Source organism: Gobius niger (assembly GCF_951799975.1).
Source record: "Gobius niger genome assembly, chromosome: 20".
Lineage (NCBI taxonomy): Eukaryota > Metazoa > Chordata > Actinopteri > Gobiiformes > Gobiidae > Gobius > Gobius niger.
In genome coordinates, this window is record NC_136871.1 from 6794014 (window position 1) to 6866102 (window position 72089).

The window sequence follows — 72089 nt, forward strand, 5'->3', positions numbered from 1 at the left end:
GCCAGACTAATGTCACTTACTAGTACTGGTCCTAATGGGTGATTGAGGATAATACGGGGAGCTCTAAAGTGCGGTGAGAAGTCATTTACGTGGAGCTGTTTACAATAGTTTAGTGGCATATTAGCAAAGATGCTCCGGGGCTCTTCAGGCAGAGGGGTCATGTGAGGGTGTCCCTATTGTTTAAAGTGTCGGGTAATAACACTTTGAGCTAATATGTACGTGTTGATGAAGTATTATTATTTACATATTGACCAGAAATCAATTAAATAAAAGAGTGCCATATTAGTAGTGCACTCGTAGTTAGGTTCCAGGTAGGACTGTTACAATAGCAAATTTTGAAGTTTGATATTTTGAGGCAGGATAATATCGTGATAAACAATAATAATTTTGACTCTTAAGATACTAGACCTAAAGCATGAAAATTACAATATACCTTTGGTCTAACAGTGCAAAATCATATCCTAAAATACAGCACAAGCAGCAATGAACACAAGCTTTAATTTTTAAAAATCAAAGTTTTACAAAGAAAAAATAAGTAAAAATGCTTATAATGTAGACGGTATTGTCTGTTATCTGTTATCTATTAATTGAACAATAAGTCAATATAGTAATTATCGTGAGGTCCTTATAGCACAAACCTACAGGCCAGGTCAGAGCAATTGGACTGAAGTATTTCTGTCCAGACAGTCATTTCTGAAACATACTGATGTGCTACGATTTTTTTTCTCCACTATATTGTGTATTTGTTTAATCTGGCTTTTTTCCCCCTTAGCTTTTATTATTGTTTCTTAGAAATGTATTTTCATTTGATGCTAATTAATAAATGATCCTGGATAAATATAAAACGTTCAACCAAAAAATAATAATAAATGAAGTCGTAAAAGTTTAGGAAGGCCTACCTCCACTTCACCACAGGTAATTTTGATGCAAAGCCTTCCTTACACTTTTACTTCCCTACATTTGAACAGTAGACTTTTTGTCTGTTTTTTTTAAAATCTGAATGAAAAGTATTTTTGAGGTTTGGCTTCAACGCATTGTTTATTTACTATTAATTCATTCAACGTTTAGCAGCTGAAAAACAAATTCTGATATGAAACACTGGCACAATAAAATGAGATAACATGATTAGTTCAGCAGAATTCTCCATCAGGAATCGCTTATTTGTAGCTCATTAGTTGGCAATACTTAAAAAAAAAAAAAAAAGGTTTCATACTTACGTCTTGAAAGTGAGTAGGCTACTCAGTCTTTCATGTGATATTTTTGCTTGTAGTTTTTTCCCCTTTCCCCCCTCCTGAATCCCTACTTTATATGTGAAGATTTTCCATCACTCCCATACACGGAATACCTCTTTGATTTATTTAGCCTATTTATTTAAATTCACGTATGACTTCTTTGCGTCATCGTTACCTCTACAATTCTAATAAATGATACAAAGCTTCCCCGCTGTGGTAGAAACGAGAAACTACACTCTTTGATTTCACCACGTGTGGATTTGACCACTAAATGGCAGTGTAACAATTTGCCGCTCTTCCTACAACACCTATAAAGCGCCGTCGTTGTTTGTTTACATCACTCGCACTTCCGGTTTGTGGTCCGTACTCTCTGTAGCTCGCTTTAGGAGGAATTAAAACACAAATTATCCAAAATGGGATGCGACGGGGGAACGATTCCCAAACGGCATGAGCTGGTGAAAGGTCCGAAGAAAGTAGAAAAGGTGCGTAGATGTTTAGCGATGTGTTTTGTCGTCGATAAACAACCCTAGGCTAACGATTAGCTAGCTACGTATGTGCTAACCTGTTATCGTAACGTTCTCGTTTTTTACGTGCTTGCCTTTGGAATTTTAGTAACATAACTATACGCCTGGATGTGTTTCTATTCTTTATTTGGAGTTATATTGCTATATTTACACATATCATGATCAGTATTAAAATAACAGCGACTTTTATGTAAAGTGCTAACGCTAACCCATAGAGACAGATTGTTGTTGCTAATAAAACTAAAACAAAAAGGTGTTTCCTTGAGTGGCTTAACTTGTATTCATTTATATATTTAGCACTATATCAACTATATCAACTATATCCTGACACTTGTTGTTTTTGTTTAGGTCGACAAAAGTGCAGAAATGGCAGCACGGTGGAAATACTGTGCTCTGAGCCAGGAAAAACTCAAACGTCCGATTGTTTCTTGTGACCTGGGAAAGTAAGACCAAGGCATCATGTGTGGTTGCTCTAAAGAAAATCCCTCTCGCTCTCCTAACTTTCTGGTGATCGTTTCAGATTATATAATAAGGATGCTGTCATTGAATACCTCCTGGATAAGTCCGCAGAGAGACCGAACTCTGAGGCAGTGACTCACATCAGGGGCATAAAGGTATGGTCGTTTTATGTTCACATGAATACGTTTATCCACGGTTTCAAAACGATTAGAGATTTTGTCATTTTTACGGTTGCATCGTTGCCGTTTAATTTAAAGTATAGCATATTAAGAGCAGATAGTACAGTTTTGACTGAACTCTCAAATAAGATATACTGGTCAAGATATTTCCCCCATGTCCAGTTTTAGATTTGAATAGATGGATAAATAAATATGGTTCAGAATGTAGATGTCTTAAAATGAACCTCGGCTTAAAATACATATTGATTTCTACCTCAACACTATTTTAAGCAGTACTAAGTAACTTGTTTACCTTAATCAATCCTTTTCGTAGTCCCCCGGTGGTGATGCAAGTGTTAATGGGATGATTGGGGGGGGGGGTCTTTCATCTCCCCCTGGTGTCTCTGGCCAGAACAGTACAACACACTTGCAACTTTCCTGCCTCCGGGTAGGGCGGGGCCACCAATACACACCAATGGAGTCACTAAGAAGAAGCTAACGGGAAAAGCTAACTGCGGGCTAGCGCCACTTAAACCGTATTTACAGCCAAGTTTGAGTGAATATCCCTCTCTCCCATTGTCTTTTTTGTCAGCGTAGTATTTACTCTCACGGACCAATAATGAGTAAAAAAACGCAACATGCTGCCACACCTTGAGTGGCGCTTATGGCCTCTAGGGGCATGCTGCTTAAACATGATGTTCCTATTGAGTTGGTCCTGGAATCCAAACTTCACTCCAAACATAAATAATAACTGCCACAGGATTGACTAAAGACCTTTCCATTAAAAGTACCATATTGATAATTGAGAAAAATTTAATGAATTGCACAGTTCCATCATCATTGTAGCTTCCATTATTAAATATTTGTTATATCAAAATGAATCTATTTTAAGCAAAAACAAATACTCTCATCTTTGCAGGACATCAAAGAGCTGAACCTGACTGATAACCCTGAGTGGAAGGGCGAGAGGAGAAACACCAAAGGTGACCGATATGAGGACATTCTCTGTGGCATGTTCATTTGCCCCGTGGTTGGACTGGAAATGAACGGCAAACACAGGTAAACATTGTCTTCAGATATTGTCTGTCCGTGCCACATCTTTTATATTAAGCCAGTTTCCTCTCTTTCCCGTTTAGATTCTGCTACCTGCAGACTTGCGGATGTGTGTTTTCTGACCGGGCGCTGAAAGAAGTCAAGACAGAAATTTGCCACAAGGTGAGATCTAGAATTCATCATCATTCTGGTCCTGTAGTGTACTTATTATACTGTAAGAAGCAGGGCCAGTGTTATCTTTGTCATAGATGGTTTGGAAGGGCATCGTCAGGTAAACAACAAAAACTGAATTGGCAATAGCCAGATTACAAACATTCACATGCACTGGGATTGATGTTTGTTTGATTGACGCAATAACGAGTCAGTTGTTTTTATGAATTAGAGTTTTAAATATTGGTAGGTTTGTTTGTAGTATGGTATAGATTAGGGTTGGGCAATGTTCCCTTAATTGGCTGTTGACGATGTTTACAGTGAACCATTGTGATGGACGATGATGTCGTCCATTTCTTATTATAACCCTTTTTTATAGACATTTACATTGCCTATATATATGCTGCATATTACTACGTATGTTAGGAAAATGTGAGATTGCAGGATTAATGGATCTAAACTAAACATGTTCTGAACAGAGTCACGGAACACGACTTTTGCAAAAGAAATGTGTTAAAACTCGTGCGTAAAGTCTGAGAGAACGACTTATTCAGAGCGTCAACTCCTCAATACCAAAGCTCTTATCACACTAATACAAATGTAAATCGGAGTTTATTATTTGCATTTGCTCAACTTTAACGTAATGTTTAAGAAACAGTGGGTGAACGGGACAATATTTAGAAGTTTGCGTCGTAGCTACATTTTTGAAGCCGCTCCAAGCGCCGCCCAGTCCGTGAGCTCGTAACCTCGTACCTTCTGCACCGCCTCTTTCTCTCTCCTCTCTTTCCTCTCTCGGTCCTTCATAAGAATAATCCAAACCCATGCGCGCTCAGCATCCACGTGAGAGCCATCTTGTCATTTTAAAACGGTTTAAGTTTCCGTAATAAGCAAAGCAAAGCAAAACCACGCGCTGTTAAACTCTGAGCTGCAGAGAGAGAGAGCCCCGCGCGTCAGAAATAGAGCAGGGCTGCGTCTTTACTTTAATAATTACGGCCAACACATCATGGCTTCTGGCAGGCTACTGACACTAGCGCGCATATTAGTTACATCCGTGATTTAATTAACAGTGCAATCCCTGCAAAGTTTGTAGGTTTACAAAGTCTACAGAAGATCAGTGCGTGTTTCTGACAGGAGGGGGCGTGGCATCACGATAGTGGCTCTCCATCGCAATGTTGCTCGTCCATCACGATGGACGATAAAGTCCATCGGCACAACCCTAGTATAGATTGTATGAACATTATGATTCTGTGTTATGGTTCTGGAGATAATGATCAATACAGTGAGTTCTGGAGAAAAAAAAAAGTTTTAGAGTTCAGGCACCGTTATCGTAAACATGGTAAAAAGACAATCACCCTTAATTGTATGGCAGGTTTCTGCTTCATGTGTATTTGGTGTCGTATTGTACTGTCTGCATTGGTGGTGTGTTTTCTGGTCCAGTGGCATTTGTTCCCTTATCCTAAGACGATGATGTTGAGTCAAAATGATCAATGACACCATGTGCTTAACACTTTTTAAACGTTTATTTGAATACTCGCATTATAGCGAAAATAAATATCATGTTCTTCTCACTCTAAGCGTTTGCTACCTGTAGTATGTTCCATTGGGTTGTACAATGAAATTCAAGTAACAATCTTTATTTGTTATAATTTGTTTTTGACAAGTTATGTAGTTTGAAGCCACACAGCGTAAAATAAAAAACAAGCACACAGATATTCTCATCTTTGACAAATGACCAAACCAAACAAACGTGTGTTTGTTGTGAATGGCTCGCCTCTTCTCAGACCTGACTGTAACTTTACTGGGAGCGGAAACGCCTCCAGCTCGTCTCCATGGAGATGTTGACAGATGGCAGCCAGATAGGAAATTTAAATAGGTTAGGTCCTTATCCAAATCCATTCTTTGATTACCTGCAGCAAAATAGCATTTTCCAGTCCAAAATGTTACGCAGTGTGCCTTTAATTAGTAGCAAAACAATCTGGCTCTTCTTGATTTTATATAAGAAGTATTTTCAGTCATATAATGGGCTGTAAACAGACGCTGAACTCTTCAGCTGCAGTTGCATCTTCAAATTCTGAATATATTTGAAATATTCACAACACGGTTATGTGCAATTCTGTTTAACTCATAGGTCAGTGCTGTTGCTGTGTGGTATTGCTAGCAGCCATGTTGGCTCAATAGGCACAGTTGCCTTCATAAGCACTTTGTTTCTGTGCCACTGCTCCAGACAGTCCAGCGCCTCAGGAAAAGTGTCAGCTTCAAATTTATTTGCAAACATGCCTTTGCTCTTGATAATCCACGGAATGTCATCAGTCCCATAGACACAGATGTCCCGAACATATCGGCCTGAAAAAGAGAGTTGAATTTAAAGTTGAATACCATCAATATGACAACAATGACTGTAATTTTAACACTATTTCAAATATTGGGATATCTGTTTGTCATTTTCAAGAACAGAGAGAGACAGGACTATAGTTGGTCTATACCAGGGCTGAGCACTAAACTCAACTTTCATTATTTAAGTTAACACCCAACTGTGCCTGGATAAATACAGAAATAAAACTGCCTAGAGCTAGTTGATCTGCAAATGCTGATGTTTTATACATAAAAATAGCCAAAATAAATATTGCATTTTAGTGATATATTAGATACAAAGATTGTTCAGAGGGAAAGTGTATATCTTTTTAGTAAGATATTTATAAATGAAAAAAATCTGTAGAAATTCAAATGTTGCCTCACGACTGGAATATTTGTAGTTTGTAGGTGCTATTGAAGAGGAGATATTGTCGCAAGAGTGTTAAGAGAATTTGTATATTTCTTATTCTAAAACTAGAATGTTATGGGAGAAAACTAGATAAAAATCTCATTAACTTGTATAAAATGTATGTTTTCACCATGTTTCATGTAAATGACCAAAAGTTTCTTAAAAAATACTTAAACCAGCTCCTTCAGAAGTGAATCTGAAAACATAAGACAACAAAACCCTTGCTGTTTTCTTGACAGTTTTACCTCTGCATCCATCATGTGACGCTCCCTTTTGATCAGACCACTTAATGGCACGCACACTTCCTTGCCACCCACCGCTCACGTAGCTACCCGGAGCTTCTGAAAACAGATGAATTGAACAGGTCTGGGCTCATTCTACACATTAGGACATTGCTGTAACATGTAGGGGGAGAAAAATCCTTAATTTTAGCATTTTTAAACTCCGTACAGTCATAATCAATCTGAGTAATGTTTGTAGCCCTTGTACTTTTATTGGCATTTTCTTATTCTAAAAATATGTTTTCTAAATGTCGATGAATCATATCAAACAGTGCGTTTACCTTTGACATGATTAAGCGTTACCCAGAAGTGCTCGTCCGGGCTGTAGGTGTCCCGAGACCACATCAGCAGCTCTTGAGCGACTTGATTCGTCAGGACAAACTGTACAAACTCCCTTGTGAGTGCGTAGTAGGCTGTCCCGAAGTACAACTGCATATTGTGCGGTGGGAGCCCCTTCTTTTGGCCTGTCCTCCTCACATGGGACCCCACCATCTCTACATGGATGAAACTGGTCCGGGACCTGAACTTGGCCGGTTGTTTGACACCCGGGGTCATGTTTCTGTCCCTCCACTCTTCGCTCTGCATGTAGCGCACCAGCTCCAAATTGCTCATGATCGGAAAATCCTGCCCGCATAGATTTATCACTTTTCTCCAGCGGATTTTGGACATCGTGAGTTCACCCATGCAATTCAAATCGGCCTGAAGACGGGAGTAGCCAGCGTAAGTAATCGTCTCACTGCGGCGGGCGACAAGCACGTTCCCGAAGCAGCTGGCCAGTTTCTGTACAGTAGCCTTGTACTCCTGTGGGGCTTTGCTGTCTACGTGAATGCAGTACACATTTTGGGGCATGTAAATGGCCCTTAGTAAACGTATAAAGAGCTCCACTTCTTTGTGGATGGTCAGGATGAAGGCTAGAGGATAGTCCTCCTCCTCTTTGCTCAGCGGGGCAGTGATGAAGTTCAGGTCTGAGGCGAGTTTGGAGCATTCTACCGTTTGGTTCACAATGTAGCGTTCCACCTGGAAAAAAGGGCAAATGCAAAGTATAGATAAAAACAGGTGGGGCATTGAAAAGCATTAAGTCGTTAAATAATTTGTGCTAAAATTAAAGCTTTTAATGTCATTAAAAAGAAATAATGACATGGCTGAACAATTTCATCAAAAATACCAAAATTATTTAACAATCAGCTGCAGTTTGAGCTAAAAACATGGTCAATTTTAGCCAAACTGTGCCAGTTCTTTTTGCTCTGTTTGATATGTTTGCTAATCTTAAGAAATGAAATATTAAGAGGCCATTTTTAAATTATATAACTTGGGACTTACAATGGCATTAAAAGCATTAAATTTGACTTACTTCTGCCCTGTATAAACCCTCTAAAAAGAGACAACTGAGTTTTTTTAAGTAAGTAAGTGCTTTATTGTCATTGTACTGAGCCGTGCCGCCACTGTTCATCAACCTGACCAGCATGACCTTGGAGGTCAGGGAAACCTGGCTGGCTGTCCCCTGTCTCCTCTGAAATGGTGCAGCACCTCCTGGGTTTGTCCCCGTTTCAAAGCGTGGTGTCCTGCACTGGACAGCTCCACCTCCTCCTTCCTCTTCCTCCTGCGCAGCTCCCTCCGCTCCACAACAGTCTTTCACCATCTCCTTGTTTGTCCCTTTTTTGTTTCCTGTAGCTTCTCTTGTGATGCCTCCACTGTGCTGCAGTGGGGGCTCTTGGTGCCTCTTCAGTGTCTCAGAAGACGAAATGTGTCTTGAATGGGTTTAGCTGATAAGTTAGCATTTTGTTTACCTTTTAAAAAAAGCTGCTCTCTTCAGGAGCATTTTGGACTCTCAAAGTAAACAAATCCACCAAACTTCCACAAAAACACGGCAAAGATGTACAAAAGTATCCAGAAAAACAATGTGGAACAGAAACCACAAATGCAGTTTGCAGAAAAAGGAAAAAAAGGAGGTTGTTGTTTCCTGTTTTCACATCACCGTGACGCACTTTTGATGCCTGGGAAATCCTGAGAGCCACTATAGAAATGACTCGGCAGTAACGGTTCAAATAAATGCTAGATCTACTGGTTTTACTCTCATATAGCCTTTGATCGATAAAAAAATAATTTAATTATTTATGTAGTAAAAGGAAATGGTAAGATTGCAGCCTCCTCTTGATTGTCCCATGCAGCGACGTCTTTTTGTCTAAGCTTTTCTGAATACATATGCTTTTCCCTTGGGACTACTTAATAATGTCCGTATTTTATAAATGCTGATATTTTAAACATTTACAAACTGATTTTTCTGACCTCACAGGTGCTTTTGCTTTTGATTCTGATGTGATAAACAAAACACTAAACCCGCTTTTGTCATTAGTGTCCATATACAAATGCAGGACAGTCTTGTAATTCACTATAAATAATACTACATGAATGTCCTCACCTGGCATTGCTGTCGGTGCCACTGCAGTCCGCTTTTGTCGCCGAGCAGAAACGGTTTACATTGAGGAGCGAAGGGTCTGCACTCCGGCCTGGACTTGGGCTCCGGTGGCTCGTCGGCGCTCAGATAAATCAGTGAACACACCATAACGCTTAATCCCAGGCAAACCACAAAGATGCATTTTGTAGGCTCCAGATGGCACATAATAATGACGGGTCTTCACCAGCGCACGGCCGCTGCGGAACAGACCAGAAACATAATTAGGTTGAGTATGTGGGTTAGTGCTAATTGCCAATCCAGTTTTTAGCTCATAGTTTACTACATCAACTGCAGTAACGTGTTCGGCTTGTCCCCAGAGCATGATCTCACAAAATGATATTCTACATGTTTTTTGTATATTGTCACATTACCCCCACATGCTATTATGTGAATGATGAATACCAGTGTTTTGTCCTGTCCTAAAAGAGTTCTCCTGTTGGATACAATCAGGGGCGGACTGGGACTGAAAAACAGCCCTGGGCTCTGACTAGCCTGGCCCAAATTAGCGTAATTGTGCACTTCCACAAATACATATTTTAACCTCTTACCACCCGCCTTAACATTAACGAGTGCATTTTCCCCAGTTCGGCTTTTTATTATTATTTTTTTGACTGGTATCATCAGCAAAAAGAACGGGAAAGGTGGTCGTAGAAACAGAAGCAAAATCATGAATATAAATAATAAATAATAATGGTCCCAAAATTGAACCCTGTGGCACACCATACTCCTTTGAATTCCTTTTAGATTCATGGTTTTTTTTATACTGGGCTTTACCCAAATCTAGAAGCTTCTCGACTGGAGAGCATCAATGTAACGCCTCATTTGAAAGCCAAGACCTACAAAAGTGATGGAAACTTTTCGTCACGTCGCCACATTTTTGTCATATTTTTGTTGTTTTTTTAAATTATTTTTTCTATCATTTTTTGTCGTGTTTTTTTGTCCGTGTTTTTCACATGTTTTCATCCTCTTTTTCTCGCTATTTTGATGCTTTTCTTTTTAGCTTTTAGATTTGGGTAAAGCTCGGTTGAGGCGGGACTGGTGGCCCTCGAGCCAGTGGCCCTTCTGTGCTATTCCAGAATGGACATATTGCCAGTCCGCCCCTGGATACAATCATAAAACATTATAAAAGGATTCTTGGGTGACAAGTTTATTTATTCATTATTTATTTATTGGGTTATTTGGTCGGGACAGTGCAAGTTAATGAACAAGCCACACCGTATTGTAGCATTAGAGTGGGACAAAGACACAGGCCACATCACAAGAAAGGGTCAACAGAGACTATATTTGTTGAAGAAACTGGTGTCCTTTCATGTGGACAAAACGAAGTTGAAAATGTTCTAAGGCTCTTTTGTGGCGATTGGTCTGACCTTTACCATCGTCTGTTGGTACGAGGCAAAAACTGAGGTGCAGATGTTGCTCAGAAAAATTGTCAGTCGCAAGGCATGTCTTAGGCATTTCTCTGAGGAACGTGCAGGATATTTATCTACCTCGAGCTCTGGACAAATCAGAATATAAACCGTATTATCAGACTCAAAACATTCTCTGTTCAGAGAGTTTAAGCTGCACCCTTTCAGGTTGGAGATGCTGGTTTCAACTCTCACTAAAACCAGGACCGGGCAGTCATTTTTGTCAAATGTACTTTAAAACTACTACTCAAAATTTGCATTAAAGTTTGTTAATATTGAAATATTGGGGGAATTCTGGGAGTCCGTGCTTAGATGTCTGACCCCAGATGAACTGAAGAAGTCATGCATCTCCTGGTTCGACCGAGTACTTAGTGCATCTGTTTGGAATAGGCACTCCTGTTCTGAGTGCAACTACAAAGCACTCGAGTCAAATGCAGCATGTCCGTGAGATACTAATGAGAGACAAATGTATGCGAGGATGAAAACCAATGTAAATCAGAGAGAGCTTACCTTCGAGGCAGCTCACAGCACAGCACAATCCAATATCGTTTTCATTAGAGACCCATTGAATCCTCCACTACCTACGCAGTTTCCGTCTGTGTCATCATCACGGAAGGCTCCAGACTAGCCTTGGTTGCCAGGCGTGTATCGCTGTTCAGACCACACATGGCAGACGCTGAGGTTACAGACCGTGAGCTCTGCGCGCCGTGTGAAGATTAGTCCAGATCTGTTCAGAGCTTATTGTTGTATTTAGTCACTCCCTCCCATCCCCGGAGAGATGGCGAGCTTCACCTGGTTACAGCACACCCCTGCACCTGCACCAACCACAGGCCATTTTCCCCAAAGGTTTGTCTTTCCACTCCCCCCCGCCATAGTGTCACAAGTTTTCATCAGCTCACACATTTTATTATATCACTCCTTTTCAGCGTTTCCCATCCTTGCGCTCATTAGCAATGCCATAACCCAGTGATTTAATTACAGCATTATCCCAACCGTGTATACGTTTCTGCTTCTAAGTCAATTATGTTTGCCAGTGGCCATTTTTAAAGGGACTATACGGAGTTTCAAAATGTTAAAATTATGTATTTTCCTCCCCATACATGTTCCAGCCATGTCCTAATGTGTAGAATGAGCTCATTCACCACAACTGCCTCTAAAATCCTGCACTGTCACTCAAAAAGGTGTGAATTTGGGTCCGAAGTGCCGTCATGCACGAGCTTAGTATAGAAACTGCAGTTACACGTATGACCTGAGGTGGCAGTAGTGAGTATAAAATGGTAAACTTTCATCTAGCCCCTTTTTAAGGAACAAATTCATAGACCCTGCACAAGGAGGAACTGCAACCTACCACTTACTTTCACATTTAAGACCGACCGCAATATTATGTCATTAGATCTTGCTTTGGTGTATGATATGAAGCATTTCAGTGTATTACGGGTTAATAAAGTTATCCTTACCCTCTGAACTTGGCACATATCTTCTTGTAGATCCTCTCTATCTTCTCATTTGGAACCAGCTGCACATTAGCTTCTGTTGTGACTCCAGAGCGGCTTGTTGTCTGCTTGGCCTCGCCTTCAAGACGATCCCCGCTGTTCAGCACAGAGAACACACCCACGCAGCAGTGTCTTTACTGGCTTTACTCGGCTTATTTGCATTCAGGCGGCATTACTCTCTTTTTACATGCTTAGTGTCTGTTCCTGGTGGGTTTAGATATTTGTGATTGCTTCCTTAGCAGCCGATTAAATCATTAAGGTTAATGAATGACATTTTCAGGTGTTGCTTTACACACATTGTGGAGTACTGTAGTTGTAGCGTAGGATTTAAATATTTTGTCATTTCGTGTTGATTACTTTTGCTTGTTTGCTTGTTTTTAAATGAGGCATTAAACCAAGGAAACGTGAGGTCATGTCATTTCTTTAAACTTAAATTGCCACTGGGAAGCGCATGAGTTCTTTACTAAATGTACGAGTAAGTAATAGTAATTAAAGTGGAGAGAAAGGCTTTATATATTTCCTTATGAAAATTACCAAACGCTGAGGGAATATCATGTCCATATATTTATTTACATACAGCAGAGTGCCGTGCTTTGCAAGTCAAATCAGGAGGACATTGATTCACCTGCACTTTGTTTTTTCTCGTCAGAAGCCACCTCTTTTATCATATTTATGTCATTAGTACCAGGCCGTGCGGATATTTTCATAATGTGGCAGTGAAGGGGAAAACTGCTGGTGGCATCTGACACATAGTTTAGTCTGATTTGTGTACAGGAAGTTCATAAAGTTTTTATTTGATCTTTCTCAGTCGATACAAAAATTCATTGGTTCAATCCTGCACTGATGTTCCCATTCCCAGAACCATTCTGTTGCTCTCAATCATATACAGACGGCATCTCGGAAGTCGTCCATATATGGTCATGTTTGAAAGCAGTTAAAGGGATAGTTCACCGTTTTTCCATGCTGAGATATGTTCTTACCGTGGAAGAGCGTGGTTGCTTCTAACTTCACCCCGTTTGGAGCTATAGGAATATACTGGGAGAGGCCGATGCTAAAAACATCTTTGTTCTTTTTGCATGACTGATGGCACACAGTTCTTCCATACCGAGATATGTTCTTACCTAAGGTGAGACGAGTTGATACGTACCTGTCTGGTCTTTGTCTGTGCCCGTGGAAGAGCGTGGTAGCTTCCAACTTCACCCCGTTTGGAGCTATAGGAATACATTGGGAGAGGCCAAATGCTAGCAACATCTTGCGTCTTTTTGCGCGACTGAGGGCACGCACAAAGACCAGACAGGTATGCATCAACTCGTCTAAGCTCAGGTAAGAACATATCTCTGTATGGAAAACTGGTGAACTATTCCTTTAAGGGGAAAACAATTTAGAGAAAAGTCTAAAATCTTTCAAAAACTACTTTAGCAAATTATGGTTCAATTGTGGTTCAACTGCCCATAATTGCATAAATAACAGAGAATGCTAACATGATGCTTTGTGTTAGCATCGTTCTAATGCTAACCCTAGCTACGCCTGACGTTTTTCCGCTTCTACTGAGCAATCTGCTGTGAATAAGCATCCATATGGGCCCGATTTACACTTGACTTTATTTTTATGTGATAAATAACTTTATACTTTGCCAGAAAATGGCTAAAATGACCAAAAAATGTTTTTTCCCAAAAGATTCTGTTTGCCCGCTTCAATGACGCAATGCCATCTGTAGCTATAGTTAAAAAAAACATTTATACAAGTTTGGGTCTATGGTCAATTCCATTCACAGCTCAGCCTTTATATAACCATGTGTAGATTTTTGTCATTTAACAAACAACATTATGACAACTTCACATAATAATAGTTCAACATAATAACGGGAAGAAAAAATAATGGGGTTTAGGTTCCTGAACCCACTATAATGTTTTTTTTTGTTTGTTTGTCTTTCAGTGTGGAGACCCGTTTAAATATGAGGATCTTGTGGTTCTCAATGGCACAAAGGAGGAAATGGACAAGCTGAGAGAGAAAATGGAAGAAAAGCGCGCCAAAGCTAAAGCGAAAGTAAGTAAAAACTCACCAACTCAAAGGCCCTGTTTATTCTCCAGGTATGTTTCCAGCTTTCAGCCTCCACAGCAAACCATCTGCACCTTGGGTTTAGTTGGGCAGAGATTGTAATGCCAGATGCTCAAACTTGACTAAAGCCACGAGATCAGAATCATCATTGGGCCACAGGAATTCTTCCGTTTGTAGCATTGCTAGAATGAAAAAAAAGTGTCCAAGATGTCGCGAAACAAATGTCCACACTTGAAAAGCAAACGTCGGAGCTGGAGGCGTGAGTGAAGAACATGATCAGGAAAAGGCTGTTGTTTATCTGCTCCTAAGTGAAGCTAAGATGGCGACTAAGTGCAACGCATTAGAGGCAAGAGGGAAACGAAAGAATATCCGAAGGAAAGTTAACACACCATGGCAGAATTTTTGATTTTATTTGACTATTTTAATATGAATGATAACACACACACACACACAAAAATACTCGTTGCCATTTATGGTCAAACAAATCAGTTTACTCTTTTTAAATCAGAATGAAAAAAGAAACCAGAATGACCCTGATCAAAAGTTTACATACCTGGTGATCTTGGCCCGATAATATGCACACAAGTTCACATAAATCCGGTTCAAATGGCTGCTAAAGGTAAGGATCCTCACCTGTGGTCTGTGTTTGTAATTATTGTGTCTGTATAAAAGGTCAATGAGATTTTGGGCTCCTGACAGATCCTTGCCTCTTTCATCCAGTCTTTCTGGTTTCTGTGTCAAGAGGAAAGCAAAAGAATTGTCAAAGGAAAGGCGAGAAAAGGAAGTTTAACTGAATGAAATGTGAAATATCCAAGGTACTGAGCGCATCAATCAGCAGTTTTCAAACTATAAGTGGAAAATGCAGGATTCTGTTGAAACCGAATCACGGATAACTTCAGCTCAGAAATACAGGGGGGAAAAAGAAATTGTGTAGCTCTTTCAAGATGCACAATAAGGAGGCACTTAGTTAGGCACTTAGGAGGCCATTAGTTCGCAAATGCCACAGTATCCGCTTACAATATGCCAAACAGCACAGAGACAAGCCTCAACATTTCTGAAACAACGTCATTTGGAATGATGAAACCAAAATGGGACTTTTTGGACACAACCATAGACGTTACATTTGGAAACGACAAGGCCTGTAATGAACGGTACACCTTTCCTTCAGTGAAACACGGAGGTGGGTCCCTGATGTTTTGTGTGAGCTAAAGGGTTGTTCAAAATTGATTTCAGGGTGAAGGCAGCTGCATGTTAAAAAAAGCTGCACATGGTGAAGCACTTTGACGGTCCAACATGACAGTGATCCAAAGCACAAGGCCATGTCGACATCTCATACAGCAGAATAAAGTCAAGGTTCTGGAGCGGCCATCTCAGTCTCCTGACCTCAATATCATTGAGCCACTCTGGGGAGATCTCAAACCTGCAGTTTATGCAAGAGGAACTGGATGCTTTTTGCCAACAATAATGGCCAGTTTTGCCATCCAAGGAGATAAAGGGGCCCATCCACAACTACCACAAAATAAATCAAAGTGCTCATTTATGTTAAAGGGGCCAATACACAGTATGGGTATGTAAACTTTTGATCAGGGTCATTTTGTTTCAGTTTCAATTATCATTATGATTTAAAAGAGTAAACTCCATTGTTTGACTATAAATGGCTTTGTACAATCACTAAGTTGAAAGAAAAACGTTTTGTGTCATTCATATTCTCTGAAAACTGGCCAAAAAACAGTGTTAATTTCGTTGACTAAAATATTAAGTCTTAATTTTAGTCAAAGTGTTATTTTTGACGACTAAAATTGGACTAAAACTAAATTAAACGTTTCTCATGAGACTAAAACTATGACTAAAATGTCCAGATATTTTAGTCGACTAAAATAAGACTAAATACAAATGAAAAAAGGAGAGACTAAAATCATCCAAACTTCTATTGACCGTCTGAAAGAGCCTCATATCATTTAAATTCACTGCCAAAGGAACAGGTCTGTGCTTTATTCATGTGGAGCAGCTCCATGAAGTCGAGGACCTTGATTAAATATGATTATGATGAATATTATCAATGCAAAGTCGACTAAATTAGTCTTAAATTTAGTCGACTAAATTGACATGCAATTTTAGTCGACTAAAACTAGACTAAAATTGAAAAGCTTTTTTTGACTAAATCTCGACTAAAATTAAATGACATTTTAGTCAAAAGACTAAGACTAAAACTAAACTAAAATATGTTATCAAAATTAACACTGCCAAAAAAAAATCTAAAATTCTGCCAGGGTATGTAAAGTTTTGAGCACATCTGTATATGTGGTTGCTGAGAAGAATGATGTCGTGAGATTTGTGAAAGAGCTCATTGAATTCATTGATTAAACACTGAATGAGCACATCACATTGGCAGCATGGGAACGGGGAATCGTACACTTTCTGAACTACCAAGTAAAGGAATAAGTAATCTGAGCAGCGTGGAAACAACGGATTGTGTTTGGAGGACGGGAAATCTACTTTAATCAGGACTATACAACAGAGGTTCAGAAGAAAAAAAGAAGGGCCCGTGACGTCAAGTGGTTAAATGTTTTGGTAATGTGTGGCTCCTTATTTCTTTTTCTTATATATTTTTTATTTTATTTTATTTATTTTCTCATGAGATTGAGAGACTGTTATCTTGTCTTTACTGTCTGACTTAAAGTTGTTATGGTGTATTTGCAAGATGAAGATGTACCACCTATTTACTAAATGAATAATAGATCTTGTTGTTTTTTTGTTTTGATTCGAGTACGTTTCAACAGTTGTGAAACTCCCTCGATACAAAAACAACCCAATACAGATGACAATAACAAAGTGGAATCCTTTCCCTACAAATGATAATGATTCATTACTTTTTTTAATCCAAAATGTGTCTTCATTCCTCAGAAATCTAAAAAGAGCAAGGCCGTTGAAACTGTGGCAGCCCCACCTCAATCAAAAGGTTTGTCTTTTTTCACAGACTATTGAACAATCCTTTTTTTGTGAGTATATTCCCCAATACAACAGGCTTGCAATTCATACGTTTAAAGTTTTATTGATTGGCTTTCTCATTCTTTTTTCCTTCATAGATGACACAAGCTCAACAAAAGCAGAGAAAAGCTCTCTGGAGAATGGAACGGGTGCAAGCAGCGATGGAGGTAATTTTATCTGTTATGCCATTTGCACTAAAGTGAAAGCTAAATGCACTAAAAATGATTTGTCAGACAGTCACAGCCTCTTTTTATAATTGCGTAAATATCAGTCACATTGTGATTTTAGATTATTTAAATCTAAAAAGTGTCTTTTTTCAATCGTGTCTTAGATATTGTGACCTTATTAAAAAAGAGCCAGTCTTTTGAACGGTTCTTTGAAATAAACTTATCCCAAAGACTCGGCTCCCAGTAAAGAACCGTAGATTCCATCTCTAGTCTCTTGGGTCTCAAGCAATCTCAGGTGTGTCTCTTAGGGGTCCCGCCAACCAGAGTGGGGCCACTGCCATACAGGGGAAACTCAGATAATATCATTAAAAAGTGTATTCAAGTCTGTAATTCAAGTTAATGGACTATATGGAGTTTAAAAATGTTAAAACAAAGTGTTTTCATCCCCCTACATGTTCCAGCCATGTCCTAATGTGTAGAATGAGCTCAGACCTGTTCACCACAACTGCCTCTAAAATCCTGCACTGTCACTCAAAAAGTTGTTACTTCGGGTCTGAACTTAGAACTATAGAAGCTGCAGTTACGTTTATGACCTGAGGTGGCAGTAGTGAGTATAAAAATAACCAACTTGCATCTAGTCTCGCTTTAAACTGTGAAACTAATTTGATAGACTCATTACATGCAAAATGAGATATGTATAGCCTTTATTTGTTATAATTATAACTTTATTTGTTAAAAAAAAATGTTTTACTTCCATGAGATTTTTTATTTGGGGTTTTTACAAGCTGTGAGCCATGATAATAAAAATGATAACAAATAAAGGCTATACATATCTCTCTTTGCATGTAATGAGTCCATATCATATATTAGTCTCACAGTTTAAGCTGAATAACAGAAGTAAATGCACTTTTTCATGATATTCTAATTATATGACGAGCACCTGTATGTCACGAGTCTTTATCATATATTAGTTTCACATTTTAGTTAATTAAAGAAATAAATTAACCTTTGCACGACATTCTAATTTTCTGAGTTTCACCTGTACTCTCTGAACTGCCTCTTCTAATTGTGTCAAATTAGTCTGGTTCTTTAACCGCTCTTTTTGTTACTTTCTTGGCTTCATGACTGTTTTATACCGCGTCACTGTGTTGTTGTCATAAGTTGCCTTTTACCATGATTGCAGACTTTTGGCAATTTACCTACATGTATCTGTCCTTGGTATGTGAGAGAACTGAATCCCTGATCTTTACGGTTTTATTTATTTTTTGGCAAATTCTTATATTTCTCTCATGATGAAAATGAAAGTCATTTAAAACTGGTAAAAAAAAGCATCCCCCCAAAATAGAACAATTTTTTTCTGATGCTCTTTCAGATGTGGCTGGACCAAGCTCCTCCAAAAGCAGCAGCAGCAGCAGCAGTGCCCTCAAGCGCTCCGTCCAGGAAATGCATGACAAATCCGAGGTCTTCAAGTCCCTCTTCACCTCTCACAGCTCGGCCAAGCGCACCAAAGACCAGACGTCCAACTGGGTCACGCACACACCCTACCACTTTTAATACAAACAAAGCATTATTGGTTCTGCATTGATACACATCGGCATCCGTATATACTTTCTCGCTTATGTCACTGTTGATATTCTCCATTGCCTTTAGCTATTTTAGCGCATCATAAACACTTCTCCTAATGGATCCCATGACTCTTAACAGTTTTTGTTTTGAAAGCAAATAGCTCCCCTGTGAATACATCTCCTTTGGGGTTTTGTTTATTGAGAGTCATTCTCTGGGCTTTGCTTATGTTCATGTCTGTACCTCAATACTGTGGTGCCCCCTAGTGGATGAAAACGATATGGGTCTGTCAGCGGCAACTGTGCGTTGGCTTGAATGGGGGTGAGGCGGGTGCAGTGGTTTTAATATTTTACGTTTATAAATGATATTCAGCTCTCCACACAATTAGATTTGAAACTTGGTTGTATAATTTGTATCGACACGCATTCTTTTATTCAAACGTAACATAAGTTAAACATGTTTGGTGCATGTATTCCTTTTTTAAAATAAATTATCTGAAATAAATCTGTTCATGTGCCTTGTTGTAAAATGTGAAGTAGCTGTCGAAAGGATCCAACCCGGATACTATTGGAACCCTTCCAGTAATTCACTATCCCTAACCTAGTTACCATTCTGTTACCGACTAGAAATATCCAGTACGCCTTATTACCACTCACCTAATCATGAACTTATTATTTATTTATTTATTTATTTGACAGGGACATTGCACAACAAATGTGTTGCACAGACCAGAGATGCTACAAGCTAATTTTCATCTCTCGTCCCTGGGCAGAGGCAAAGTGACAGAAGGTTTAAACCGTGACCAATGAGCATCTGACTTTAGAGTTCGTTCACAATATAAAATACATATAAGGCACCGGCAAAAGGATCACCTCAAACATTCAGATACAATATTTACAGTATTTACAATAGCAATTACAATTATATACAGTTTTTTAAAAACTTGTACCTTCTCATTTTTACTACTACCCCCGTGTTAATGCTCACAAATCTGACCGTCTTTCAACCACTTCTTCAGATTAAGTTTGAACTGTTAGTGCTACTGTAAAGTGCTACTCTCTCGAACAGTCAATGGCAGCGAGTTCCACATCCCTGCAGCCAATGAAGCCATCCCTGAACCAATGAATGAATGAAAGAGTGATCTTACCTCAGAATATCTTTTTGTGGTGTATATTTTAAATGACAGATCTCGAGACGGAAAGAAACCCTTCGGATGCTTACCAACTAATCGCTGAACTAATAAGATTTCAATGCTCAGAGAGTTAACGCTATTTCACAGAATCACAGGTGTGTAACGGATGCGTCAAACTCCCGAGTTCACTCTATTCCACAGAGACGTGGCGGATGAGCGACTCCTGACTCTACTCTGTGTTTGGATGAGTAGGTCCCAGCAGAGAATAGTTATCTCAAGTTCAGCTCGGATGTTGCATAAGCAAGGGGAGTCTGATCACTATGGAGACTTGATCAGCAATAGGATAGAAGTCAATCAATTGCAGCGATTACACCAGCCCTAGCTCAGTGTCAGCAATTGATTGAAAGGAAGAAATGATCTCAAGATGGTGGACACCTCGGGGTGAGATCTGCTGCACACTGAGCAAGGTTCACAATTTATACACAAAACCCGGTCTTGTCTGTCGCTGGGTAGAGCACAAGGTCACAGGTGTCACAGGTCAGTTCTACTTGGTCACCGCCTGTCGTTGCTAGGGAGATTTCGCACATCTCCAGTTTCCTTAACGATAGTATTAACAAAAACGATTATACGAGCCGGGTCATAAGAATCCAGTCACAACACAACACACTGTTTGATGTTGCTTATATTGTTCACAAAGACTTTCACAATTTCAGCGAAGCAGATCCTGGCAGCATCATCTTGGAATATGCTTTAGAAGAAAATTAGTTTGATGGAATAACCCGGTCATTCAGTCTACTCAGGTTGTCAGCTTTGGCCACATAATGACCAGCTGCAACAACTCCAGATCCAGATTTTTTGGTTTTGTGCCAGGCCGTGCATAATTACGCAGTACTTTTAATTTTATGTTTATTGAGAGCTGTCAGAGTAAGTCGGATGTTAACCTTTCTTCTCCCGTTTGGATCTTTGTTTCCACAGATACGGCATGATGGAAGTTTAGAGCGATATGAAAGCCGTTCTTTTGCAATTGCAGCTCTCTCCTCTTGGACTGGAGGGTGTTTGGCCAGTAAATAAACAGTAATCAAGCAAAGAGAATAAAGTCACACTTTACAGCACATGGTAACCTGGTAGAAGGATGTCCGTGCAGGCTCAGTCGTACAGAATTTGCCCATCTTCAATGAAGGCTCTTGAGCTATCTTCTATACTCTGTAGTGGAAGTGTCTTAACGTTTCACCTCTCATCCAAAAGGCTTCATCAGCCCACTAAAGCTTCAGCTCAGCCCACAGACCAGATAAAGAAAGGAATAGTTCACAGTTTTTTCCATCGTCAGATATGTTCTTACCTGAGCTTAGACGAGTTGATGCGTACCTGTCTGGTCTTTGTGCCCGTGGAAGAGCGTGGTAGCTTCTAACTTCACCCCGTTTGGAGCTATAGGAATACATTGGGAGAGGCCAATGTTAAAAACATCTTTGGTCTTTTTGTGCGAACAAAGACGTACAAAGACCAGACAGATACGCACCAACTTGTCTAAGATACAGTATTTCAATATGGAAAAACTGTGAACTTTTCCTAAAGAGGTCAAAGAAGCAATTTTTGGGAAGAAACATGAACAGGAACAGTGGATTTCACCTGTCTCACTGTACAATAACCTCCTGCAGCCCAGGCCTGGATTGCTCTGTCATGCTAATGAGGCTGAAACTCAGCCCGGGACAGATCAATAGGCAGGTAAAGAGCAGTGATCAGAGATTAGGGCTGAAACTCAGGGGTGAGTTTGGTCGTTAGGACTTAAAACTACAAAGACTCATAACTTGACATGTTAACCTACAGGTGAGAATAGCTGTTAATAGAGGGGAGGGACTGAGCCAAGCTTAACTCCTCCCTGTGGTCTTTATCTGGGCTGCGGGCTGAGCTGAAGCTTAAGTGTTGCTGATGAAGTCTTTTGGATGAGAGGCGAAACGTTCAACACTTCAACTACAAAGTACAGAAGATGACTCGAACCTTTATTGAAGATGGTAGGAGGATGGAAACAGACCCGATTCTATAATAACAATAATACATCGATTTGTATATATTATTCATTCACTCCATTCTTGGTGCTGGTAAGCCACTATTGCAGCCACAGCTGCCCTGGGGTAGACTGACGGAAGCAAGGCAACCAGTCTGCGCCATCGGCCCCTCTGACCACCACCAACCACTCACTCACTGCATTCGGCTTCCAAACGGTCTCCCATCCAAGTACCGACCAGGCCCTTCCCTGCAGAGCTTCCACGGTCTGACGGGATTGGGCAGAGCAAAGGCGGTATGGAAATACTCATACAGTTCTATGGAACACCATTACTACACGTTTTATGGAGGCATAGGAGTAAAATTGTGGTAATGTGGGGCAATGACCACACAGGGGCAGCAAACGGTTACCATAAGTGTTCATGTTTATGAAAAAAAAAAAAGATACACACGGTCGTCCGCTCCTCGTTACGCTAGATGAAGTTACCCTAAATAATCAGTTCGTTGTGGCTGAATTTAAAATAAACACGTTGCTCTCATTGGCATATTTCCCTTGGATGCAGCCCACAAGTGACCCCAGCCGCTTTCATCACAAATTTGGTTCAGAGCGAAATCCTTCACAGCATCAGCAGCTGCAAACAAGTCGATTATTCATGTTTTTTTCTTCTTCTGAGAATTATAAAGGGCACACTTTTTATTAAAGGGTTTCCTTTCAATGCGAGGGCGCGCGGGCCCGTATGCCCAAAAGCCTGGGGGTTTGTGTTTTGACCAGGCCGACACAAACTCTAAATAGCTCGTCCGAAATTGCTTTATCACCATAAGAAAACATTCGCAAAATGTTAATGTTGGAAATTCATGCTTTCGTGTCAACAAGACTTTTGAAACTCTTGTCTTTATCTGTCTGAATAAGTCTGCTCTGATCAAACTGCAAATTCTTCGAAAATCATCTGCTAGACTTTGAACAGGTGCCCCTCGAAGGCCTCATATCACTCCAGTCTTGACTCTTCTTATCGCCTCTCCAGTGGCTCCCTGTACATTTCAGGAATTAAGATTTAAGTGCTGACTTTCAGAGCCTTAAACGGTCAGGCCCGTAATCCTCCAGCCACACTCTGCTCAGGCCAGAACCTGCTTTCAGGATCTGAAGACATGTTTATTCAAGAAAGCTTTTGGTTGACAGGTTTTCACTAGTGTGGCTTTAATTTCACACATGTAGCCTATGTACATTTCTATATTGTTTCCTACAGCACTTTGTGATTTTATCTGTGAAAAGTGATTTAGAAATACACTTTACTTGTACTTACAAATGCCTATATCAAACTTTCACTTTCATTAGCTAATAGGGCTGATAAGATCTGCAGAAAATGTAAAGTAAGGCACATTTCATCAGACAGCAGCCATGCCCCTCATTCTAATGCTCACGACGTAATGGCCTCCCGTGCTTTAACTTGAGGCACATGCTCACCTGCCTGCTTTTCATTCAGTTACGCATTTGTTTTACGCAAACTTTACGCACGGGCTCACCTCACCATCAGTGTCTGTCTACGGAGAACAAAACACCTACACCTCTTAATTGTGTTTAAAACCTGCATGTTTGCATCAGAGCTGGACCGGGCTTGCAGTTTCATGGCAGGTGACGGAGCTGAGAATGTAAAAAAGCGTGATCCGAGAGCGACTTTCTCAGGCCAACGAACGAGCCGCTTTGATGTGATCATTAGTTTTAAGCTGAAGTATTTGGGGATCAGATAACAGGAGCCATTTTCGGCCTAAAAGGCATCAGTAGCTTTTGAAAGCAGATTCTTTTGGTCAGCCTCGGGCGCCGAGGCTCAAGAGGTGGAATTACCTCATTGTGAAATTCCCCCGCGTGTTTACATTTTCACCTCTCCTTTAACTTTGACCCCTCTAACAAGTTTGCAACACATAATTATACAATGATGCTCGATGGGTTCGCTACAGCATGAATACGATAGGTTTAGACAATAACAGGCGAGCAATTGGTGTAATTCGCTTAGCGCGTGAGCCTCATTAAAAGTGGCAGCCTAGATAGTTTTTAGACTATTACGCACAATTTGCCGGAAATTCCCATAGCCTACTATATACTAATACACTTTGGCATCACTAAACGAGTAGCTTATTTGTCTGACATGCAAGAAAATGCACCCAGCGCAATTTTGGTTCAGATGCGTCACCTCCATCTCCAACTCCTGCATTTGGAACCTCTTCCCAAAGACAAATCTCTACAGATTGTTGTCAACGCCATCAGAGGGGCTGTTGCTTTGATTGACCCCCATCCAGGTGCACGTAGGCTTATAAACATATGCGCATGCGCCGTGTGCGACCACCAGCCAGGTGAAGTCCGCGCCGTGAGGCAGCGATGGACTCACTCGCGTGTCTCCGCGGGGACTGCAGCGTCGGAGTCTTCCACATGTCCGTGATCGAGAGGATAGACTGGAGGGTGAGTTAAGCTTTTTTTCCGTTTTACTGCTGGGCTCGTCTCCACAAGCCTGCAACGCTTTTGAACATCTTGGAACATCTTAGCTGTTTTGTTTTTTTTACCCTTGCTTAATGAAATATCACTATTGCAATAAAAGGGCGTGTTATGTCAAGAGGATTTTTTCTCGTTTTGCAGTTTAGATAAATTGTCGGTGTTTTAACGTGGTTTTAATGCAACACAACGATGCAACAACAGCCCTTCTCTGATGTCAATATGTATCATTGGAAAACTGTTTATTTAGGCTATTAATATGGACATATACCAATGGCTAACAATGACCAGATTCGTTGTTTTAAGCATACATGTTTAACCCTTATTGTAAATTATCTCTATATTGGCCATGTCTAACTAAATGCATTACTGAATAACAAACACCATATATCATCTGTAATTAAAACGAATAGAGTCTAAAATTGCACATGACTCGGAGTACCACCTGAAGAAGCCCACATATCCCACCAGTGGCGCACAGTTTGAGAACAAAGTTGATCTAGACTTCTGCGACCCCCCCAAAAAATACAGTTATATTAAAAATGAACAAGTCTTATGAAACGCAAGCATCTGTGGTAGTTAATTCGAAGCATTTAATTTGCCCAGATCAGTGTAATCCTTTCACCTACTGTGTATAGAAAGGATCCGTTTGTCAGACGCAGTGGCCTGTGATCGGAGTGACAGGCTGCGCATCCGGACGGTCCCGAGCAGCAGCAGTGTGAGGCCAAGCGCGATTAACTCCCTTAAGGCCCGCGTCCTTCTGCCTGCGCGTTTGTGTCTGCTGCTCCAACGAAAAAAAAGAAAAAAGAAAAAAAAAGCCCATAACATTTAATCCGAGCGGGAGCGATTTCCTTCTGCTTCGCATCACAACAAGCCGGGGACCAACGCGCACGAGATTACACCACTCGCCCCTGCGCGTCACCTGGTGTTTCCAAGTTTTGCATTTGCACGTCTAGGCTGTCAATAACGCTGCTTTTATCGCTAGGAAAAAGAGAAAAAAAAGAAAAATGTAAAGACTGCGCCAAAAAATACGCGTGCGTAAAACTTGAACCAAACCGTGTCAAATCGTAAATCTGTCTTTTACGCACTGACTTCTGTAGATTTTTATCACGGCTTGGGACTGTTATAATCTTGTTTGAGTTATGACAAGGCTCCACCAGAGGGGTAAATGAGTGAAAGAAAAGACTCTCTTTGAGCTGCAGGGGTTTTGGAGAAGAGGACGCCGCTGCCAAGCCCCCGAGGCCTCTCTGCGGTTTTGAAAGCAGTCACCGCTTTGGAGACACCTGCGTTAAAGTGTCATCTTTGACTCAAACGCCAGCTACTCCTGTTTTCACAGCAATTATACGACTTTCTCCCTCTCCGACTGCCACCAATGGGCTGCACTTAGAGCTGTTGGTAATGTGCTCGTCCAAAGTTCTGCCCAGGGGCGGACTGGGACTGAAAAACGGCCCTGGACTCTGACCAGCCTGGCCCAAATTAGCGTAAATGCGACACTTCCACAAAGACGGTTTTTATAACCTCTTACCCCCTGTCACGCTGTCGCTGCGTTTTCGTCACATTTTTGTTGTTTTTTCATTACTTTTTTTGTGGGGTTTTTGCTGTGTTTTTTTGTGGATTTTTCATTGCTTTTTTCTTTGCTTTTTGTCTTGTTTTCGCCATATTTTTTGTCACTTTTTAGTTGCTTTTCCAGCACATTTTTGTTCTGTTTTCATCCTCGTTTCCGTCACTATTTTGATGCTTGCCTTCTGAGCTTTTAGATGTGGGTAAAGTTGGTTAAGGCGGGGGGTAAGAGGTTAAAGGATAAAATTGAGAGGACCGGTGGCCCTAGAGCCAGTGGCCCTTCTGTGCTCTTCCAGAATGGACATATGGCCAGTCCGCCCCTGGTTCTGCCTATAATGAATAATCCGCTTTCTGAAAAGAACATGTTGGAGATTTCACACAGCAATCTGAACCGAAATGGCAATTTTACATGAATTCCACAGTTTGGGAAAACAAAACAAAACATACAAAGCCAAATACATTTTAAAAAGCGAAATTATTTTGGCCTTCTACCGTATAAATGTCCTAAAGGTTATGAGTCGGCTAATTCATAGCTAAAGCCTCATAATAATCAACCTCTCGTATTTGGTCATAAGGCATTAAATTGTGTGTAGCACTAGTACATAAGTAAATTGTATCAACATCAATTATACATTTCTCAATTTGTTTGTCAGGGCTGGGTACTGTTAAACGATACAAGTAGCCTATGATATAGAGAAAAAGAAGTTTAGGTATAGGCTTCTACTTTCTAATCGAAAGCAGGTTCAGAAAATAAAATATTATAGGCCTATAACTAGAGACCAGGGGTGGACTGGGACTGAAAAACATCCCTGGACTCTGGTCAGCCTGGCCCAAATTAGCGTAAATGTGACACTTCCACAAATACATATGTTAACCTCTTACCCCCCGCCTAAACCGAGAGCATTTTCTCTAGTTAGGCTTTACCCAAATCTAAAAGCTTCTTGACTGGAGAGCTGTACACTGTAACGCCTCATTTGAAAGATAAAATTTGGAAAAATTATGGTACCTTTTGGCACGTTGTCGCTGCATTTTTGTCATGTTTTTGTTGCTTTTTCATTACTTTTTTTGTGGCTTTTTACCGTGTTTTCGTCACTTTTTTGTCACTTTTTCGTTGTGTTTTCATCTCTTGTTTTCCGGGGGGGGGGGGGGGGGGGGGGGGGGGTTCATGTTATTGTTGTTTTTTCATCGCTTTGTCATCATGTTTTCGTCACATTTTGTTGTGTTTTTGGCACTTTTTTTTATGCTTTTCCAGCACTTTTTTTTTTTGGATGCTTTTCTTTTAAGCTTTTAGATTTGGGTAAAGCTCGGTTTTGCCCGGGGGTAAGGGTAAGGTAAAGTGAGAGGCCAGACCGGTGGCCCTAGAGCCAGTGGCCCCTCTGTGCTCCCCTGTTAAAGACCATGTTTTGACGTCTGTTGGATCCTGGGAGCGCATAAAAGGAAGTTGCTTGTATCACCTGAAATACATGAAACTAATTTAAAAGGAAAAGGATTTGTTATGAAATAAATTAACATTATTGTTCTATTCTCTGGTTCTAGCTGACAAATGTTTTAGTATAGGTATCGACAATATCAGTCAATCTTTATTTTTCAGACTCAAAAAAAGTCCACAAGAAACATGAAAAAGAGACAGACAGACGAATAAAACAGGGAATTACTATAGTCCGTAGAAGCAATATATCTCCATCGCCTCCAAAGCACCGAGCTGTACCTGATACTGCTCTGGTCAGGCTGTCTAAAAACAATTAAAACTTCATTATGCGAGTCCATGAGTCTCATCATACATTTCTTATTACAGCATTTAGTGTGGTCACAGTATTCAGCAACAGCAGACTGGCACTTGCCCCAATATCGTTCAGGTATCGGCATCGTGAACCAAATAGGCCTATTGTTAAAGTACCGGTATCCAGGGGCGGACTGGCCATATGTCCATTGTGGAAGAGCACAGAAGGGCCACTGGCTCTAGGGCCACCAGTCCCGCCTCAACCGAGCTTTACCTAAATCTAAAAGCTAAAAAGAAAAGCATCAAAATAGCGAGAAAAAGAGGATGAAAACATGAGAAAAACACGGACAAAAAAACACAACAAAAAATGATAGAAAAAATAATTTAAAAAACAACAAAAATATGACAAAAATGTGGCGACGTGACGAAAAGTTTCCATCACTTTTGTAGGTCTTAGCTTTCAAATGAGGCGTTACATTGTTGATCTCCAGTCGAGAAGCTTTTAGATTTGGGTAAAGCCCAGTATTAAAAAAACATGAATCTAAAAGGAATTCCGTGGAGTATGGTGTGCCACAAGGTTCAATTTTGGGACCATTATTATTTATTATTTATATTAATGATTTTGCTTCTGTTTCTACGACCACCTTTCCCGCTGTTTTTGCTGATGACACCAGTCAAAAAAATAATAATAAAAAGCCGAACTGGGGAAAATGCACTCGTTAATGTCTAGGCGGGTGGTAAGAGGTTAAAATATGTATTTGTGGAAGTGCACAATTACGCTAATTTGGTCAGAGTTTTTAGTCAGAGTCCAGGGCTGTTTTTCAGTCCCAGTCCGCCAGCCTGTATCCAACTAAATGCAACAGTACCCAGCCCCAGCCAAACAGAGCCTATAACTGCGCAGAACTATCTTCACTGCAGTCATCATACGTTCAAGTCTTCAGTGTCGAGAGCTTATGGGAAAACGTTAAACAAAAAAACAAAAAAACACCGTCCGTCGTAGAGGTATGCGCCGCGGCCTGAGGCGTCTCGAGAAAACGTATAGACTGTACGTGGCCTCGCAGTCAACAGACGGACGGAGCCGTGATTGGACAGCTCCCCCGCCAATCAGCTGTTTTCTTCGCTTATTTTCCCCCCTCCTTCGCGCAGACGTGACGGCGCAACGGCGACGCCCACTCCCGCTCCGCTGCGCAGTCAGTTCGCTCCAGTGGGACTGAACATCTGTGCGCGCTGTCCAAAAGAGGGAGTCAAGTTTCGTCCTGAGCATAACCGTCCTGCACTTGGAGAAGAGAGGAGTGTAGCCTATATTGCGTGATTATTTTTTTCTTCTCTCTCTCTCTCTCGTTGGCAGCGTGGAGAGAAGCGCTCGGTCCTTCATCGCTTCACTTTTTTTTTGTTTTAACCCACAACTTTTAGGTTCCATGTCCACCGGGAGGCTTTTTCATTTTACGCGCCAGGATTAACCCCAAACTGCATTTTTTTTTTCCCTTTTACATTTGTTTCGGAAACGGAGCGAATCTGCAGAGACATGTTGTGGAAGTTAGCAGACAACGTGAAGTACGAGGATGACTGCGAGGTAAGGTTTGGTTTCGAGACTTGGAGTGGGAGAAGCCGTCGAAACGCCTTGACGCCAAAACATACTTTGCATTTGAACGCGCGCGACTGTGCTTAGCCGTGAAGTTTGTCATGCTAATGCGGCCCAAACTTAGGCAACCGTAAACATTAGCAAACAAAAAAACAAAAAAAAACGTGTACAAAAGACAACAAAGCGCCACGGGAGGCGGAGAGTGCGTATTTCTGGGACAAAACAAGAGTGAAGATGGCGAGATTAATGACGAAAGTTTGAAAAGCGTGGCCAAAAAAAAAAAAAAAAGTGCTTCGATTTTATGGTGTCCGAAATGCACACAGACTTAATGATAATAATAATAAAAAAGGCAATAATTTCATTGTATTTTACGCGGGACATTTGTTCGTTTTCCAGGAGCGGCACGACAGCAGCAATGGGAACCCCCGGCTGCCCCACCTGCCCGCGGTCAGCCAGCACCTCTACAGCCCGTCCCCCTCGCTCTCGCACTCGGCCGCCTCGGACTTCCAGCCGCCCTACTTCCCCCCCCCGTACCAGCCCATCTCCTACCCGCAGTCCGGCGACCCGTACTCCCACCTGGGCGACCCGTTCAACATCAACTCGCTGCACCAGTCGCAGGCGTCGAACCAGCAGCAGCCGTGGGCCGGGAGGCAGGGCCAGGACGGGCTCGGGGTGCACGGCCGAAGCGGGCTCGCGAGCCAGATCCTCGGCCTGGAGGGAGGCTCGTCCGGCGTGCGGAGGAGCGAGGGCTTCAGGCGGCCCGAGCTGCTGGGGACGCACGGGCACAGCATTGACTCGTCGGTGATCGGCGATAGTATGGGGATGCACGACATGGCGCACGGGCTCGACGACGTTCAGGTCAGTCCCAGTCGGGTTTAGGCGACTTTTTACCAGAATTATTATTATTGTTTGCTGATGATGTCACTAAAGGAAGATTTGTGCCATTTTTTTCTAACAATTACCATGTCCATAAAACAACCAACCGATTCGTCAAAAATAAAGATAATATTTTTTCTCGGCCAATTAAATTATCAGTAATTCTGTGCAGCAGAAGTGGTTAAGGCTGCTGCACATGTGACTCAACACTGTGCTGTGTTCAGAGTCATGAGTTCGTGCCCCAAATTTCCCCCTGTTGTTCACCCCCTTTCACCCTCGAATAAATCAGAATCAGAACTGTATTTATTGCCATTGTTTGAGAACAGGTGTAAAAATGTGGATTTTGTCTCAGTACAATTGTGCAATATAAAACATAAAACATAGAATTTAGAGAAAATATAAGATAAGAGCACAAGTAATAATCCTTTGAAAATGAAATGGACAAAAATGATATATAATTGTAGTAGTGCTACATTACCTATAGATATTTGACATTTCCGTTGCAATAAAAAAAAAAAAAAACACATTTAATCAGGAAAGTCCCTTGAGACCTTAAGATCTCTTTTTCAAAGGAAAAATGGCTAATCTAAAATGAACATAGACTTAAAGCCAATGCCTCTGTTCTGGCTGTGAAATAGACTTTCTCCTTTCATTCACTGTATCCAATTGTGATTTTACTTAAGATTTTTTTTTAGAATTTCAATAGAATTGCATTTTATATTATGTGTTAGGCCAATGTAATAATAAATAGGCAATATGCCATAAACAAATACGTTAATTCAACAAATATGGCATAAATCTGTTGGCCCCCGGGGAGGTTCCGACCCCCACGTTGAAGACCGTCACCAGAATAGGAGGCGTTATCTTCGCAGTAATAATTAGTTTCTCGTTTTGAAGTTGTTTTGGGGTTGCTATGTAAAACCAAGTGCCTCTTCGTGTCCACATAAACACCGCGCCGCACTTGCAGTCGCGTGTGCTTTAAGCGGTCACATCTTCATGCCGTCCTGCACAATTGTCGACGCACATTTCTTTAACAAGCACGTCTTTTTTTACCCGAGCTTTCAACTTAACTCCCTCTTCGTGTCCCTCTTTTATCTCTTTTTTTTGTGTGTGTTTTTTACAGCACGTCGATGACCACGGTATTATTATGGCCGATCAGACGGTTATAAAAAAAGGTAAGCGTGTGTTCTTCGTCTAACCATGTTGTCTAGAAGAAGAAAAAAACTGTTTTTGGAAAATTGCTCTCCGGGTTCCGTGCGACCATTTGTGCCACCGCATTAAGATGGGGGAGCAATTACCGGCGAGGGCTTGGAAATTTACCGTACAGAGTGTATTTTTTCCACTTCGAAATGTCAATTATTTTCTATAGCGGTGCGTCACGAGAGCAGGAGCCAGGCAGGGGCCCTTTCTATTCTGCACTTGCTCTTGCACACACAAAACCTAATCCCCAAGAGACGCACTTATCTAAGCTCGCCGTGATCCCTTAGCCTTTTCACTGGCAAAGGTGCTTGAAAGGATACCCAACGGCAAAAAAGGCAATCCTTTTGAACAAATGACAGGTGAGCTGACGAGAAATTGAGCAATCACCAATTCCTTTGAGCAAACTGCAGAGTTTGGTTATGAAGAATGCTATGAAGGAACGTCCCACTGAATCACTATTACCATTTTGGCAACACTATAATAACTAAGCCTTATTTACTCTTGAAGGAGCTATACCTGATTTTACTTCTAGAAACGGAATGAAAATTATTTTGCCCTCCTTTAGTGTATTGTGAACTCAAACGTTTGCAGTGTGCATCAAATTATAAAACATTTGTATCCATTTTATGAACTTTCAAGCTATTTTTGCAGCATTTTTGTGAAAGTGACCCATGCAAGTTGTGAAATTTGCCTATAAACTCGTCCCTGTAAAGAATGTGGATGCTACAAATACATTAGGGAAAGTTAAGAATGAGTTTGGACCACAACTAGCATCTTAGTTTAGTGGCTTCCCCTTTCATTGTTTGCAATCAGAAAATTTGGTACAGGGCCTTTAATAAATGATGAGTTAAGACTTAAGAATTAAGACTTAATAACTACTTTACAATAAATAAGTGACGTGTGTGAAGAGCAGTTCATTAAAGCTGAGGTACCTGATTTTTCCTGCTCAAAAAGGAAATGTTTAGTTTTGGCCCAAACTAATTTACAGCTGTCACAATCCCTCCTGCACATCTGAATTGTTCAAATCAGTCTGTGTGTTTCATGCCCATGCACAGCGGATTTAGATTCTACTTCCAGCTTCTATCGCTCAATAAAAAATTGAGGGAAGAAAACAAAACTGTTTTTTGCTGTGTTTACAATGTACTCTCTGGTGGCAAAAATACATTTTACTTTACAACAACAAAAAGTCAGGTACCACAGCTTTAAGTAGTGAAGTAGATTTATTACCTGTGAGTCACACTTAACTAATGAAGTGCTCATGATGAATTAAGTGTTGATTCATCATTTATTAAGGCTAAATAAGGTGTAGTTGTCAGTACTCGACATTCTTACTTAAGTAAAAGTGCAGATGCAGGACCAAAAAAGTATGTGATAAAATGTGTACTTAGGTTAAAGCACAAAAGTATGCATTGTAATGTATTTAATAGTTTTTTGTGCAGGATGTTTCAAAATCATTTGAATCAAACCAGGTCTAAACGAGTAAACCACTAAACCAGGTCAAAAACAGGAACTAAACCAGGTCTAAACCCGGACTAAACTAGGTCAGGACTAAACCAAAGCGTCTTTGAGTGTCCAGAAAAGCGCTATATGAAACTGATGTATTATTAGCATTATTATTTATATTATGATTATTATTATTATTATCAAACCAGTTCATCGTAAAGAGATCACTTTGAAAATAAAGCACTTTTACTTTTAACCCAATTTAAAAATGTAGTGAAGTAGAAAGTAAAAATCTAAAATTTGTACTTTTTGTTTAGTTACTTTCCACCACTGGTAGTTATTATAAAGTGTTACCATGGTTGTAAGCAGTTTGTTCACAGATACCGATACGATGAATAACAGTAGAGTCGCTTTTGGCACTAAAAGTGACAGTAATCTCGTCTGTTTTCTTCAATTGTGGCACAAAGTTTTATTCAAAAAGAAAAAAAAAAAGAAAAAACTATCATAAACTTTTTAATTGAAACCTGCGCCTGAGAAGCAACTTCAAACAAAAAACCTCCATCAAAACCCCATAACTCCCACCTGTGTTGAGCAACCACGGGACGCAGGGTTTTTGCTGCAGCTCGTTTGCAGGAAACGTGGCGTTGGCCGTAAAGCCGAGCCGTTGCCGGGCGCTGGGAGGGGCGTGTCGTCGGTTTGCATGGGAAGAGGCGCTCCGGTAATGTGTCCGGGCACGAACTGTTTTCAGTGGGATCCGATTGCTCGCAATTTATTAAATTTGACTCACACCGAAGATCAGCGCGCTAACGTCTCACCCGCAGCCGAGCACGAGAGCTGTGATTCATGGCCGTTTTTTTTTTATTGACACATCAAAAAGCGCTGGGTTACGTTTGCATGACTAATTTCTTTACCGTCAGTGTTTTTTTGTTTTTTTTTATGACCTAACTGACATTGCAGCATAATGTACCGCTGATAACTTTAAAATGCTGCAGAAAGTTGAAATCATATGAATGGGGGTTGCAAAGTTAATCACATTCAATCAAAACTGAAATTAGAATGGATGCAAATTGCTAAACCTCTTACAAACGTGTTCTGTTTAGCTTCAAAATAATCAATTGCACATTTTCCTTTCAGCTCCACTTTGTAAATGATTTTGTTCCTTATGCTGGCACCCCACAAAGTTGTAATTCAATCATATGTAGCGATTACCTGCACAATATGAGTAAAAAATAGGCTTTAGATTAAGGTGTGTTTATTAAAGGCACACTGTGTAACATTTTGGGCTATACTGTTCAAAACATGCTCCTACTGTAATGACCAGCTCGACACAGAAAATACTTTTACTGCAGGAAATAATCAAAGAATGGATTTGGATGAGAACCTAACCTGCTCAAATTCTCCTGACTTTAGTCACATCGCCATGGAGACGAGCTGGAGACGCACCCAATCCCGATTAAGTTATGTCACGTCTTAGGAGAGCAGCAAAATCACATGTTTGTTTGAGGTGTTTTTCAATGCTGAAAATATCTGTCATAAAATGAAAGCTTGTATTTCAATTTATTTTTTGGGGGTAAAATTCTACGTGGTGTGGCTTTAAGCATTAATAAGCATAAGTAATAATTTCAGGGTTAAAGCCACACCGCGTAGAATTTCACCCAATAAACAAAATTGAAACACAAGCATTTATTTCATGACAGATATTTTCAGCATTGAAAAATAATGTACAAACAAATTTAGATTTTGCTGTGAGCGGCTCTGCTCTCCTCAGACATGACTGTAACTGTACCGGGAGTGGGTGCGTCTCCGGCTCGTCTCCATGGAGATGTGATCAAAGTCAGCAGAATTTGAGCTTTAAAAAGTTTAAGTTCTCATCAAAAGTAATAGCATTTTCTGTGTCGAGCTGGTCTCTAGGAGCATGTTTTGTACTGATGGCAACAGTATAGTCCAAAATGTTGCGCAGGGTGCCTTTAAGGTAAGGGTTAAGGTTAAGGGTTGGCTATGAGTGAGACGTATAAGTGTATTATTAATGACTTATTAGTAAGTTAACAGATAAAAGTATAATAAGCAGTGTGTCAATACTTTACAAGCATATTATTAAACATATTAGTACCTTATTAATACTTAATGAGCACACTTTAATATAAAAATACCATAATGACTGACTTGAATATTGCGATTTCAATGGCACTGCGATATTTTACAAAACTATTTCTAGTGTGTTCCATCAAATTGAATCAAACATATGGAGCAGTTCATCTTTTTCAGCAAATTGTGTCAAAACAAGAGTAAAAAAAAAACAAGGGCTTAAAATTGAACAAATTTGAAAAAAATGATGATTAAAACTGAACGCCATGAGAGATTTCCCCCCAGGATCTCCTCTCTACAGTATATTGTGGAATCGTGCGATATTGATAAAGCATTACCCATTAGCGCAATCGTCATTGTGTGAAATATGAAAAATCTAATCCTTTTTTTATTACTATATAATCCATTGAATTATTTAAACCTATTATTAACCTGTTATTTAAAAACACCTCATGAACACAACAGACTGTCTCCTCTGGCTACATTTCACAAACAAACCGGGCCAGTCTGGTAGCGCGGAGTCATCGCCGATGCCTCATTATAGTTCCCATGCTCCGGGGCGCGCCAAGGGCCATCTAGGTTTCCCCTTTTGTAAACAATAGCATGTCATTCCCAGCCGAGTGCCACGGGGAGGAGACTGGAAGGCGGCACTTGTGCACGACTGGGACTTTCTGTGCAAAGGCTAAATCGCGAATTCGAACGGTTGCACTTGACAAGTTCTTCTAGTTTATAACAGGGATAACTTTAGCAATTGCGTTTAAACTCCTTGGAAAATAGCGGCATTGCTCAACTATTATCTTTGCAGAAGCTCAAAAGTTGCCTGTTTGTTTTTGGAATAGCGACATTTTCTCAAGAGATAAAATAGGCACTGTTTTGTTTTGTTTTTCTTCATCTATAGCATTAAAATGTAGCATTTGGACATTATAAAGCATTAAATTTGACATGTTGCCAACTGTATACACTTATTCAGAGGGTTGTTTCTCTGTGTAGCACCAGATAATTATGCAATTTCTCCATCTGTGAGATCAATAAAGTATCATCTTATCTTATCTTAATGCAATAGTTTAGGTCTGCGGTTCCCAAAGTGGGGGGCGGGACACTGAAGACATTATATTCTTAAGTTTCTGACATTGTATTTGATGTTTGATGATTGAAAACAGCATATTTTAGTGAAATCAAGCCAAATATCAAATTTTAGCATCCCAACTAGCATCATTCACCTCTTAACCTCCACCTGAACCGAGCACATTTTCCACAGTTTGGCTTTACCCAAATCTAGAAGTTTCTTGGATGATAAAACAAACAAAAAAAGGTGACAAAAACATGATGAAAAAGCACCCAAAAAAAACGCCACTAAAGAGCAACGAAAAAACGCAAAACAGCAACAAAAGAGCAAGAAAAACGTGCCAGAAAACGTGGCAAAAAGAATCAGCAAAGCATCAAAAAAAGAGACAAAAAAAGTCTTCAAAAATGTGACGAAACCGCGCCAAAAACTAAAACGTTACAGCCAGTTTTCTGTCAAATGAGGCATTACAGTTACCCTCCAGTCTAGAAGCCGAACTGGAGACTATCACTTGATTAAAGTGACAGTCTGTAAGTTTACAAAGTGAGGAGAGTGAAATTTGAAAGACAACAATCATATTTCTCCTCTCTGGAAGCAGAAAGCCGCTCCTAGTTTGCAAAATGAGGAAAGCAGGAACAGAATTTTCAAAAGTAAACAATTAAGCTCCTCCCCCTCCCTCCTGATTAGTCCTGACAGGCCGGTCATAGTCATATCATATTCGTCTCGTTGGTCGTTGGCTAAAATAAAAAAACAGAGTAATTGTTATTAAATATTACTTATGGTACTTCAAATTTCAGACCCAGTTGGTCAATTATATACAATAACAATAAAACATTTCAACTAACAGACTATCACTTTAAGGCGGGGGATAAGAGGTTAAACCAGATTTTTAATGTGTGGCGCATTATTTTACAGAAGTGGCTCCCGAGTTGTTGGTTGAGTGATTCTGTGCTTCGCGGCCTGAAAAGTTTGGGAAACCCTGGTTTAGTCGCCTTTAAAAACATGTTCCGAAGAGCTGGGGGATTCTTGTGTCAGTTTCGCTGTAAAATAATGTAAACCAATGTCACAATTAGACACATTTCTTCCACCCCATAAAAGTCATTCAGCCCTATTTTTGTCTGTGATTCTTGTCTCAGTATTAGGTCTGCGCGGTGCCAGAAACCTTGATCGCATTCAGAGGACTTATTATGAGGGGGGCATGCTGGCGGGTGAGGACTGAGATAGCTTTCCTTTTGTATGTACGTAGTGTGGTGTACGCGGTGTGCTGTTTGTTCGTCATCGTGAGTTTGTTGTGATAAAGTTTGCATCCGTGGCATCCGGTTTGCACTTCTTTTTTTTTCTTTTCTTTTGCTAAGTTTGTGGTTTTGGTGTTTGTCGATGGTGTTTTGGCATGAGGGCATTTCACTTGTACCAGCGACTGGTGTTTGGTTTGGGAAGGCGGCGCGATATTTCAAAGGGCCGCAGTAAGTTTCCCGTGTTTTGTAGACATTGGGTTTACACCGTTTGTCCCGCGTAACACACACCCACACACGCACACACACACACACACACACACACACACACACATGCACTTGTGCTCTTGTTGTTACACCCGTCAAACAGAGATGGACTAGGGCACATCCACAGAGAGAGCGAAGCAAGTGTCATTGCACAACCACTGACTCATTTGGTTTTCTGTGGCTGTAAGACAAGACAATCCTGTCGTCTTTATTAGAGGTTTTCCTTAGGCCGATGCCGATTTTTGAGGATTTTTATTGGCTATAATCCTGTAAAAACATAAATACTTGGACACGCCAGCAAAGGCCAATTTTATTTTATTACTTTAGGTGATTCAATCATAGTTTTTGTCCAAGCTTCGATTATTGTTGTTAGCACTAGCGTGATGCCATTAGCATTAGCATACTGTTGCTAGCCGCGACATTTTGCTTGGGTGCATAGTAAGGCTGAAAGATATATCGTCATCGTATCGATATCGAGATATGAACTTTCAAGATATTAATATCGGAAAAGCAACGATATATCGTTATCGTATCAATATCGAGATATGAACATTCAAGATATTAATGTCGGAAAACCAAATATATATCGTTATCGTATTGATATTGAGATATGAACATTCAAAACATTAAAATCGAAAAGGCAAGATCATCAATATAACTGCACTCATTTGTATTATGTTTTTATTTTTCTGAAAAATGCTTAGTTTTCACCTAACCCATAGTTATATCGTATCGATATCTCGATATCGATGTGATATTGAAGGATACTGGGCTGGTGCCTAATCTTCATCAATAGAAGTCGGGGAACATAGGGCTGACCCCATTTTGGGCGGCGATCAAAAATACTATTGCAGAGGTTAAAACTTCTCCTGGTTCTAACTTGTAGCTCACCAGTTTCCATTGCGATGTTTCACTGTTCAACGGAGGCCAAGGGAGTTGTGGGAACACTCGTTTTAAAGCCTTGACTTTGGTCTTTCCAGTGCACAAAATTATTTAACATTAGTCTGACATCTCATTATTCCGAAAATCTACCATTGAGTAGAGGTGCCACTAGTCCGACATGTCTAACCCAGTTGTGTTGTGGATTAGAGATTAGAGAGCCATATACAACCACTGGCCCTAACCTTAATGTCAGTGGACTCTTGCCTGAACCTAATTTTATTTTGAAACCCCTACACAATGGGACATTTTCGGAATAATCAGACTTCGAACTAATGGGCCGACCCCGCTCAGCCCAAGCTTTCATTTGTTATACCGTACTTATCGCTCGATTTACCCAGAAGTCACTTGCATCCAGTGACATCACCAACCCGACAACTTCAACTTCGCTCAGTCTTGTCTGTTTCCTTTTTCCAGGACCGGTCTCGCTGCCCAAAGGAAACGCCGTGGGCCTCCCCTTCCAGAAAGAGTCCCTGCTGGGGATGGTCTCCAACCCCACTGAAGTCTTCTGCTCTGTCCCGGGACGCCTCTCTTTGCTAAGTTCCACCTCCAAATACAAAGTGACCGTGGCGGAGGTGCAGAGACGCCTGTTGCCGCCCGAGTGCCTGAACGCATCGCTGCTCGGCGGAGTTCTACGCAGGTGAGACGTGATTTATTGATTTATTTTGAATGCTGTCACGACTTGGCAGTTGTCTATTACTAGTTTTATTGAAACTATCTGCTATCAGCTATGTCTCCGGCTACAATTACGCTTTTGATTTGCACATGGCAAATCAAAACATACTGGAGTCTCTTTGTCCCGGTGGAACAATGCAGCCGTCTCGTGATCTGGTTTCTGTGTTGAGCAATGGAAATTATTGTTATCATTAAAGGTGCTAAACCTATTTGTGATTTGTTGTTGTGTTGAATTTACGTTGCTTCTTGCTCCTTGGTATTGCATTCATCAGACATTTGATGAAAAATAGAGACTGCTGTGTTGTGTCTGCAGCACATTATGGATTATTATTACTATCATAAACCCGGAAGAAAGTGTGACTATAGCAAATGGCCAGATGCAGGATCGTTGTTGCGTAATGTGCTTGTGAACTCATCCCTTTGAAGAAACAGCTTGTTCAGAACAGAAAGTTAGCATTTAATTTGGACGGCAAATAAAAACAGTACAGGTGAAACTCGGAAAATTAGAATACTGTTAAAAAGTGCATTCATTTCTGTTGTTTCCAGCTTAAACTGTGAAACTAATACATGATAAACTCATTACATGCAAAGTGAGATATGTCAAGCCTTTATTTGTTATAATTTTGATTATTATGGCTCGGCTTGTAAAAACCCCAAATTAAAAATCTCATAAAATTAGAATATTTTGAAAATGGTAAGCCACAATCATCAAAATTATAACAAAGGTTCGACATATCTCACTTTGCCTGTAATGAGTCTGTATCAAATATTAGTTCACATTTTAACGATATTCTAATTTTCTGAGTTTCACCTGTAATTTAAGAAGCTGCCTTGTTCACACTTTGAAAACAGAGGAAACATTTTATTCCCCTTAGGACAGGGGTGCCCAAACTGCGGCCCGGGGTCCAAATGCGGCCCTTAGACCAATTTTTGGTGGCCCTCAAGCTTCTTGTTGAATTGGCTAACATTGCCACGGGTAACATTTTAGCCTAAAATAAAAAAAATGTGAGGCTGAGCTGTGTTTTTTTGGCTCTTAAAGGGGCTAAATGCACGTTAGCCATTTTATACTCACTACTGCCACCTCAGGTCATACCCGAATTAACACCTTTTTGAGTGACAGTGCAGGATTTTAGAGGCAGTTGTGGTGAACAGGTCTGGGCTCATTCTACACATTAGGACATTGTTGGAACATGTAGGGGGAGGATAATACATAATTTTGAAATTTTTAAACTCTGTATAGTCCCTTTAAAGGGAGCAGATGCAAGTTGGCCATTTTATTCGCACTACTGCCACCTCAGGTCATACATGTAATTGCACCTTCTATATTAAGCTCGTGCATGATGGCACTTTGAACAGCTTTTTGAGTGACAGTGCAGGATTTTAGCGGCATAAAATACTTAGTTTTAACATTTTTAAACTCCCTGTAGTCCCTTTAACACTGTGTAAGCTGTAATATGTGGCCCTCCATGAAAAAGTTTGCTTTAGTAAATTAAATTTATAATGTATTGTCCTGCAGGGCTGTATTGCAGCTTATAAAATGCCGAACACAGGCTAAAAGTATTGCTTATTGTCACAGTTTTCCACCGCTTTATTGTGGCATGATGCTTTGTTACACCACAGCTGGTTTCGGGACTAGTTACAACAATGAAAATACGTTTTACAATTTCTCTCTGTTGCAGTTAAACAGGTCAAATTAGATAAGATGAGACTTAAAGGCACTGTGCTGATTTTTTTTGTTTTTTCTTATTCCTAGCTTCCTACGTTCTTCACCGGGAAGAGCTTTTCACAACTTGCAGCACCACTTTTTACCGGGTCACTCGCCTGCAAGTTCATGAAATTGATACGAAAGGAGGACACGACAAATTGTGTTCCACTAATATAGAAAACAAGGCCTTTAAGTCTTTATATCATTTCTACCTGTTTAACTGTTACACTGCATCCTTTTGTCTAGCTTTGTATCACCATCACTTTGGCTTTAACCCCGTGGAGCAGCCTTTTCTAAAAGCACAGCGTAATTTCAGCTCTGTTTAGCCTCATCAGGGTTTTGTTTTTTTGTTTTTTTGCGCCGAACGTTCGTGACATTCTCTGTGTGGTCTGCAATTTTGGTTGTACGCTTCCTCCGAGGATAGGTTACAGAACCGCTCTGTCTCCGCGAGTGGGTCCTTTTGGTGGGCGCTTTCTTTTTTTTTTTCTTTTTTTTTATGCGTTCAACATTGCTGGCTTCAACCCCATCGCGAGCGGTCGACCTCTCGGCGCATATGTTTGCAGAGCAGCCCCGTTTGGATCGGCCTTGAGGATTTCCGAAAAAAAAAAAAGTCGGTGTTAATGCTTGGAGTGCATGTTTTCCACTTCCCATGCGCCCGGGCTCATGCTGATCGAGACAAATGTATTCACAGTTTGAAGTAGGTCATATCGGCGTAGTAGAGGGATCGTTAGCACAAGGGGAGAGGGGGGGAAGTGTGTGTGTGTGTGTTTGAGGGGGGGGGGGTCGGGTCGCCTTCCCAAAGACGCTGCTTCTCTCGCCCGCCCGTGTGCTAAAAGAGCTTGGCCTCCACTCATGCGGAAAACTGAATCAGCGACGGCAAGTGGAGAGTTTAAAGCGCCTTTTTTGCTGATTTGTCTTTCATGCCGATTATATATTTTTTTGAGGTCAGAAGATCGTGTCTGATTTTGCTGTTGTTGAGTCGAATTCTCATTCATAAAAGATCTGTGGGCGTCGAGTTCGTTCTTGGCCTCTGTATCAAAACATTGAAGATAAGAATTATTAATGAAAGTTGTGGATTTGCTAAAAACATGGAAGGATATCAGCAGACCACATTTTCAGATAACATCATCATCTTATCTAATAATCTTACTGATTTTTGTAAGTGTCTTATGGTTGATCGGGGGTAGCATGGGTCACTGCTCAAATCTGATTGGGCGCCCCATTCAGCGGGGCTGAGGCAGTATAATGGGGTTCATTTCACTTTACAGTCAAAAGGTGACCCAACAATACACGTACAGGATTACTTAGCCCTCTTAAGACTAACTCTGATAGTGTTTTAATAGTATTAGGGTTAGGGTTGCATCTGCGGAGAAGCGCCCGTTCTAAGGGTTAGATACCTCAGGTAAATGCCGTATGAATTTGATATGTTGGTAGTTTAGAACGCCAAATAGATTTTTTTTTTTTTTTTTGGAAAGAACTAGACAAAGTGCTCAGGAAGTCAATGACGAAATTAGTTTATGGGAGGAGGGTGCTCTTTGGTGTTTTGGGAACTAAAACTCAAAAGAAAAACAAAAAACCAAGGCACTCCTCCCACATCATACGCCTTTATTATACTGGGCTGATGAATCTTACTTTTTTTTTAAACATAATGCTGATTTTCTTCCACTCGGTTCGGCTCCAAATAAGCCTTGTCACTTCTCGACAAAGGCTTGTTTGGAGTCGATACTCTGTTTTACTTTTATGTTTGTTTTTTTACCCGTCTAGTAAAGACAACACAAATTCTGAACGTCTTTAACTAAATTGAAGTCCATATTCAAGCTACATTATTAACATCACATGACCATAAGGAGCGCCCTAATCTACAGTAGTCACCCTCCAGTAAGGAGTTTTAAAGTGAAAACAAACTTCAATATCATAAAGATGACCTGGAAGCACGACCTTGTTGTTGTGACAACATCAAACCGAGCAACATGAAGGCTCTTTGGGAAAGCTTGGATGCTTTTACAAAGTATACTGTAAAGTATAGTAAAAGTATACTAAAGTGTAATATCACAGCAAAAGACAACCGCTATTTTATGAATAGGGTAATATTCCAGATATATAACACAGATGTGATCTGTCGTAACACTTCGTCATTACTGCAAAGCACACACAAGGCTTGCCTAAAAAAGAAGCACCAACATTGCTTATCCCATGCAGCATCCTGGGATAATGTCAGGATTTACCCATGTCCCTTCGCTATTCTTATGTGTGAATAGGGCTTAAAGAACAGCTTGATTTTCTCGTTTCTGGCTCTCACAATCCATCCTGCACATCCAAATTAATTATAGGCACGTTTCATACACATGTACAGCTTTGAGCGGAGGAGACAAAGGAGGGGACCACCACTAAAATAAATTGCACTAATCTAGATTCTACTTATATCTTCCATCGCTCAATAAAATGTTCCGTGAAGACAATGCAACAAGGATTTTTTTTGCCGTGCTTACAACATACTCTGTGATGGCAAAAATACAATTGAAAAAGTCGGTTACCTCAGCTTTAAGTGAAATGTGTTTTATTCAAGGCTTTTCTCGGCTCGGTGCCACCCCAGCATAACCTCAATGAAAAATAGTCTATGCTCGGCCCTGCTGATATTGACAACATGTTGGCCTTCTAATGTGTGTGTGTATTTTGAATTCTATTTCCTGTTTCTGTTCTGTGTGACTCTTTTATCGTGTGTCAAAAAGCAACAACAGCTTCCGAGGCGTGACTCTGGATTTTTTTACTTCTCGTTTCTAGGGCCAAGTCCAAAAATGGCGGCCGGTCGCTTCGGGAAAAGCTGGATAAAATCGGGCTGAACTTGCCTGCGGGGCGGAGGAAGGCAGCCAATGTCACTCTCCTCACCTCTCTGGTTGAAGGTATGACATGTCACTCAAAACATTGCACATTTAATTGCAGTTCGCACACACTGGAATGCAGCTTTAAGGCGAGAAGATCGTGGGAACGGCGGCCACTTCATATATTATATTGTACCGTAAACACATTCCCGAAATAACACACATTTTGAACATCATCACCCATGCAGAGAGACTTCCTGATCTCCATTCATTTGGAGTTGATTTACATGCAAAGCAAACAAGCCATACCTTCATTTTGTTTCGCCTTTCGTTCAAGAGGATTTTCAGGTTGCATTTTGTAAAGATGATTATGAAACAGTTTTTCTTTCAAACTCTTAGCTTCATGTTTTACAATAACGTCCAGCATTTATGATCCATGTTCTAACTTTGTCCAGGTTGTAAATAAGAAAATAAAACAGGGGCCACTGTGCCAGGAGAACAGCAAGGCAGTCACTCCACTGCAGACGGCATCGCGTCATAGAAGGGGGCGTGGCTTTGCCAAGGGGGAAAACACAATCTTTTGGGAAGCACAATTTTTCACTCTTTTTAGCCATTTTCTGGCAAAATATAAACATGTTTATCACACACAAATAAAGTCAAGTCTAAATTGGGTTCAAATGTTTATACACAGCAGATTGTTCAGTAGAAGCGAAAAAACGCAGTCGTAGCTAGCTAGCACTAGCATTAATAATGATTATAATAATACATCAGACTTGTATAGCGCTTTTTTGGACACTCAAAGACTCTTTACATGGGGGATAAAACAAAACAAAAAGGGGGGTTTAGGAAAAAGCTAGTTTGAACAGGTGGGTTTTGATACTGATTTGAAGGTTGGTCAGAGTTTCTAATGGGCTGTGGGAGTGAGTTCCAGAGTGTGGGGGCGGCGATGGCGATGGCGAAGGCTCGGTCCCCCAAGGTCCGGCGGTTAGTGCGGGTGAAGGGAGTGAGGCGGTTGGAGGCGGTTGAGCGGAGGCGGCGGGTGGGTCGGTGTCGTTGCAGGAGCTCACTGAGGTCGGGCGGGGCCAGGTTATGGAGGGATTTGTAGGTGAGGAGGAGGAGCTTGTACTGAATACGATATTGAACGGGGAGCCAGTGGAGCTGCTGGAGGACGGGGGTGATGTGTTCTCTGGACCGGGTGTGGGTGAGGAGGCGGGGCAGCAGAGTTCTGGATGTATTGCAGTTTTTGGAGAGTGGTGGGAAGTCCGTAGAGGAGGCTATTGCAGTAGTCCAGTCTGGAAGTGATGAATGCGTGGATGAGGATTTCAGCTGTTTCAGCATTAGCATTAGCACGATGCTAACATGTAACATCATGTTAGCATTCTCCGTTATTTATGTATTTATGGGCTGTTGAAGCACTGCTCCTCTCCATGTCTTTGTATCCTTAGTTAGTAGAAAACTATATTCATAATTCTGCATTTGTTAAAGTAGTTTTTGAATTATTAGAGAAAGTTTAGATTTTTCTCCAAATTGTTTTTCCCCCTTAACTGTTTTCAAACATGACCATATATGGGCGAATCCAGATAGATACAGACGGCATCTCTGGAATCGCCCATATATGGGCATTTTTGAAAACAGTTAAGGGGGAAAACAATTTTCGAAAAACTGTATATTTTCTCTAATTATTCAAAAAATACTGTAACAAACGCTGAAATATGAACATAGTTTCTATTGAATAATGATACAAAGACATGGGGAGGAGCAAAGTGGTTCAACATCCCATAAATACATGAATAACGGAGAATGCTAACTTGATGCTACATGTTAGCATCGGGCTAATGCTAACGGTTAGCTAGCGCTTGCTACAACTGCCGTTTTTTCACTTCTACTGAACAATCTGCTGTGAGAAAATATCCAAATGGGCCCGATTTACACTTGACTTTATTTGTATGTGATAAATAAGTTGATATTCCACCATAAAATGGTAAAAAAGAGTGAAAAATTGTGTTTCACTAAAGATTTTATTTTCCCCCTCGGCGAAGCCACGCCCCCTTCTATAACGAGATGCCATCTGTATCTATATGCCATCTGTATCTATAATGCACGGCTCCTCGTTGTTTAATCTGCTTATACCACGGTTTTAGCACAAGTTTTTTTTAAATTTTGTTTTACTAGAAGCTGGTTCCAGCTCAGTTGTTTGTCGTAACTATGGAAACAGCTGCGTGATTGAACTGTTGCCAGACTAACTGCGGTTATAATGCACGCCAGTTAGAAATGGATTTCCCAGTAACCATGATATAAATATCACATCTCATGACATGCCACTGGCGAAAACCACTTATTTTGTACCTTTCAGTTAATATTATTTTTTTGTGCAAAGACGCATTAAGAAATAACCTCCATTAAAGTGCCAATGACATGCCAATGTTTTAATGCTTTTGAAAATATGACTTATTTAGAGGGATAGCATCAGTTACATAATTATCATTTTATTTCCGTGAAGCAGCAATTTTAAAGAACAGATGCTGTGAAGAAAAGTTATTTTCATTTTTAAGCTGCTGACAGGAAGTGACATAGATAGAGGTAAGGTTTGTCTCACTCATTTGCCATTGACTTCCCATTAACAGTTTGAAATTGTTTGCCTCTATCTATGTCACTTCCTTTCGGTGTCCAAGGAAGTGAAAATCTAAACATAAACTAAAGAAAGCTGGGTACAATCTTTAAAGCAGTACTAAGTAACGTGTTTACTTTAATAAATCCTTTTCGTAGTCCCTCTGGGGGTAATACATAAGTGTTAATGGGATGATTGGAGGGTCTTTCATCTCCCCCTGGTGTCTCTGGCCAGAAAACCATGTTTGCAACTTGACTGCCACCGGTCCGGAGAAAGCAATACACACTAATGGAATCACGAAGAAGAAGCTAACATGCTAATGGGCAAAGCTAACTGCGGGCTAACGTCACTTTAAACAGTATTTACAGCCAAGTTTGAGTTAAAAAAAAAAATTTCCATTGTATAATTGGATGCACAGTAACCCTCTCTCCCTTCGCCTTTCCTGTCAGCGTAGTATTTGCTCTCCAAGACAATTAATAAGTTAAAAAATCGTAACTTGCTACTACACCTGCAGTTGCGCTTATGGCCTCTAGGGGGAAGAGTTACTTAGTACTGCTTTAAATATAATTGTGTTAACTATGTTTGAGCAAAGATGGTCATATGCACTTAAATGATGAACACACAACAAGCTTTACGTTGAGCTCTAAAATAATGAATTGATCACATGTTACCACCAGGACAACAAGACTTTATTGCGATAAAACTATCATCTTACAGGAGCAGCATATACCTGCCCCGGGCCGCTCTTTAAAAAAAAAAAAATGGTCTGACTATTCAGTGCAGAGGAATGGCTACAGGCGTTGTGTTATTTAGAGACCTTCAAAGCTGAATTAGGTCTTGTTATCTCGCGCGCTTCCCGCCAGGAGCACCAGATGACCTTAAATCGTTCGCCTCTTAATAGCCGACTACATCCTCCGGTGACACGAGCGTCTATCAATAAGCAGTGTTGTTAGCACCGCGGGCTAACTCGAGCCAGCGTTTGCAGACATAAGCGGCATTATTAATATTATTATGGCCATGCAAGTCGAAACCACCCTGCAGACCAGAATCTATTCATCTCACTCGCGCTTCTGCCCCGGGGCGGGAAACAGGGGAACACATCGCTCTGTGGTGATAACGGCGCAATGTATCAGTGCCTGGAAATGTCAGGCGCCAAAGTGAAAGGATGATTGTGGATTCTGACACAAAATCCAGTCACGCTTAAAAATGTGCCATTAAAATGTCATCATGTGTTAAAGAAATGAATTTTTTTGATGTTGGGTGGATGCGGTGCGGCTTTTTGGTTCCCTAAAAAAGATTTCTAATTTACTGTAGCATTTTACAGGGGTGTATAGATACAGACGGCATCTCTGGAATCGCCCATATAAGGTCATGTTTCAAAACAGTTAAGGGGAAAACAATTTTGAAAAAAATCTAAACTAATTATTCAAAAACTACTTTAACAAATGCTGAATTATGAATATAGTTTTCTACTAAATAAAGATACAAAGACATGGGGAGGAGCAAAGTCGTTCAACAGCCCATAAATAGAGTTCGGGAATGTCCACAGTTATCATGGAGATCCGCCATCTTTGCAGCTGTTAGCATACATTTCCATAGACTAACATTAGCTAAAAACAGTATAAAGAGTGGAGAAATAACCAGTGGAACGACTCCGTCAGCTGCTGAGTTACTGCTGGTAAATACATCTAACACACTGTGGTGTCCAAGTGTTTTAATGTGAACAATAACTCCAGTATTTTAACTTTTAAAATCTCCATTAGTTTACAATGGCTGCTAATCCCATAATGCTTAGCGATATGGCGTCACATTCCCGAACTCTATTCACCTTATTCCGGAGGCTCGCGTGGGCGCCGCCATGAATTGTGCCCGCCCCTTTTCTCCTGTCAGTTAACATGGGACTGGAGAAGTCCACATAAAATCAGTTACTACACGAAGACAAAGCCGTTTTCAGGCCGCCCAGAGAAACGCTGCAGTGTCGACATGTTGGTGCAAATGAACATCGGACATTTTACACAAATCAATCGACTAAACATCAGATTTGAGCGGAGAATATTTTCCCTCGTTCTCCGATAAAATGAACGGGCTTCGCGCTCGACCGGAAGTGTCTGTACAACGGAAGTGCCGAGACAACGCAAAAAGTGGCAAAAGTGGGCGGGGCGGAATAAGGTGAATAGCCTGCATAAAAAAACGGAGAATGCTAACATGATGCTACATGTTGGCATCAGACTAATGCTAACGATTAGCTAGCACTAGCTACAACTGCGTTTTTTTCACTTCTACAGAACAATCTGCAGTGAGAAAATATCCATATCGACACAATTTACACGACTTTATTTGTGATAAATCAGTTCATATTCCACCAGAAAATTGTTAAAAAGAGGGGAAAATGGTGTTTCCCAAATGATTCAATTGTCCCCCTTGGCGAGGCCTCAAAAACGAGATGCCGTCTCTATCTATCAAAACATTTTTCGCACCACCGGGGAGTAATTAGTCATTCTAAGGCGCCACTAGCTCCAGAACCTGTCTTTCAAGCTTTGTGTTTTGATCTATTGCTGTTTTATTGTGGCATGTGAGACGCGACTTGTGCACCTTTGGCTGTTGTTGGCTCTATGCCAGGGGCGCCCAAACTACGGCCCGGGGGCCAAATGCGGCCCTAGACCAAGTTTTAGTGGCCCTTAAAGGGGCTGCAAGTTAGCCATTTTATACTCACTACTGCCACCTTAGGTCATATGTGTAACTGCACCTTCTATATTAAGCTTGTGCACCCGAAGTAACACCTTTTTGAGTGACAGTGCAGGTCTGAGCTCATTCTACACATTAGGACATTGTTGGAACATGTAGGGGGAGGAAAATACTTAATTTGAACATTCTCAAACTCTGTATAGTCCCTTTAAGCCTCTTGTTGAATTGGCTAACATTGCCAAAGCTAACATTTTTAGCCTAAAAAAATAACGCCATGTAAGCTTCAATATGTGGCCCTCTATGAAAAAGTCTGGACACCCCTGCACTATGCAAACTAAATTTGATTGACTGATAAGCACATAAATATGAGCATTCTCACAAACTTACATTTGTTTGTGCTCATTTAAGTGTTTTTATGTGTTATTGCTCTATACAGTGTTGTTTTCACGCAACTTTTAACTTTTTTTCCCCTTGCTTACGATTATACTTTGCATTTTGTTTGCTGTAATATCTAGTAGGGTGGTTCTCAACCGGTGGATCAGGACCCAAAAAAACAAATGACTATTATCAAGACATTTTATCATAATTTCAGGTTTAAAGGCTGATCTAATAGTAATTCAGTCATGATGTTTGGGGAAAATAGGGTATTTTGCATAGGACATAACAAATGCACTTTTTATTTGGGTCGTGGTTTGCCGTCCGAGAGCATAACTGTGGATCTTGAAGCCGCACTTTTCTCACGCTGTGTTCCTTCTCTCCTTTAAAGGTGAAGCTGTTCATTTAGCCCGAGACTTCGGTTACGTGTGCGAGACGGAGTTTCCGGCGAAGGCGTTAGCCGAGTACCTGGGCCGGCCGCACGTGGATCGCAACGAAGTGAACTCTCGCAAGAACATGCTCCTCGCCGCCAAGTGAGTGACTGTTTCGGATGCCTCTGTCTTTAATTAGCTTTGACAAACACGCCTCCGACATAGAGACGCAACGCACTTTCAAATGTTTCCAGGGCATGGCTGATTGTACGGAAGCTATTATTAAACTTTGCCCTCTCATTGTACTAATATGCCTAAGACGACTCTGAATCCTTAGCCTTAAGTTATTAGAACTTTGACACACCTGAGCACATGTGAGGTAATACTTTATACTCATCGATGTGCATCAAATTACGTAAAATGAGAAGTTTATTCAATGGTATTTTGTATATTTTTGCACAGGACGTTTAGTCTTTGACAATTACAAGAAAGACAAGTTCTGGAAAATAAAAAAAGAAAGAAAGCACTTGACAGCACAGTACTAGCATGGTAACTAAAAGTGTATGTATTACATGGTGAGTATTCATGGAAACCCATTCTGTCCTTAATTTCACGCACAGTATGAAGCAAAATTGCGATATCCGATAAGTGTCTTAAAGCGAGACACTGCAGGTGAATAGGGAAAAAATGTATATTTACAGATATCAATTTGAAACTTTTGCTGTCGATCACTGGCATAAATGTAAGAAAAAAATACATTGCAAGTTTCCTGCCATTTATCTTTTCATATTAGAACAAGGTGTTCTATCTGAATAATGGATAGAGCTACATTCAACTTTATGGTTTCATTTTATTGATGAATGAGTTACCAAGACGTTTTCAGAGGGGATTTTGGATTTCTTTTTTAGTTTAAAATAAGCTGTTCTTTAGTGGAAAAATTTGTAAATAATTAATTTTCGCCTTATTTTTTGACATTCAAAACTCAATAAATGGGGCTTAGGGATTAGATAATAAAAAATCCCTCTGAAAAAATCTTCCAAATATTGCTCAGTCCAAGGCTGGAAAATGTGAAGTCTTTAGGTCCTACTGACGTGGACATAGTGTCGCCACAATGACAGAAAAATGTGTTTTGAGAAAAAGGCCCTTGAAATTGTGTTCTCCCATATAAGTCTATGGGCAAACATTGAATCAGCGCAATATTTAAACATGTTATTGTGAAGATTAGGCATATTTTCTGTTTCCAGGTGAAAGTTTATATGTTCAGAGACCAATTTGGCCCAAAACCTGAAAACTGAAAAAATTGAGTTTTGCCTGTAGTGTCTCCCCTTAAAAAGATATTGTATTTTTTTTAACCAAATCATTTTAACACAGAACTTCCAATCTCTCTCTCCTCCATTTAAACCAAGCACATTTTCTTCAGTTTGGCTTTACCCAAGAAATGTCTTGAGAAAAAAAAACGAAAGAGGATGAAAACACAACAAAGAAACCACCAAAAAGTGCCGGAAAAGCCACAAAAGAGCAACAAAAAACACGACAAAAACGTGACGAAAACACGTCAAGAAAGCAACAAAAAGAAACAATGAAAAAGCTCCAAAAAACAACAAAAACACAACAACAAAAAAACGCTTCCACAACGTGACAAAAAATTATGATCAGTTTTGTGAGTCTTAGCTTTCAAATGAAGCGTCACACTGGCCTATAGGCTGTAAACTTCATCGAGAAGCTTTTAGATTTGGTTAAAAACGAACTGGAGAAAACACGCTCGGTTAAGATGGAGGTTAAGATGTTAAACACAAATCTTAACCTTAAAGGGGCTGGATGCAAGTTGGCCATTTTATACTCACTACTGCCACCTCAGGCCATATGTGTAACTGCACCTTCTATATTAAGCTTGTGCTTAATATAGAAAAATCATGACTAAAATGCAGCATTTTTCTTTGAATGAAAAAATATTTTTGTATTGTGCAGCCTTATTTTATTTCCCCTACAACCCTATGTGTCCTCAAAAACATGGATTATCTTGGTAACAATGTGGAAATAGGGCCATTCCCACTTTTTCACTGTTGCGCTGTATAGTTAGATTTACATGAAGATTATCCACATTTATTGCATTAAATGTCGAGTATTAGCGTCCATGCTTTTTATATGAGAATATTTTGTGACCTATTGCTCTCTCTGTGTGTGCTTTTGGGCTAAAGGAGCAAGTGAAACGTGAAAGTGTTGTCCCTCCATGTCCTCCTTTTGTTGCAATCTCTAAATAGCTTCGTTTCGTCCTCTTCAGGCAAATCTGCAAGGAATTCACCGACCTGCTCACCCAGGACCGCTCGCCCTTGGGTAACTCTCGCCCCGCGCCCATCCTGGAGCCGGGCATCCAGGGCTGCCTCACCCACTTCAGCCTCATCACCCACGGCTTCGGCGCCCCCGCCATCTGCGCCGCCATGACCTCCCTCCAGAACTACCTGAACGAGGCCATCAAGCAAGTGGACAAGATGTACCTAAGCAACGACACCCAGGGCTCCTCGGACAGCGGCAGCAAATCCTCCGACAAAATGGACAAGCATCGGAAATGAGAACTCGTGAACCTTTTTTTGGGGGACTTTTTTTTTTTTAAATATCGTACGGCGGTTTCAGGAAGCGTTCATGACCGGCTGCTGTGTTATTATGGGGGAAGTCTGATACCGAAGAAAGTTGAAATTACTCTTTATTCTTCAAAAATCTACACTCAGACTTACAGAGGTGCTTTACTTTTTTACATCATTGGCAACTAATGAAAAATGGTGCAAACCCAAACTTTTATGCATGTTCAAAAACAGCACACATTTTGGATTCTACCGTTCCCAATAATCACAATACAAAAATATTGGGTAGTCAAAGAATGGATTTGGATGCAGACATAACCTACTTAAATCTTATGTTTGACTGCCTCAACATCTCCATGGAGACGAGTAAAGATACAAGTCAGGCCTTAGGAGAGTTGACGGTCCTATTACCATGCTCCGAGGGGCATCACACTGAGGCCATTGTGATCGGATGCCATGGTACGGTATTCGCGCCGCTGTTTTTTTTAACGCAGCTGATTAAAATAGCATTAAAAACTTCCCGTATTCAATGAGAACGTTGAGAAAGAAGATCTACAGAAACGTGGGCCACTGTGACCGACAATACAACACACGTAAGAGTCTCTGTGCTGCAAACTTAAAGACACTAGATGCAAGTTGGTGATTTTATGCTCGCTACTGCCACCTCAGGTCATACGCGTAACTGCAGTCTCTATATTAAGCTCGTGCGTGACGCCATTTCAACTTTTTGAGTGACAGTGCAGGGTTTTAGAGGCAGTTGTGGTGAACGGGTCTGAGCTCATTCTACACATGAGGACATGGCTGGAACATGTAGGGGGAGGAAAATGGTTTTGACATTTTTAAACTCCGTGCAGTACCTTTAAATTCAGTTGTCCCGATGAAACGTTAGCGTCGTGTCGTGTTCTCTGGAGCCTGTTCTCGCAGCGGCAAGTGAGAAAGGAAAGAGGGGAAGGCGCAGAGAGGGAAGACAAGTCTGAGCTGAAGTTCGCTGTGGTTGCAGGGGCGGAGAAGAGAAACTCAGGTTCCGGGGGGAGGGGGCACCAACTTTTAAACTCAATAAATTTAATTCTAAAAAATATTTTTGGTGCAGTTTCGAGAGTGTATACATTATTAATGAGCGACGCAGCATCCTATTTTTTTTTTTTTTTTTTTCTGCTCCACGCATTTGCTCCATCTTTCAGTGTCGCTGGGGCCCACCTGCTCTCGGTCAGACTCACCTAGTTGGAGTAGTAACCGTGTGCATTCATTGTGCATGTTTTGGGAACACATGGGAAAAAACAAGCAAACACAGCCCAGGAATCAAAAAAGGCACCTTAGCACAAGCAATTTATCCAGAGTAGAGCTTTGTATCAGGCCACTCCGTAGTCTAACTGAAAGTCGGTGTGGGGCCTTCCTGAAGCCGCTGCATTGAGAGACGTGTTCATGTGAGGATTTCCAAGCACAGCCGGATGCACTGTTAATAGACTGCTGTAACGACCGCAGGACTTTGCTCGACAAGAGAGAAAAAGAACATGTTTTTTTGTTTTTTTTTTTGTTTTTTTTCCAAGAGAACATTTCAAGGCGAAACCGGACCGTGGCTGTGAATCTGTCTGCCCCTCCTGCTGCTGTCTGCGGGCAAATCCACTGATTTCCTGTGTCTCAATGAACAGATATTTTACCAGGAAGAGAGAGAAGACTTCATTCTTTTTTTTTTGTGTGTGTGTGTGTGTGCGCGTGTGTGTGTTTGTACGACCACTTCAAAAAAAACGACCCCAGTGTTATTATTGTGCTTGATTCGGATCTTATGTCGGAGAGTTCATGATTACGCACTCAGTATTCAGTGTTCATAAGGATAAAGTTACGTTGCCACCACTCTTTTTCTAGTATTTAAAATCCTGATTTGCCATTACCCACGTCCTGCCACCCGTATGCATGTATGTATGTCATGTGAATGTCCAAATGTACATAAATCTTTCTTTGCAAATATTTTAAACTAGACATTAAATTTCCAACATAGAAATCTATCCAGTATTGGTCCTGGGTGTAAATATTTTCTAATTTATGTTGTAATTTAACGGGTTTATGTACATATCAGTGGTGTTCTGACTTTTCATGATTACAATAATGCCTTTTTTTTTTTTTTTTTTTTAAGTGGGTTAGCATTTTTTTTTTATGAACCAAGGTTAGGAAGCGGGCATGGATTTTGGAAATGTAAAAAAAAAGTTTTAGGAAAAATAAAATAAAAAGAAATGTCCCTTATGGCTTATGACTCTGTGTAGATACATACAGTGGACTAGGGCGACCACCTGTCCCTCTTTGGGTCTCACTGCACAGCTGTTTAGACCTTTGTCCCACCTAGATACATCACGTCCCACTTTAGTTAGATTCACATAGGGAATGAAACATTATCCACCACTGGTGTTTCTGAGTTATTTGAGTCATTAAAGGTGCATTATGGAACTTTTCATGTAAAAAACAACTTTTTTTGTGTGCGTATATGACCCTTTAGTGACCTAGTGGTTACTATTGTGCCTTTACTTTCCATCACAGTGGCCTCGATGAAGCTCCAGGATCAATTGTTTTTAGAGTTGCTGGTAGGTTGTCACTGTTCACAAGAAAACCTTCAAAACAATTGATCCTGGAGCATTGTAGAGGCCACTGTGATGGAAAATTAAGGTGCCATGCTAACCACTCACACAGCCACTGGGTTCAACTACATATTATAAAGTTTGTTTTTCACTTGAAAAGTTCCATAATGCACCTTTAAAGGGGTTGTGCCATAATGCAGGTCTAATAATGCCACTGAAAAGCATTACAGCTGTTTCCAGTATGGCATTACATCCAAATCACTGGATCTTTCATGCCGTAAATTCATAAAAGTATGATACGAAGCACATTCATCTCATTTACAGCATTTATTTTGTCCGTTTTACACAATTATTTTGCCCAATATCCAAATTTGACTCCATTCCTCGGCTTGATCTAAGGTTTCCAACGTTTTACAAAAGATCAATGCATAGATATGTTTCATTTAAGACATTGCAAAACCTTAATTTTGCACAAAATTTGCACACATCTTTACTGATTATAATATTTCGTGACCTATTTGAGTTTGGGCCCAAAAAAAAGGAAAAGAAACGCTCTGGTGCTGATCTTCATGTAATCTAAGTTTTCATTTCACTTGTCCGGCCCACCACGTCCCATCACATCACATGACTTATCCCACTTTCACAACTATTTGAGGTGGTCAGCCAAACAAGCAGAGTTTTTAATAGACAATGCTGCTGTTTTGTGCTATTACCTCCTCATAAGGGCCCGGGTCAATACACTGCAAAAAGTATTTAACTAGATCAGTATAAACATCTCAATTAGAGCATAATAATCCAAATTTTAGTTGTTTTGACTAGTTAAGAAGTTCTTGGGCATTTGTCCTAGATTATTTCACTTGTTCTGAGATGTTTCTGACTCGTTTCGATACATTTCATCCTTATCTCAGGTCATTTTCTTTGCCAATGGGGTAAGAAAATTGGTCTTATCTCATTGGCAATTTTACTTTCTTATTTCAAGCGAGATTTACCCTAGAACTGGTCTGAAATGTCCTCAAACAAGCAAAGTAAACTTGGTCCGATCAGGAAAAGTGTCTAAATGAGTGAAAACCACTCAAAACAAGATATATTTTAAGCCAATTCTTGATATTTACTTTTTGTAGTGTATGGTCACTTGGAGAAATATACAAAAAGTTTGCAGATTTCAAACTTCGGTGTCTTATTTGTCTTTGGTTCGAGTCTTTTTACAGAATGACCAGAGCTACACCATTACTTACTAAAGTGTTCCTCACCATGACGGACTTGCCTTTTATCTAAGATCACTAATTCAATATTAAAAGAAGTTGACCGACTACAACCATCATCATCATTTGCCAATTTAGGCAACAATAAAAAGCTAATCATACTGGGCGATATATTTCACTTATCGGCCCTTTTTAAGCAATGTGATGTTTGATCATGTGATGGGAGGCTATTTATAAACAAGAAACCCCCTTTAAAACTAATAGGAACAGTGGGCCGCATTATGAATCCTCGCTTCACAAATAGCCAGTGTGCTGTGAAGAGCGACCTCAAAAGCGCATCATGTGATTGTCAGAGATGCTGCTTCGAACAAAGACTTGGCTTTTTTTACTAATGACCGAGTCGTTACAGGATGTTCCGTTCGCGGTTTGACTCATCGCAATCAAGGTGTCGGCGCGTGTTAGTTCCATTCTTGGGATTCTCGGCGCTGCAGGTTTCTCGCAGGCGTCGACAGGACGTGGAGAGAGATGCGACTCGGGGTTTGGACGCACGTGGCCTGATCGTAATCACTCAAGCTGCGAGATGATGTGTGGAAGAGAGAGAGGAGCTGAATGAAAGACTTTGAAGCTTCACGCCAGCGCTACTATTACAGAGACAAAGGTTTTGATGCAATCTGTCAGTCATCTATTCATTTCACCGTTTTTCTTGTGTTAAACATTGACACCATTATCATGCAAACTTCTCATGCAAACTCGTCAAACCACCCTCATAAAATACCTTGAATTTCCAAGTTCCTGCCAAACTAGATTAAAGGGATATTTCAGGATTTTTGACATAGGGCCTCATTTCCTAGTTCTCCAGAGTGTTGCTGATTTCTGGAGATATTTTGTTTGTAATTCATGCAGTTCTTATATTTGAAGAGTTTGGTGGTGCTAGGCTAGTGCAAGGCTAGTGCATTTCTATGGTATCAGCTGGCCTCCATTAAAAACAGTCTGACCCGCTCCACAGTGCACCTGAGGCAAATCACTTATAACGACTAAACCATATAAATGTCTGTGTCGATAGCATAATTTTAACCATTTTTGCATTTAAAATACCTTATTATACGGCTCTTCACAACGTAAGTAAAACGCTCCGTTGATTTCCCAACGTTCTACCGGTCATTATTTTCTGATAAAGGACCTCTGAAAAAAATAATGACCGCTGCCAATGGCAACGGAGTTCGTGCTTTCATATCACTCCGCGCGTACGTAGTAGCGACACACTATCTCTGTCCCCGTCACTGAGAGAGAAGTTGGGGGAATTGCTCGTGAAGTTAGCGTGAGTCTGACTTTCAACTGAAAGAATCTCTCCACCAACTAAGTAGCTAGGCTAGCTACTAGCCTTGCTGCTTCTAGCCTAGCAAAACGTTGCCGAGCAACGCGCAAACTTTTGGGAACTATTTGTCGCGGAAGTCATTAAATAAACCTTTCGACCTTCATAAAAGTGTACGAAGTTTATGTTGTGTGTGTTCAGTTGGCAAATGGCCGTATAATAAGCGTGATAATGTATAGAACACTGGTCATTATCGGTAAAATAAGCACCTTCAGGGCGAAGCAAGGGATAATGTTCTATACATTATCCCTTACTTATATTTGAGCAGCATCAGCTTTGTGGCGGCGGAGTAATCTGCTAGAAAATAGTCCCTCAAAATGCGATCATTCATGTGATGCAAGGTCAGTTATATTCCAAAAATTATTCTATGGACACAGACATTTATATGGTTAGTCTGGCGTTATAAGTGATTTGACTCAGGTGCTCTGTGGAGTGGACTGTTTTTAATGCAGGCTAGCTGATACCATAGAAATGCGCTAGCCTAGCACTAGCCTAGCGCCACAAAACTCTTCAAATATAAGAACCGCATGAATTACAAAAAAAAATATCTCCAGAAATCAGCAACACTGATAGTACTTTGAACATTATTAGAGTTAAATGGGAGGGGAAAAAAAGGTAGAAATACTGTCAATACACCAATTAGGTCATTTATTATGTGCAACACTGTCATTTGAAAGAAATGCATGGAAAAAGAATTATCGTTTTAAGGAAGAAAATACATAAATCTACTTGAATTAAGAGATTAAATCTAAGGTTTCAGTAGATTTGGTCTGGTTTTAGATGAGATAAAACCTCTACTAGGAGTTGTTCTCTTATTTTGTGTCATTTCAAGTGGAAATCTATTATTTGTCTGATTTCAAGTGGGTTTTATTCTTGTTCCATTGGCGCTATCAACGCTATTGGCGCTATTCAACATAGAACAACTTTTATTCAATTATTTTAAGTCATTTAACTCATTTAAGATGGTCATTTTTCCATTGTTGTGTTTTACTTTGGGCTAATAATCAGCGGCTTCGGCCCTCGGTCTATTTACAATAAAGAAAATCCACCAAGAAAACTTGCCTACCCCTGGTCTACACTAAAATACTGTTCTCTTTTGATAGTGCAAACATAGTCAAATCCGTTTTGTGGGAATACAAATAGGAGCTCGCACAAAATGTGACAAAACAACAGTCTGATCTAATTATTGAACATTAATGTGAAACCGTGAAATGAATGGATGGTTGCCAAGGAAACGAGCTGCACACACATAAACACGCGATAATCTAATAAAAAACAATTCAGTGTCGTGCGCTCAAACAGGACAGAAGCGCTCTGTCCTCGCGGTTGCTCCATTAGCGCTCGAAAGTGTCGGTCGCAGAGAGAAAAAGCGTGTTTGGGGAAACAGTGGAGCGGAGCAGCTGCAGCGGTAAAAGCTGTAAACGCTGCAGTTAGGACAAGTATCAGCCTCTCCCCAAGAACCTGTCCGACCAGACCTGTCACTCACGGGCTGCTCCTCTCCTCTGTGTGCCCAGATAACCGACCGCACTAATCTGGGTGTGTGTGTGTGTGTGTGTGTCGGTGTGTGTGTGTGTGTGAGTGGGTGTTTATGAAAGCGAATATATCTACTGCAAAAATTGAATCCGAAAAACCCCTTTGAATAGAGTTGTGGCTCAGTCCTATTGATTTAGTTTGAAGTATTACACTTTTGAAGGATTTTTTGTCTGCTGGTGGAGTACTGCAAAAAGTGAATATCAAGCATTGGCTTAAATGACTTGAATTGAGGAAATGTATCTTGTTTTGAGCGGTTTTCACTCATTAAGACACTTTTCCTGATCGGACCTAGTTTACTTTGCTTGTTTGAGGACATTTCAGACCAGTTCTAAGGTAAATCTCGCCTGAAATAAGAAAGTAAAATTGCCAATGAGATAAGACCAATTTTCTTACCCCATTGGCAAAGAAAATGACCTGAAATAAGGACGAAATGTATCGAAACGAGTCAGAAACATCTCAGAACAAGTGAAATAATCTAGGACAAATGCCCAAGAACTTCTTAACTAGTCAAAACAGCTAAAATTTGGATTATTGTGCTCAAATTGAGATGTTTATACTGATCTAGTTAATTACTTTTTGCATGTTGACTTCTAAAATGATCATGATAATGTGATAATAAAGTAAAAAAAATAAGCACTGAAATTAAGATGAACTATTAATTCATCTATATTTGAATTATGTTAACTGACAAGAGGAGGATCCAAATGTAAAATGCTCTTGTCCTTTGCAGATGTGAGTGGGGCGGTTAAGATCAACACGTTTTGTGGCGGACTCTTTCATGTGAACGCACCGGCAGCCTGGTGGAGCACGGCTTTGTTTTGACAGCAAGGGCTATTAAGTGTCATTCACTTGACTAACCTGCACTGACACAGAACTGATCAAAGAGGTGGTTCTCAAACTGCGGTCTGAGCACTTCGACTGGTATTCATCATCGCTGTGGTCACTTGAGTTACACACTTACTATAACAAGTGTTGCACAATTACTACTAAGACTTTATTGTGACCCAGTGCCTCCTGTAACCAGGAGCGAATGCAGGACAACCTGGGTGGAGGATTGCACCGACTACACCACCTACTACTACACCGACTACTACATCTACTACTACATCTACACCTACTACTACACCTACTACTACATCTACTACTACATCTACACCTACTACTACACCTACTACTACACCTACTACTACATCTACACCTACTACTACATCTACAACTACATCTAAACCTACTACTACATCTACTACTACACCTACTACTACACCTACTACTACACCGACTACTACACCTACACCGACTACTACACCTACTACTACATCTACTACTACATCTACACCTGCTACTACACCTACACTATACTACTACATCTACACCTACTACTACATCTACACCTACTACTACATCTACACCTACTACTACACCTACTACTACACCTACTACTACATCTACTACTACATCTATACCTACTACTACATCTACTACTACATCTACACCTACTACTACACCTACTACTACATCTACACCACCTACTACTACATCTACACCTACTACTACACCTACTACTACAACTACTACTACATCTACACCTACTACTACACCTACTACTACAACTACTACTACATCTACACCTACTACTACACCTACACCTACTACTACACCTACACCTACTACTACACCTACACCTACTACTACATCTGCACCACCTACTACTACACCTACTACTACTACAACTACTACTACATCTACACCTACTACTACACCTACACCTACTACTACACCTACTACTACACCTACTACTACTACAACTACTACTACATCTACACCTACTACTACACCTACACCTACTACTACACCTACTACTACAACTACTACTACATCTACACCTACTACTACACCTACACCTACATCTACACCTACTACTACATCTACACCTACTACTACATCTACACCTACTACTACACCTACACCTACTACTACACCTACACCTACTACTACATCTGCACCACCTACTACTACTACACCTACACCCACTACTACAACTACTACAACACCTACACCTATTACTACACCTGCACCACCTAGTACTACAACTACTACTACATCTACACCTACTACTACACCTACACCTACTACTACATCTACACCAACCACAACAACTACTACACCTACACCTATTACTACATCTATACCAACCACAACAACTACTACACCTATTACTATATCTACACCACCTGCTACTACACCTACACCTGCTACTACACCTACTACTACATCTACACCAACCACAACAACTACTATTACACCGACTACTACATCTATACCAACTACTGCTAGTACTACTACACCTACTACCACACTTACTAACTGCACTAGTCTTAGTACTCTAAAAAAGGACCAGGGAAAATGGCACTTTTATCGGTTATTCCCACCACAACTTGCTGTTTCAATAACAGAGTCTGCCGTGCTGCGTCCATGAGACAGCCGCTCAGAGTGATTCACCTGTGACACACCTCTCAAACAGCGGAGAGAGAGAGAGGCGAGTGCGGGCCTGCCCCGTGCCTTCCCTGTTACCTCTGAGCCCAGCACTCATCAAATACTGTTCGTTTCAGTTTTCCGAGTGGATATGTGACGAGCTAATATCATCTCCTCATCTCATTACGCAGGCCCAGGGCGGTTTGTGTCGGGCCGCGAATCACTGAAGTGCACTCGTATTTCATGCCGTCCCTGACTGATGACCTTTCTATATAGGTCGCGGAGAAGTCACATGACCCAGCAGTGGAGAATGTGCCAAAAATGACTAATGTAGCTGTGATGAGCTTCCAAAGCAGTATACTTTCTTTTAGTGGTACCAAATAAAGAGGGATTGTTTATTATTTGTATGTCTTTTCTTTGTCACTTATTTGGGCGTGTTGCTCAAATTTTATTGGATGTGCCCAGATGTTTATGCCAAATCCCTCTTTGTCACGGCCTACCTCATCAGGGAAACTGGGGGACAATGACAAGGAGTACATTTCATCGCTCGCACCAGTGTTAATTTCGTCGACTAAAATATTTAGTCTTAATTTTAGTCAAAGTGATATTTTTGACGACTAAAATTGGACTAAAACTAAATTAAAAGTTGTTTATGAGACTAAAACTATGACTAAAATGTCCAGATATTTTAGTCCACTAAAATAAGACTAAATAAAAATGAAAAGGAGAGACTAAAATCATCCAAACTTCTATTGATAGTCTGAAAGAGCCTCAGATCATTTACAATCACTACTAAAGGATCAGCTGTGAGCTTTGTTCATGTGGAGCAGCTCCACGAAGCAGAGGAACAAGATTAAATATGATTATAATGAATATTATAATTGCAAAGTCAACTAAATTAGTCTTAAATTTAGTCGACTAAATTTACTTGCAATTTTAGTCGACTAAAACTAGACTAAAATTGAAACGATTTTTTTGACTAAATCTCGACTAAAATTAACTTACATTTTAGTCAAAAGACTAAGACTAAAACTAAATTAAAATATGTTGTCAAAATTAACACTGGCTTGCACTCACTTAAAATCCACAAATCAACCTATTTTCTGTTTACTAACAAATTCCCTTGATGTTTTCTACGTTCTATCTGCAGACTTCATGAATATCCCTGTTCTGAAACGCACGAATCACAGCCCGCCCTCCATCTGCCAGAACTACTTCCCTTTCATCGCCCAGAAGTCTGCAGCACATTAGGCTCATTTGCACTCAGTCTAATTACCGCTTACAACTGCACCACCAAATCGCCACAACAGCACAACCGCTAAACCCCGTTTACGAGATCTAACGTGGTTTCAAATGCAAATGAAACAAGACTACATTTCTGAGAATTGTTTAGGCTTTAAGAATAATTTGGGACATTTTAGCATTCCTACAATGGTGAAATACTGTAAGTAATTCAGTTAATTTCTGCTAAAGGAATAGGCCACTGTTTTTCCATAGTGAAATATGTTCTTACCTGAGCTTAGACGAGTTGATATGTACCTGTCTGGTCTTTGTGTGTGCCCTCAGTCACGCAAAACAACCAAAGATGTTGCTAGCATTTAGCCTCTCCCAATGTATTTCTATAGCACCAAACGGGGGGTGAAGTTGGAGGCAACCACGCTCTTCCACGGGCACAAAGACCAGGCAGGTCTCGTCTAAGCTCAGGTAAGAACATATCACAGTATGGAAGAACTGTGTGCCCTCAGTCACGCAAAAAGATCTATGATGTTGTTAGCATTTGGCCTCTCCTAGTATATTCCAATAGCTCCAAATGGCACAGATCAGACAGGTACGCATCAACTCGTCTAAGCTCAGGTAAGAACATATCTCAGTATGGAAAAACGGTGGCCTGTTCCTTTAACACAAATGTCTGGATCTGGAATGTCTAGATTTAAGAAAGAAGATAAAACCTGTGTTCCATTCAGCCCCATTTATAGTGAGCCTGAGTGGTCTGTGAAATTAACATGGCTTATCAATTTCCTCCTACGAAGCCTTAAAAGGGCAAAAAGGTGCGACGCCCTGTCCTCACAGGGCAGGTGAACCAGCTACAATCCTCCAAAGCCTCCAGAGCCTGTCAATCATGGCTTCAGCTTTTATTTATAATATGAATTAAACAGTGCGGTTAAAAATATGACATAGCCCAGCATTGTCACATGGGTCATAGCAACTTTTAGAGAAAGAAAAACTCTTTGGAGCCAGGCTTTCAAGCAGTGCAAAAGAGATCAAAGTCTTCATAGGAACACTGTGTACAATCGAAACAGACGGCTTGTCGAGTTGCACTACTTCTCCTAGCTGCGCATGTGCAGAGCTATCGAGTCATTTTACATTCAGCCATCGAGTTCCGCTTTTTTAGCAAATAACATGATTTCATACATTTTACTGTCGAACTAGGCAGTCTATTCTACATGTAATTAGTAAATAACGTAGCTGCTAAAACAAATTGCCTTTAAATATCTGTCTGTTGTAAATATAGGCTTTAAAAACAAAAAAAAGTACAAGTTTTGTCAATAATCAGAAAGCATGTTGTTTAAATGTAATAAAAGTTGCTGAGGAAAGAGTTGTCTGCTCTTTAGTTACGTAATATTATGCAAGACAAAGTTTACCAGCTGTTAATAACTCGTTTTTAATGAGAGACAAAGACATGTGCACATGCGCGTTGATACTGTCAGTGCAGCTTGACAAAGAAGTGCATTTCGACGTTACACACTGTTTGCCAAGTGTCTTTTGGATTCGCCCTTGTCCACCGGGGGAGCTATTACAGCAATGTCGGCTCCCCGCCATGAGGACCAAAGAGAAACACTTTCCCCGCCCATTAGTCTGGACTCACCTTCTACTGTTGTTGGGGGATGACAACTCGCCTGACAAGTCCAGAATGATAACCCTCTGTATTTTTTTATACACAGGGATATTAGTCTGTCGCTCAAACCAAACTAAAACGGACCAGTGCAATCGCTTATTTGCCGTCGCGTGTGGTTCGCGAGCAGCATCACTCTTGGGACGCAGAAGTCCCCTCAATAACAATCCATGGATGACGCACTGGAGAGCTGTTTTCAATCGGCGATGAACGCAAACACACATCGGCAGTGGGTGAGTTTGTGATTTATAACCCTGTTCGAATATTAACACAGAAAACAAAACAGCGCAACAATAACTTAATGCAACAAGCCCTTCGCTGATTGGTTTACTCCACTTCCTGTTTGCCCAAGTATACATGCACAATGACATCACACATAGTTCCGGCAGACAATTTGAATACCGAAGTAAAATTATGCAGTACTACAACATGTAATAATATCTCTACTCAGGAGGAAAATGAAAGACAACTGATTGACAGTGATATTTTTATACTCGTAATAATTGCTCAAGAAGATAACAGTAAAACACCCTAAAGACAAATGTGGCACAGACGTAGCAGCTCTGTCTGTCGAGCTACAGCAGGTTTTACTAAAAATCTGCTTCAGACTAAATTAACACATCAAAGAGGAAACAGAAAACCTTTGTCTGTGATTTACAGTTTGTCATGTTGACAGAGTCTCAGTTTGAGGCGTTAGCATGCAACCGGTTAGCAACTGTCAATCAGCTGTCAATGGCTTCAACACGATTGACACATGTGTGGCTCACATCTAGAACGCTGATGAAATACAACAGTAACAGCTCTGACCTCTGTCACATGTCGTATACAAGGTTAAATGTTTGGAGTGTGGTTCAGGGCTTTCTCTTGGAGAGGTCAGAGCTGAGCTGTTGAAGCTAAATGCTAACCATTAGCATGCTAACATCTTAAACACTGACTCACTGGTTTCTTCACATAAACGTGCGTCTGTGGGGGCGTGTTTTTACTGTTATCTTCTTGAGCAATGATTACGAGTACATAAAAATGCCACTGTCAATCACTTGCCTTCTTTTATATCCTGAGTAGAGATATTGATACGTGTTGTAATACTGCATAATTCTACTTCGGTATTCAAAATGGCCGCCATAACAACAAAACTCACATGACTAAAAGGAATGTATAGAAATGTATTTGATTGTTACTGAACAGACTTACTCACTGGTACAGAGGTGAGGCTGGATTTTTCAAAGTTATGCTTTAGGGTGGAGGCAATTTGAGCACTGAAATGATCAGAATGAGTCCAGTGAAGCTGTCTGGGATTTAAAAACATAAAAGAATACAATGACATACATTACAACTTTGATGTATGTGATCAAATTTGACACATGCTTAGATGTTTAATCCAGAGTTGGGCCACATAAAGCCGGTATAGTCCCGGATGAGAAATGGATTTGTTCTGGTTTAGACCTTGTGTGGTTCAGTCATAGTCCTCATTCTCCCAGTCTTAGTCTTGTTCTAGTCCTAATAGTCCTAATAGTTGACAAGTGGTGTTTTCTGAGGAGGGGCTTGTCGTAAAAACTTTGAGGATTACTGTTATGGCGGAGATTGCTGGAGAGAAACTTTCCCAAGCACTTAGTCATGGAAAGGGTTAGCCGCGGTGATTCAGTGACCTGGCCAGCCGATCTAATCCCTCATATTGTATACAAAGAGTTGGTCTGGATCCTCTTAATGGTGCTTTTCAGGAGACCAGAACAAATGAACACAAAAATAATGTACAACATGACATAAAAACAACAGCATTGTTGATTTGAATGTGGTTGGAAAACAAAGATTCAAAGACTGAAACTGTTGGTTTAAACGGGACCTGTTTATACTTCTCCAAAAATGTGAAATGTGTTAATGTAAATACAGAAGATGACTTTACTTTTGTAGCCTCTCATGCTTATCAAACCCCATTTATTGATGATCCAGTGTCTACATATTCTTGAGAATGAATTCATTTTTCAAAATGTTTTCCCTAAGCAGCTTTTCCGTGACACCAAATGTGCAAAGAGCCAAAAACATTTATTAAAAGAGAGCCTGGTTTGGATGAGAGTGTGGAACCGAATATCAAATTAAATGTTAGAGGCCAGAAAGTCATGCATGTATGAAAAAAGATAGTGCAAACTTTCTTGACACATTTGCTTCAATACAAAAGCCTTGGGAGCTTCGACCACATAATGACATGCATACATTTGCCGTAAAAAGTTTCATTTCATTTTTATGCCAATTCGATTAAAAACACGGCTTTAGCTCGTGATCTGATTAACCACAGATAAATCCAATGTGCGTAATCATAGTTTAGCAGCAATAAACAATCACCTTCGCACAGCATCGCCATATTTTCTACTTTCATGTATCGCTAAAAGTTGGCCCAGTGCTCTGGAGTTGTTGTCGCTTGTTTGCGTGTCTTCGGCGCAGGGGGGGGAGGGGAGGGGCAGAGCAGCGTACAGCAATAATGAGAGCATTAAGCGGCTGTAGCGGGGGGTGAGCCCAGTCTGAGGGCAGGGAGGGGGCTAATCCCTGCGGAAAATGTGGAAGAAATTAATCTAAATTACAAGGATGAAGCCAGTCTGGACTGCGCCGCTGCATGGGGAGGGAAGTTACAATTGTTCTGCTGTGTGCTCTGCTCTGTCACTATCAGAGGAGGCGAAAACATATTGGTTCAAATGTTCAAGTCATGGCGTGAGAAGCTGAAACATTCTCTCCCTCATTCTACTTTTTTTTTTTTAGAGTGAATCCGCTTGGCTGAGCAGGCATACTTGAACAATGCCGAGTGTGTAAAAGGCAAAACGACATAACAAACAAGTCGTTTTAGTAAATGATGAATTAATTCTGTATCCCCATTTGGCACCAACCTTTTAAATCATACACTTAACTCACTTCCTTATAAAAGATAAGACTTCATGTTCGTGATATTGTTGTGGCTTTGAATGGACGTTTCATTTGGTCAACTGTATAAAACAACATGTTGGCCAAAATGTTGCTTGTGTTCATTTTATTCATAGCCCAGTGAAGGAGAAATCGAAGTAAAAACGGGGCAGCCAGTAAGATTCTTAAAATAAAACTCGTAAATGACGATTTCTATAGACCAGGGGTGTCCAAACTTTTTTCCACTGAGGGCCACATACAGAAAAATATACAAACAACTGGGCCGCACTCAGTAGAGGTCAGATATATAACTTTATCTCTATTGTGTTAAAGTTGGCAAATTCAATAAAATGTTAACTATGCATATTAATTAAATATATTTAGTAAAGTAAAGTAAAAAATAACCTTCTTCACCATGCTGTAGACAATCTGGGTCATATTTCAAATTATTTCAATTCAGTCCAATCAAATGTATTTAAATGTGTTTTTTTTTAATTAATTGCAATTAATTAATTACATAAGGTTTAATGTGATTAAAAATATAAATAAAATTAGCTGCACAGACACTTTCAGTTTCCTTTTTCCTGCAAGACGTTGCTTAGGGACAAACATCACATAAAGTAAAAAACAATTTTACTGTCAAACTTGCTTATTCACACAGTAAAACCGATATAAAGTTAATTAAAAAGATCATTCTCTAAAATAAATCAAACTGCTATTGTCTTTGAAGTGTTTGAAATGATCACACAGGCCACGAAAATCAGCTCAAATCGAGGAAAATACAAAGAAGCTTAGAAAATATACCTTTAAAAAATAAATACAAACCCTAAATAAATTATGCTTAAATGCGATTAATTGCGATTAATTAATAACGAAGGCCATAATTAACATAATTAATTTTATTCGAGTCCTTCTTCCAGATTTTACCCCTTCTTTCTTTCTTTATTCATTTATTTATTCAATTAATAAGTGTATGCCATTTGCAAATACAATTCTATTAAATGGAGCAGTGATAGTTTAGTAAGTAATTATATCATGAAAATACTGCAGGGACCACCAGCTCAGTGCCAGGGAACGCCCTGAAATACTCCATAAGGGCTGAACTGGCCCATCTTGTACCCACCCACTCCTCGCCCCTCCGCTGTTGGTCACGCCGCTTTCGGACCAATTAGTTATCATTACCCCGGTCCCGTGTCTCTGCGCACAGACCCCTCGGACCCTGATCCTGCTTCAGACGACAGATGTCTCCGTTTCTCAGGGAAAAGCGCTGGCCTCTTACAGCTTCTTCTGACAAAATAAAGCCCCTTCACTTTGTTCACACAAGTGTCAAACGTGGCGCAAATTGGACATTATCTGGTCCATTTACATTTACGGGGTCAATGGGAAAAAAAGCTTTGGGCTCATGTGACAACCTTGCATTCGGCTGATTGCAACTCGCCCTAAAAATCACACCGCAATATTTATTTTGACACGTTTTGCAGTTCAAATTGACTTTTTTTGTCAGGTTAGAAATCTAGGAGTAATCATGGACTCAGACCTGAACTTAAACAGCCACATCAAAGCAATAACATCAGCAGCTTTTTACCATCTGAAAAACATGGCTAAGATCAGAGGAATAGTGTCAAAACCAGACTTAGAGAGACTTATCCATGTGTTTGTCTCCAGCAGGTTAGACAACTGTAACGGCTGCTCACTGTCAGAGCTGCAGTACATCCAGAACGCTGCTGCTCGAGTCCTGACAAGAACCAGGAAATACGACCATATTAGTCCAGTGCTCCGGTCTCTGCACTGGCTTCTTGTCACTCAGAGAATAGAATTTAAAACAGCTCTGCTCGTGTACAAGTCTTTTCATGGTTTAGCACCAAAGTACATCTCTGACATGTTACAGCCGTATGAACCATCTCGGGCCCTGAGAACTTCAGGGAGGGGTCTCCTGGTGGTTCCCAGAGTCAGGACTAAACACGGTGAGGCTGCGTTTCAGTTTCATGCAGCTAAAATCTGGAACAGTCTTCATGAGGATGTGAGACAGGCCTAAACTCTGACAATGTTCAAATCCAGGCTGAAAACAGTTCTTTTTGCCCATGCAGATGACTGAAAGTATTTTATCTGCACTCTTGCCTTTTACTGTAATTGATTAATTTTATGTTGATGTTTTTATTGATTATATTTGCTTTCTTGTATTTATGCAATTGTGAAGCACTTTGAATTGCCTTGTGTATGAATTGTGCTCTACAAATAAAGGTGCCTTGCCTTGCCTTTCTTATATAATGCTGTATTGTGTTGCAAATGTATTCCCCCCCCCCCCATTCTGCTGTATTTTCCTCATGAAAGAACACACTTTTAGTCCAGCGCTGTTGTTCTCTCACTCCAGAAAATCTCGCACACTCCGGGAAACACTGACTGTGTTTTACAGCTGCATTTGATAAAAGTTTAGGGAAGTTAAGAGGTGGGAACTTAATTTTCCTTCTAAACACAATCTGGACGGACTCAGAATGTCAAAATGAATAACACATTAGCACATCAGCATTGACTCTCATTCGTCTTCTGTTGAATCATCCTGTGACATAATCTCCATACCCTTTATGCATTAAAGACTATTCTTTGCACCGTCCTTCAATGGTTGTTTTAATCAAGTTCAGCAATTTGTATTTTAAATATCTACATAGCAATTTATTTAATAATATCATTTTACATCGCACATTAGCAGAGTCCATGTAGTACTCAGTTACATTTACTGAAGTACAGGACTTGAGTAACTTTTTTAAGAAAATGCACTTATTAGAGTAGTTATGTAATTCAGTACCTTTTACTTCTACTTGAGTTATATTAATAATGTATCTTTACTCTTTCTTGAGTTAAAATGATAGTTACGTGCACCATTGTGAGTGCATTCAAAAGTTACAAAGTCTTCATATCGACCTAAAATGTATGTAGTTTGTGCTACGTGCCCCTTTGTCTTCATAAATATTTAAAATACATTTTTATGGTATATTCTTTGGGAATATTCTCACATTTTTGCAAGTTTTGTTCCTCATAATTTATGTCACAACTGAAACATAAATCAGACTTTTAAACTTAAACAATTTTCTCCAAGTATATTGTTTGAATGTTTATGCGGGTAAAACATTATACTTGTACTTGAGTAAAAGTATTTGTAAGTAATGTGATGATTTCATAATGTCAGGTTGAGGACAAGGGCCAATACAGCTCTATGGGAGAAATACAATTTTTGTTAGAAATCTCCAAAACGAAAATTAATTAATTTTCCTCATCAGTATTTGATAGTGACTGGATTCACAAACCTGGCATATTTTTTGTTGTTGTCTGAAAGCCCTTCCTATTGGCCAGCATCAAGCTCATGTTTTTGAATAACAACTTTTGGACGCCTTTGAGAGAAAATAATTGGACTTTATAGTTCAAATGTGCTGACAGAGAAGACAATGAACTTTGAAACAGTTTTTGTTTCATGTGGAGATATTAACCAAAAACTAAAACCCAAAAAATCTTGCCACAGTTGCCATAGCTACCGCCATGGAATTTTCAGTTGCTCCACCTCAATTTCAAAACTATAGATACAGATGGCATCGCGTCATAGAATCTTTAGAGAAACACAATTTTCCACTCTTTTTTCCCCTTTTCTGGTGGCATAGATACAGACGGCATCTCTAGAATCGCCCATATAAGGTCATTTTTGAAAACAGTTAAGGGGGAAAACATTTTCTCTAATTATTCAAAAACTACTGTAACAAACGCTGAAATATGAATATAGTTTTCTACTAAATAATGATACAAAGACATGGGGAGGAGCAAAGTGGTTCAACAGCCCACAAATACATGAATAACGGAGAATGCTAACTTGATGCTACATGTTAGCATCGGGCTAATGCTAACGGTTAGCTAGCGCTTGCTACAACTGCCGTTTTTTCACCTCTACTGAACGATCTGTTGCGACAAAATATCCATATGGGCCCGATTTACACTTGACTTTATTTCTGTGTGATAAATAAGTTGATATTCCACCAGAAAATGGCTAAAAAGAGTGAAAAATTGTGTTTCTCTAAAGATTCTATTCTCCCCCTCGGTGAAGCCACGCCCCCTTCTATGACGAGATGCCGTCTGTATCTATATGAGTGTATTCCCTGTGAATATTTTCTCACAGCAGATTGTTCAATAGAAGTGAAAAAAAACGGCAGTTATAGCCAGTGCTAGCTAACCATCAGCATTAGCCCAATGCTAACATGTAGCATCAGGTTAGCATTCTCCGTTATTTATGTATTTATGGGCTGTTGAACCACTTTGCTCCCCCCCTTGTCTTTGTATCTTTATTTAATGGAAAACTATATTCATAATTCAGCATTTGTTAAAGTAGTTTTTGAATAATTAAAGAAAGCTTAGATTTTTCACCAAATTGTTTTCCCCCTGAACTGTTTGCTACAAGTTAGCATTGTATATATCCACATCACACAGTCCAAATCAGTGTCTTTTATACAATCTGGAGTTGAGGCCAAATAAAGAAAGTATAAGAAACCCACACAGGTCACAGACAAACAAATAAACATATTAATTACTAGATCTACCAAAAGATGTCCGTTTACCCCATAGAGTGTGTGCGTGGCTGCCGTGTCGCCCACATTTGAAAGCCTTTAGCAGCCATTAGGGACACGCAGAGGGGATCGTTTGCACAGGAATACTCCATTACCAGTAAAGGAACATTCTCTTAATTCTCTTATTTAGTCTGACGTGAAAACAGATAAATTACACAGGATGGATGCCTCTGCGCATGTAATTAACAGCATGTGTCTTCTCCCAACAAACATACAAACGGTTGTGTTCACCTAGGCCCGGTAATGGGAACAAGCTGTTTTGGTCAACAAACAGGCCCGTAAACACGACGTGTAATGTCCCGGCTTTACGCACACAAGCGATGTGACGTTAATGACCGAACGGGATCTTTTGAATGGCGAATCTTTTGCTTCATGCTTTTTTGAAATGTTTATGCAGTTTTACGTAAATGTAG

The 72089-nt window shown here is 40.3% G+C and overlaps 3 protein-coding genes across 4 annotated transcripts; 2 read left to right on the top strand and 1 right to left on the bottom strand.

Annotated features, from left to right (window-relative positions):
* The first annotated feature begins 1553 nt into the window (after positions 1–1553).
* rtf2 (replication termination factor 2) lies at positions 1554–19192 on the top strand. The gene is made up of 9 exons (XM_079579337.1): positions 1554–1714; positions 2105–2199; positions 2277–2370; positions 3293–3432; positions 3510–3588; positions 13908–14018; positions 16935–16989; positions 17117–17197; positions 18558–19192. Exons 1-9 carry the CDS (start codon positions 1646–1648, stop codon positions 18737–18739), a joined length of 906 nt encoding a protein of 301 aa, XP_079435463.1. The 5' UTR covers positions 1554–1645; the 3' UTR covers positions 18740–19192.
* On the bottom strand, positions 5668–9262 carry gcnt7 (glucosaminyl (N-acetyl) transferase family member 7). The gene is made up of 4 exons (XM_079579429.1): positions 9038–9262; positions 6900–7635; positions 6583–6678; positions 5668–5919 (listed from the first exon to the last, which is right to left on the bottom strand). Exons 1-4 carry the CDS (start codon positions 9236–9238, stop codon positions 5699–5701), a joined length of 1254 nt encoding a protein of 417 aa, XP_079435555.1. The 5' UTR covers positions 9239–9262; the 3' UTR covers positions 5668–5698.
* Positions 19193–24303: 5111 nt separating the features above from the next.
* On the top strand, positions 24304–52138 carry tfap2c (transcription factor AP-2 gamma (activating enhancer binding protein 2 gamma); the record flags this gene model as incomplete). Of its 2 annotated transcripts, none has more annotated exons than XM_079579308.1 (8): positions 24304–24333; positions 29622–30083; positions 31225–31276; positions 37029–37100; positions 38748–38970; positions 43492–43610; positions 49589–49730; positions 51850–52138. In XM_079579308.1, the coding sequence occupies 8 exons, from the start codon at positions 24304–24306 to the stop codon at positions 52136–52138; spliced, it is 1389 nt and encodes a 462-aa protein (XP_079435434.1). The 2 variants fall into 2 exon arrangements, with proteins under 2 accessions (XP_079435434.1, XP_079435433.1); XM_079579307.1 differs by lacking the exon at positions 24304–24333 and adding an exon at positions 29169–29216.
* Positions 52139–72089: the final 19951 nt, after the last annotated feature.

Bases quoted from the DNA above. Each gene is read 5' to 3' on its own strand.
- rtf2 (XM_079579337.1), top strand. From the start codon at position 1,646: ATGGGATGCGACGGGGGAACGATTCCCAAACGGCATGAGCTGGTGAAA. The intron at 3,589-13,907 runs GTGAGATCTAGA...TTTGTCTTTCAG, and splicing joins AGACAGAAATTTGCCACAAG to TGTGGAGACCCGTTTAAATA. The intron at 17,198-18,557 runs GTTATGCCATTT...ATGCTCTTTCAG, and splicing joins CGATGGAGGTAATTTTATCT to ATGTGGCTGGACCAAGCTCC.
- gcnt7 (XM_079579429.1), bottom strand. From the start codon at position 9,238: ATGTGCCATCTGGAGCCTACAAAATGCATCTTTGTGGTTTGCCTGGGA. The intron at 6,679-6,899 runs GTAAACGCACTG...ATCTGTTTTCAG, and splicing joins AACGCTTAATCATGTCAAAG to AAGCTCCGGGTAGCTACGTG. The intron at 5,920-6,582 runs GTAAAACTGTCA...TCTCTTTTTCAG, and splicing joins GTCACATGATGGATGCAGAG to GCCGATATGTTCGGGACATC.